The following is a 72,089-nucleotide window of genomic DNA, read 5'->3' as shown; positions in this document are numbered from 1 at the left end:
TGAATACACTACATCACTATCGTGTTTACGAGTTCAATTTAAAGCATGGATGAATCATGGGCTTCAGTAATATTGGTACCTTTATATTTGATTTGGTTATATTCAAGTTGTTCCATTAAATTCGGGAACAATTTGGCCAATTTTAAAACAAAATACCTTTTAGGCTTCATTGAGTTATATGCAAGTTAAGAACTTCATTAAAGGGGTTGGTGTAGGATTTATAAGTGCTCAAAAATATCCAAGGTTATAAATAATTGCTTCAATCAAGGATTCATACACCCAAACAATTGGAAAGTGCATAATTCAGAGAATACCTAAATAAATGTGAAATATCTTGAGGTAAAATACAATTTGAAAGGATTAATCCTAACATTGTTGATTTAAAACAAAATTTAAGTGGTCTTGTTGATATTAGAAACAAGTTAAAGAGATAATTGAAGCATTGTGATGTGATAAATAACAAACTTGTTGCAGAGGTTTCACAATGAAAGGTTGTCATAATAAGTTTGAAAAAGTACGATACTTATTACAAAGAGGCCTTAACCAATACGAATAAAGTTGAAGACGAGTAAATTGATTTAAAAAAAATATTTTCTACCAACAATATTTGTTATCTCAATTATCTTAATGTTTGGTTATTTTTACACCTTTGTGGATACACAATAAGCATTTGTCCATTTTGGTGTTGGATATTAATTATAGATTCTCCTTATTAACTAGTTTGGCTAGTCAAGATTTCAAATACCCCTCCAACCACAAAATGATAGAAATAGTGGTTAGATGATTAATTATCATTTTCCATCTCCAACTGAGGTTAGATGATTAATGTACCTCCAACTGAGGTGTCTAGAAGCATTCTTGTTTGTATTTTTAGCCCACTAATAAAGTGTGTCATTTATTCTATAGCACTCATATTATGATTAGGACACATATAGAATAACAACTTGAATCTTTCCCATGCATCAGAAAATGACTCAGACTCTTCCTGATCAAAAATATAAATTGTGGCTTTTCTCTCCACAAACTAAGCATCAAAGTAATCCCACTCTAAAAATATGTCTTCCAGTTTTTTCCATATCAAAATAGTACTGTTTGGAAGCATTACAACTCATCCTTAGCGCTATCTATCAATGATTGCACATTGAGCATGTCTATAAGAATTTAGCGATATGCTCCCAAGGATCTTTGATTTATTTCCCGTCAAACGGGTTCTTCTTCAAACTTGAAAGTACATAATTCTTAATATCAAAAGTTATAGGATTTGTCGGTTGATATCTTAAGGATAATTGTCCAACATCAATTCTCCTGCAATAATCCTCTAACAGTTGTCATGGCGGAGATGCCATATCTTCTCTTTTTGCTCGTGTTGTTCATTCAATCTTTGGGTCGATCGATATCATCGACGAATCTGAACCTAGCATAAACAAACAAACAATACCTTAGTAGTACTACACTGTAATACCCCATTTTTCCCCTTTATTATTTCCATCTGATGCATAGAAAAAGACAGTAGAAAAAATCAATTATTTTGCATACTCATTTCAGTTTCATCATGTTCATCTTTCATTCAAGAAAAATCATTTTCTGATGAATATATATATATATATATATATATATATATATATATATATATATATATATATATATATATATATATATATATATATATATATATATATATATATATATATATATATATATATATTATGGTTTGTCCATTTATATTTTGCATTCATCCGAAAAAATAAAAAAAAAATATATAGACATATTCATCTTTGCGCATTTTGTCCGATTTTACGATTTAATAATATTTTCTATTCGTTTTACTAATTCTTTTTAGATTTATAATTTTAATTTTTAATTCAATTTAGATTTAAATTGAGTTTTGAATTAAAATTAATAAAATCATTTTGTTTCTTTTTATCATACTATTTTACTATTTGTTTTTTTGTTCTTCTTTTTATTTTATAGGTGCAAATAACAAGTCATGTACAAGTTGCAAGGCCCATTCCTTTTGGTCTAAGCCAAATCTAATTGATCCAAGTCTTCAAAATTAAGCCATGAAAGTTCAATTGTGTGGGGACCATTAACAAATTCCATTCCACGTTTTTTGTACATCTCAGTAGAACAAAATCTTTCACCAAAATTTCAAACACAATTTCACATTTCCATTTATTACAAATTCAAACATTTAAATTCACCAGAAATTTATAACATATTTTTACTACAATTAATCCCATCCTTACATCTCAATTAATCAATGGTCCCAATTGCACAAAGAATATTGTTACCTGCAAAAGCAAACGGCCCAATAGGGAGAAGAAAAGCTCGGTTTGGCTTATAGACTACATTTAGTGGACCGTATTTCATTCTATTATTATAATTAATTTTTTCTTGTTTTGTTATTTAGACCCAGATGCCTTCTAAAAAACCCTAGTATTTACAGTTGTATTGTGAGTATTGCATCCCAATTTTTGACCACTGAGGTCCCACCATATTTCAAAATATTAGGATCATCATCATCATTATCATCATGCATATATCATTTGCTAACCAAAAATATAAAAAATTGTTGCTTGTTGCTTGTGTCCCAAGACAGGAGACTGATCAAAGAAGAGACTGATCAAAGAAGAGACTGGGCAAATTAGGGTTTTAAGACCCACAAGGAAATTCAACATCCTCCTATGATTCAAAGGGTTCTCTCATCAATACCCAAGTCCAAAGATGGCCCTATTCAAGATCAATCACTTCCAAGATCACCTAAGGCCCAAATTAGAGTTTTGACCTAATTCCACTGGAGGGTTGACTTTTAATCAGGACATGGCTCCAAGACTCAAACCACGACTCAAGGCATCCAAATCAACATTATAATCCATTTATATCATTCATTTGGAGATGAGATCTTGATTCATATGGAATCCACAAAACCGCAGTTTCATTTGGAAAAAGTCAATTGTGTGGGTCAACCTTTGACTTTTGAGAAAAATGGTCAACCATGAACTTTTAAGGATTCAAATCATCATCATATGACTATTGAAGACATTTGACCAAGAGAAATCAAGAAAATTCATCAAGAATCTAAAAGTCAACAAAAGTCAAAATTAGGGTTTTTAAGTGATTTTGACCTCATTTTGGGAACTTCAAATTTCACCTACACACTCAAAAATCTCTCAACATGAAAGTTGTAGATCTTAATCAAATAAACAACTTTGTCTCTTTTCATGGTTTCATCAAAAGTGATTATTTTGAGAGATATGGAATTATGAAGATTATGTTCAAAAAAGTTAGAAATTTTGCAAGTGTTTTCACTTTGGATTTTTCCTAACTTCGTGGTCATTTTTCTCCATGATCCCAAAAGAGTTTGAGGAAACTTTTAACAAGTGAATTGAAGTATATATCAAGGACTTTCCAGAGATACCAATAGCATGAAATTCCATGGTTTGAGCTATGAGATATGATTTTGTCAATATGGCTCCATGAACACTTGAAAATGAAGAAGAACATGAAGAACAAAGGTTCAAAACCATTTCAAATCTGAAGGAATCTTATTTACAGCTCCCATAACTTGTTGGAGACACCATAATCAGATGATTTTGAATGCTTTTGAGCTATAATCCAAGTGCTTGAACCATTAACCATTGAACCATTCCATTAATAGCATAAAGATCACACTTCCATTTTGAAAAAGAGGCTTTAGTTCAACCACTCTTGCATTGAGCCTCTAAACATGTTTCTTTTGCAGCAAAATCAAATTAAACACCTCAAGCAAGCCTCCAAAGTTCATAACAAAGTCACACAAGCATGCTTGAAGCCTTGTACCTTCCATTGAAACCATAACTTTCTCATTTCTTCACTAACAAGCAAAAGGGTACAACTATCACATGGGAGCTCAAATTTATGAGATTCCTTCACCCATAAACCCTAATTTATGCCTATAAATATAGAGCATTGCTCTTGGCATAAAACGCACAAGAAATATCCAAGTCATCATATGATCCAAAACTCCATTTTTTGTGTCTTTGCATTTTGAGAGTCATTTTTATTTACAGAAGTTTTGGGTGCAAACCAAGTATCCCAATAGCTTCTAAGCATAATTTGCGAGTTGTTCATCATCTCCACCACCCTCACAAACACCTTAAACCCAGAATCACTCTCAAACCTCCATTAAAGCTTCATAGAGAGCCTTAACCTTCCAAACTTTGTTCCATAAGCTCACTAGCCAAAATAACCATTCAAAAACCTTCACTATACCATATGGAAGCTGTTTGAATCATTCACTTAAAGCTGTAACACTTGGAACATCAAATTCCACTTTTACTTTTTTGTCTTGTAGGTACAATCAAGTTACAGGTTCCAGAAGTTTTAAGGAGCAATTGAGCATTCATTTAGCTTCCTACAACACAAGGAAGTTATCCAGATCAAGAAAGAGCTTCTGTAACACTCCCAGGTTCAGATTGATCTCCATTTTCAGAGGTACCAAACTCAAACTCAAGCTTACTTGTTTGAGCATCATTCTGATCAGTTCTTGTTATCAATTTACTCAGAAATATGTGAGGATCAATAGCCCTAAGGTTTTAGGGCTTAATTTTGAGTCTTAAGGATTTAATTTAAAAAATCATTTTTAGGGTTCTTGAGTGATTTCCAGAAATCCATACGTTTTAGTTTAAATCAATGATTGATACCTATGTGGTTGAATTCTTGTTCGAAAACTGATTTGAATGCATCTTTATTGTGTTAAAATTGGTTAAGATTTGAAGAAGTTTGAATCCCAACCATTGTCGATGTTGTTGTTCTTCCACGAAGAAGATGAACATGGCAGGAGAGAAATTTAAATTATTGGCACATGTTTTATAATATAAAGAATGTTATACATTTGTTTATGAATACATCGTCAATAGCTCAAATGGTAACAAAGTGTGTACATAGCGCGTGTCCCATGTAGGGGTGTAAGCGGATAGAAAAAAACCAATTAAACCGATAGTCCAAACCAAACCAAACCGGAAAAAAAACCGACTATTTTGGTTCGGTTCAAAAACCGAACCAAACCAATAAAAATCGATGTGGTTTGGTTTGGTTGTCGATTTTAATTTTTAAAAACCGTCAAACCGGTGAACCAAACCGATGTTTATATTTATTTATTTAATATTTTATTTACCTCACTATTAAGCCCGAATTTTACATTGGCACAATCCTTATCTATCTTTATTTAAAGAGCCAACAACCAAACCCTAAGTCACACAAACTTGCTCTCATCAAACTATTGCTCTCGCCGGTCTCCGCCGTCGTTCAATTTTGTTCTGACCTTATTCTCCGTATTTCAATATTTTTCTGTTAGTTTTCATAAATGAATAATGATAATAATACTTAGATAGAGTAGTAATATAATGATATTGTTTATTACTTCACGAATTATTCATTATAATATATAATCAGTTCACACTGTTTGATACTATTACTTGCTTCTCTTGTTTTGTTGTTGAGTTTACTATGTCATGGTTGTATTTATAATTTATAAGTACTCCTTTTGTAACACCCCAAATCTACCCGATAAATTATACGGAAAATTAGAGTATAAATTTCAAACACGTTCATTTGAGGTATCACATATTCGTCATTTCAAAAACAGTTACGGCTTATCTGCCTTCACATAGATACATAGCACAAGAATTTAAAACGATAATCAAATCATTACTAAAAATCACTTCGTTTAAATTCAATATTTAACTCGCAGCGGAATCAACAAACTTCATAACTATTCAAATCAAGCCGTAGCATCTTTGCACGGTAATTTTAAGTTACAATTTAAATCAAAACTAAATAAAATTCAGCAATAAAAACAATCGTTTTATCCCCCCGAGTGCTACGTATCAGAGCGACAACCGACTCAACTCACAACAGCTAAAGACTTCATAAAATCACTTCAATCTTTCACTGCTATCTTGAGTACCTGTCCATTTCCCATGGTAGGGAAACATCATTCAGAAAGGGTGAGATATCTATCAATATAAACAAACGCATGATAAACAATATATTAGAATTTAATCATACGAAATTATCACGTTACAGCTTTCAGACTACATTTATAATAACAATTAACCTGAACAGTTATATTAACAAAAATCAATAACAACAACATATTAATAGTTATAACAACTATTTCTCATCTTCCAGACAATACCTGTCACAACACATCATTAGTATAACAATTTATAATTACAACTCCATATTATCACAATTTAACAACAACTCAAGTCACATCACATCACAATTAAATCACACTCATGCCACATACAATGAGACTCTACAACTGCACATGCATGTGGTACCCAGGGCTTCAGCCCCCATCGCCAATTGTCAGTTAAACAGAGGCATCAAGGCATAAGCCTTCGTCACTAATTTGCCAATCTAGGCCGTCGCCAAAAATGCATATGTATATGAATGCAACAAACACACACAACAAACAACATCATCGTCACAAGGCATAAGCCTATATCGTCGCTATACTAATAAATAGAGGTATACGTCGTCACTGAAACATCCTTCAACTTCGCATAAAACAACAACAATTATCACCACAACAACAACTAATTTCATCGAATCAACATGACAGAATCACAACAAATAATCAGGAATAATTTCCTACAAATTTAACCCCCACATATCATTCATCATGAGTCCGGTTATAGAGTTAGAACCCCACCCCTTACCTTGTATTCGGAGTCCGTTCTACAATTCTACCGATCGAAGCCATCTAGCCTTAGCTCCCAACCATTGCCTCTTTTAATCAGAATCAAAAGCTGAAAATTTTCCCAAATATGCAGCCACAGTACGATGATGATATCTCACAACTCAGACCTTATTTTTAAGATCCCAACGGTCCAAAGTTAGATATAGGTGTTGCAAACCTACCCACAAAATTTGGCGACGATCCAACGGTTAACGAATCGGAAATCTTCGATTTAGTGAGACTGCTGCAAGAAAAATGAGAATGAATTTCTCTCCTATTTTCTCTCTTCTCTACAACTTCCCATGACCAATTCCCCAAGAATTTTTCTCTTCTAATTAACCTAATCCTTATCTTAACCTAATTTCATTAAACCTATTGGGCCTAACATTCACACCACACCTTTTACTATTACCATCACTTAATTAAGTCTATATAATAAATCTAGTATTTCTTCAATACTATTTCTACAACTTAATCAATTAATTAATCGACTAATTAATCATAAACACTCATGTCAACAATTCTCAATACTCCACAAATTCAATAATTAAATTCGAAATAATTTGAAAGTATTTAATTAAATAATTAACTAAATACCGGGTGTTACACCTTTCTTTGTAGGTATGATTCTTCATGTTTATTCCTTTAGTTTCATGTTGCTTGAAAACAAATATTTAATCAACTTGTTTCATTTGACAAAAAACACATTGAAATAAACCAATGTCCTACTGTATTTTATTCACAATAATACTTTTCTGATCCATACTATATTTATAATTTATAATTTTAATTACTTGTTAACAATGGAATAATATATGTATTTCTTTCAAGACAACAACCATGTTTAAAAAAATATCATTTTTGATTATATTTCACTTTCTCACTATGAGAGTGGTTCATGTTAATAGGAATTCGTTGTGGTAGTTTTGTGCTTCTGATATTCAAAAATTATAGTAACTTAACTCTGCAGCTTGATAATATAAAAAATATATAATGTTTAACGATAAATTATCTCTATCCAACTTGTGTGTTTATAGGAATTATATAAAAAAATAGATACTAATATATATTATAGCAAGAGTTATATCTATAGTATTTTAGTAACATTTTTGGAACATATATTTCAGTAAACTATAGAAAACAATTTTATAAAAGGTGATCTTACCATTTAGTTGTTTATACTTTTGCGCTTAACTATTTTTGTGTGTGTTATTTTATCAATTTTTTTTGTTATAGGTCATTGAAAATTGATGCAAATGGCAAGTGAAAATGTCATAGGAAGCAACACGCAAGTTGGCTCTTCTGCAGTAAATGGATCGGTCCCTCCTCCTATAAATGTTATTATTCCAACACAAGGAGCACAACAAGAAACTCAAGCTCAAACACCAACACAACTAGGAACAGCTGAATGTACAATTCCAGAAGACACACAGGTACTGAAAAGAAAACCTATTAGGCCCCCTTCTAATGCTTGGTTATACTTCAAAAGAGACAATGATAAGGCTACATGTATCTTCTGTAGCAAAGTTTATGCTTGCAATAGTTCTAAGAATGGAACTACTAACTTGAACAAACATCTTTTGAAGTGTCCTAAAAATCCAAATAAGGAATCTGATAAGAGACAAAAAACAATTTCTCTTGGAAAAGATAATGAAGATGACCCTAATAGCACTGTTAGTTTTAAACTTGTCGAATTTAGTCAAGAATTGACACGAATAGCTCTTGCAAAGATGATAGTTATGGATGAGCTTGCTTTTAAACATGTCAAAAATGAAGAATTTAGGTATTTTGTTAGTGTGGCTTATCCTAGATTTAAAATTCCTACTCGTGTCACTGTTGCTAAAGATTGCATGCTTTTGTATAATTAAGAGAAAGAGAAGTTGAAAAAAATATTGTCTGCAAATAAACAAATGGTTTCTCTTACCACTGATTGTTGGACATCGGTACAAAACAATTGAACTTGATTGTTGGTGATGGGTTGAAAACAATTGATAAATCCATCAGCAAGGTAAGGACTGCATGTAAGTTTGTTAAGTCATCTCCATCTAGATTAGCTTCCTTTAGAAGGTGTGCCCGCGAGTGTAACATATATAGTAAGGCTATGATAGTACTTGATGTGACAACAAGGTGGAACTCCACCTATTTGATGTTAGAAGTTGCTGTCAAATATGAAAAGGCATTTAATCGACTTCGATATCAAGAGAGTCCATTTAGTGTGTTTCTTGCAGGTGAGGGAGTGGATGTTCCTATGAATGTTGATTGGGAACGTGCTCGTGTTTTTGTAAAATTTATTAAGATCTTTTATGATGCAACTATTTCATTTTCTGGTTCAGTGCATGTTATTGTTAATACTTTTTTCAAAAAGTTGTGCGACATTAAGAAGTCATTACATAAATTGTCAAATAGTGAGGATGAAGTATTGAGATCGATGACTACAAATATGCAACTGAAGTTTAATAAGTATTGGGATAGTGATGCTATCAACTATCTGTTGTTTGTGGCTGTTGTCTTAGATCCTCGTTATAAATATGATTATATTGAGTTTTGTTTTAATAAGATGTATGGTAGTGCAAAGGGAAAAGATATGTTGAAAACATTGAAAGAACTTGTCCAAAAATTGTTTGAGTATTATAAGGTTGAATATCCTGCTCCTATTGTGTCTAGTAATGCATCCTCAAGCTATTCTACACAAGGTAACTCAAGTCAATTTGTTGATGAGGATGATGATGATGATGATGATGATGTTGATTGGGATGATGCTTTTAGTTTGAAAATGAAGCAAAAATAGGTTGATGTAAAAAAGAGTGAGTTAGAGAGGTATGTTGGGGCTGAAAATGAAGATTGCAAGGATCCTTCATTTGATATTTTGGGTTGGTGGAAAGGAAAATCTACAAAGTATTATGTTCTTTCTCACATGGCTAGAGATATATTAGCTATACCAGTGTCTACCGTTTCCTCTGAGTCAGCTTTTAGTACAGGTGGTCGGGTTCTTGGTCAATTTTGAAGTTGTTTGAATTCCAATACTGTTGAAGCGTTGATTTGTACCCAAAATTGGATAAGAAAGGCTAAGGTGTTTGAATTACGAGAACAAATGGATGAAGTGCAACAACTTGAAGAAGGTATGGAAATTTAAAGTTTTTTTTATTGTTTACTTTATTAATGACATAGTCAAACTAACCTTTTATGGTTTATGTGTATGTTTTAACTTTTAGAAATTGCTGGAATACGTCTAAATAGTGGCGAGGTTAACAATGAAGGAGGGGAAACATAATGTGAATGAAGTAATCTAAGGTTGAATTTAGTTTTATATGTTCCCATTGGAAATAAATTCAATGTTCTATATTCTAACTTTGTGTTTATTTGAATTTATTTCAGGATGGTGAATTGGTGATTCAAATGAAAAAAGAATTGGAGTTTTATTTTAGTTTTATTTTGTATTTGATATGATGATGAACTTATTTTGGTTGTATTAGTAACCGCTAAGTGTTAACTTTTATATTTGATGGAGAACATATTTTGGTTGTATTAGTCACTTCCGAGTGCTAACTTTTGTTTGTGGTTGTGAACTGATTTTGGTTGTGTTCGCCATTGCCAAGTGCCAAATTTTATATTTGATAGTAAAATTATTTCATAATGCAATAAAAATCATATCATCACTTTGTATGGCTTAATTACAACTTGTAAGTTTTTAGAAAAGTAGAGCATGAAAAAGTTGAAATAGATTATATGAAATGTATTATTTAAAAAAATAATAGTAGAAAATTCACCGAACAACATGATAGTGGAGAAGACACTTATAAATATAATGTTTGAAAAACGTGTTGAAAACCGATCAACCAAACCAAACCAAACTAATTAGTTTGGTTTGGTTTCAATTTTGAAAAACACTTATTATACTTACTTGTTTGTCATTTATGACACATTTTATCACACACACACACTTGAGGTATCCATTCATTGATTGCTTAAGTTGTTTGTTGAAAATCCAAAGGAATGAGAATGGTATTGACTAAAATTGTCAAAGTACTCAACTCTTTTCCAAATCTCTTTTATTTTGTGTTAAAGTATTGTTAAAGCTTTTCACTTGTTAAAAATGGTTTTGTATTGTTAAAGCTCAAATTTTTTAAACCCACCCTTAGTTTTGTATTGTTAAAGCTCAACCACCCTTTTGTTTTGAAACCTTGGAACTAAGAGGAGCATTATTCCCAGTGAAACTACTCTTAGTCCATTGACCTTGTATTGTTAAAGCTTGGTCCCTTTTTATTTGGTTTTGTTTTGTTAAGACTCAACCTCCCCTTTGTTTTAAAACCTTGGTACTAAGAGGAGAACTATTTCTGGTGAAAGTACTCTTAGTCCATTGACCTTGTATTGTTAAAACTTGGACTCTTTTTATTAAAATTGTTAAGTATTGTTAAAGCTTAACGTTTTAAAAATTTGTTGAGTATTGTTAAAGCTCACACCCAAAAACGATTTTTGCCACTTTGCCAACTCAACATCATATACACAGTCACAAGTGTATTTTGTCTATGTTGTTTAGAAGGACAATAGCTGTGAGTTATTTTTGTGGGATGATGAAGTTGGAGAATGCATGAAAGGGAGTAAAATTCAAGATTGTTGCAAGAACTTTGAGATTGCAGATGTTAAATTGGAAAGCACATTCAACAAGTTAGAAAAAGTAAAGCTGAAGGTTGAAGTTCAGAGAAAACTCAATTTCAATCTAAAGATGTCACTTGTGATCTCTTGGATTCTCATTGCAATGTTGTACAAGTTAAAATAGTGTTGTTTGATTTTGATGTATTTAAGAAATAGGTTGTGAGACATTGTAATTGTCAGGCTGGCAATATCATCTACTCATTGTAACTGTTGCTTAATATTAATGATATTTGTTATGTATTGTAAATCTATGGTTATGCTATTTTTGTCATTAGAAACATTTGTGTTGAATTACTCAAAGTAAGGTGACCAGACATATCAAAATGGCATATAACTTGTGCAATTGTCGTTACAAAATGGCACATGATTGCGCATTACTCATTGGCACAATAATTATGCATTAGTCATTACAAAATAGAAGAACATTAGTCATTACAAAGTAGTAGAACATCAGCCATTACAAAATGGGAGAGAAAGTCGTGCATCAATACAAAAGCAAAAACATAAACTTCATCAATTTTTCCTAGCTTTCTTTGCAGCCTTCACTGTAGTCTCTTGTGTCAGGGTTTCACCTTCTTCCTCAGACATCTCAATAGGTTGATTTGGACTTGAACCAGGCCCGATGATTGGTTTTTGAAACCATTTGAGTTTGATCCTCTCACTTGTCCTCTTTCTTAATGGTTTGGCCTTTGCTTTGCCTTTTTAATTTTAGTAGTTGATGAACCTTTGCTTGTTGTTGTATTCACAGCTGTCTCTGAGGTTTTGATGTCAGGTATAGTTGAAATTACCTCATCATATATGTCTCCAAATAGGTCTGACTGCAGCTGTTGACATGAAATTATATTTCAGTTACAACAGTTGAATTAGAAGTCAGTTACAACATATGGATTTTACAAGTCACTTACCTCAGCTGGCTTATCCACATCCGTTTGGTGTTGGTTAAGTGCTTCCTCATCCGGAGCAACTGCATTCACCTGAGTTGGCATATCCACCACAACTGGCTCTTCATTTCTTTTACCTTGATCTGGATCAGTGGTATTCTGCTTGACTTGTTTCTAAAAACAGTTAACAATTAAACAGTCATAATTTACCAAAGTAAACAAACAAAGTGACTAATGTTCCAAACAAAGTGAATGAGGCATAACTTACCTTTCTCTTCAAAGAACCACCTCCAATTTTTTTCTTGAAATTTGCATATAAGTGTCTTAGACACAACCTATGCTCAATCCTCTCAAACATTTCATCAAAAACAGCAACCAGGCCCTGTTTTAGCATACATATATCAGTACATAAACAACATATAAACAGACATGTATTACATAAACAATTAACAAAAAAAATGGAACAAACCTTTTGCTGGTCAGAAATGAAGACATATCTTTTATCCTGCCCAACATCCTCCATTAATAGCTGCATGAACCACCTCCAACTGTCTTTTGTCTCAGTTTCCACAACACCAAAAGCCAAAGGGAAGTATTGGTCATTGGGATCCCTTCCAACAGCAATTAACAATTGACCTCCATATTTGGTTTTCAAGTGGCAACCATCAACTCCAACAATTGGTCTGTAACCCTTCATGAATCCCTGTTTACAACCATCAAAGCAAAATCAAAAAGAGCCAAACCTTGGTTGAATTGATAGGTTTGGTCTCTCAACATTAATCTTCAAGGTATTCCCAGGATTTACCCTATGCAACTCAGCTGCATATCTCCATAGATTTTCATATTTCCTGTCTGCATCTCCTTATACTATCCTCTTTGCTATGAGCTTTGCCTTCCATACCCTAGCCACAGTTATGCCCACTGAGTAGTTTTGTCGTATATCTTGGATAATGTCACAAATCCTAACAGATTCAGATATTCACATCTTCTTCACAACTGCCTTTTCCACCCACCTAGAGTTTGCAGATCTGTTGTCCAAAACCCTAGCACAAGTGTGGCTGCCATGTATGGTCTTTATAGCATACATGTGTTTATGTCACACTTTAGAGCAAAGAATCATAAACCCATATTTAGCCCTAAATTCTACCTTTACCCTGTAATTCTCATTCTTGACAAAAGTACTTTCCCTACCATTTAATACTGACCACTCACTTGTGGCATCTCTAAAAGCATCTAGGGAATTGAATTCCATACCCCACTCAAATTTAAAATCCTTATTCAATGCCTCTCTCCTAAACTTTTCAAAATTGGGCCCCTCTTTATTAGATACATCTGGATCTGAACTGTATAGCTCATCACTTACATATTCATCATCCTCCACTTTATCTTTCATTTTGGTACCATCATCTTCAGCTGCGTTTTTGTTGGAACTATCATCTACATGATTCTTCTTTTTGAATCCATCATATTCCCATTTCTTCTTGTTAGAACATTTCAAGAATCCAGCAAGACCAACATTATCATTAACTGGTTTCACATCAATTACTTCAAACCCATCTGCAATAGTTATGGCTCGTTCATTCTTACTATCATTGAGCCCCTCAATTCCTTCATCATCATATACAACATGATCCCCAACCTCATTCACACACTTAGGAAACCTAACTAATACTTCAAAATCTGTGACAGGATGCTCCAAAAACAATTCCGCTGATGTTTGGGTCGCATAAGCATATGCAGCCAAATCATAACAATCATCGTCCCTCTTAATCTGGAAATGATTTTCATCTATTTCAACAATCTTTGTCCATATTCTGTACATCCCTTCAGTATATCCCCACCCTCTCAACAAGCTATGAACAACAACCATTGACCACTTCTCAAGATGTTGCCCATTAACTATATTAGAAACACCACCTCTATTTATCATAATCCCATCAGACATTCTTACAAATTCCCCTCCATGGTTAAAAACAACATTGAACAGTTGCAAGTTCTGGAAAAAACGCAAACTTTACTTTGATTTATTGGGAGAAAAAAACGCAAACTTTACTATGTTTTTATTGGGAGAAAAAACGCACACTTTACTATGTTTTAGATATACATACCTTTTGCGTGTTCGATGCCTCTCCATCTTCTTCGTGTAGCTCTTCTTTCTTCCCTTTGCTGCCTGGAAATTGCCGATTCTCTTTGCTCATCTTCTTCTTCTCCGCTTTCTGCTTCATCGACATCATCTTCTTCTTCTTCACATGACTCTTCTTCTTCTCCACCACTTTCTTCTTCCCAGAGCTCATCTTCTTCGTCATTTTTGGTAATTTTTCTGCAAAATGCTTGAACCCTAGTTTTTTGAGGTGGTTAAATAAGAAAACGAAGGTAAGACCAAAAAATCTAGGCACAGTCAACATCATATACACAGTCACCAAACATTCAAATGCCAAGTGTGAAGATTCCCTTGCCAACTTAGCATTAGAGGGGATGTGTTTTGGAATCTGGGTTTGTCAATGGGGGATCACAATTTTTTTAAGGGAGGGAAAATCAAAACTCGCTTGTTTGGCAGGGGGTTCATATATTAAACCCTATTATTTATTTGACAATCTCTCAGTCTAATAAACAATATGATAGCATTAAGATTCGATAGTATATGTGAATATCAAATATAAGTCTATCTCTAGAGTTTTTGCTTTTGATATATGATTATCTAGGTCTAAATCGATAGAGTGATTCTTAGAAGAGTTCTAAGTTCACATATCATGTTATAAAATATCAAGATTTTAGGCAAGCATACATGTCTTTAGTCTAAACCTAAGAGCGATTCTCAGTAGCTGAGTAGATTCACAAGCATTATCAATATATAACAAGAATTAGACATATTCAAAATGATCAATATATTTGAATAACTAAAACCAGCAAAACACCATGTTCTTAAGTAATGCATATATGTCATGATAGAGTACAAATTTAACCTCGAAAAAAAGAGAACTTAGCTACTCATAGTGATGGTAGAAATGCATAAGGAGTAAAAGTAGCATGACATTAAATGATTTCTCATTCCTTTGATGAATACACTTAGACATGCATATGGTATGATAAACCCCTCTCTCTCTCTCGTACAATACAATAATACTAACTATAACTAAAAACTATATATCATATGCTGATAGCTAAGTCCTTATATATATATATATATATATATATATATATATATATATATATATATAGAGAGAGAGAGAGAGAGAGAGAGAGAGAGGGCATATCATATGAGAATGACATATATATATATATATATATATATATATATATATATATATATATATATATATATATATATATATAATTCTAAATATGTATTGATTTGCTGAGAAAATGACGTGTCACCAATGAAATAACATTTTGAGCTTTCTTCGCGCTAATGTAATCTTCAAATCCGCTTTTGATCCGCCATTAATTCGTTGAGTGAGATGTGATTTACCCTATAGTTTTCCCTATTCGTTGGGTGAGAATCCCTCAAATTTGATGATTGAGGGATTCTCACCCAACGAATTTGACCTAACTTTGTCCTTCAAGCTTTGGTTTTCTTGATATTTGTTACTAGGCTTTTGATCCTTTTTATTGGCTTTTAATTGATTAAATCGATTACATTCAAAGTGTTATAAACTAGGACCTAGTCACAATTACATCACAATATTCTATATGCATAAACTAGGGGTTTTCAGTGTTACAAAGTGGGCAAGCAAGTGAATAAGTGTGTGGAATCAATAGTGATAAAAAGGTAAATTACACACATCTCAAGTTACATATCATAATCTCAATGCATTAGGTTTCTTTAGGTAATTTATGTAGGTATATAGTTATGCTTTGTTTACTAATTTTCCTAAAGCATTTTGAAGATGTTTTATTTTCCAATAAAATAGGTTCTCTGTTTTTAAATATTAACTCTAATTTTATTTTGAACAGTGATGGTTATATTTGTTCCATGTTTATTATTTTTTTTGTACAAATTTTTTCTTGTTGTTAAAAATTTGGGTGTTACAAAATGGGTTGAAAAAAAATTACAAAATTAAATTATTTAATTTTAAAAAATAAGAGGTGAAATTCCCCATGTTAGTGAATGAACAACATGGTTTGGAAAAATTAAACCTGTGGGAGTTGGCCTATTGGTGAAGACTTAGGACCCGAGAGTTTCAAGATCTCAAGTTTGAATCCTATTAGATGCAAACAAACCCTTTATTAGCGAGTCCATACAGAGCTTAACTATGACTTTAAATCTCCCCTGCCCACCCACCCGCTAGTGGACGATATTTTTCCCCTAAGATTAGTCAGTCTCATGGCCAGATACTAAGTTCTTAAAAAAAATTAAAACATAAAAAACTTATGTAGCTCCTAGGTTGCCCTTTGTATTTAGGGCTGTTTTGTTGATGTCTTTGTTGTTTATTAGTATGTCATTAAGCTCCTCGCATTGTTATGCCTTAGCATTAAGTTTGAGTAACATTTACCACGCATGAAAAAAATTGTTAGCATTAAGTTTGAGTAGCATTTATTGTGTATTTACTGATGAAATTCAATAATGAATTAATGTAAACATGAATTACAACATGTGTTGGAGTATGGGTGGAGGTTGGAAGGCATACTGGGCATACTCTTGTTATACGTTCTTGAATTGGCACAATAAAGAGATGGATGATGAAAGCGCAAGCATCATGTAAAAGAAACCAATAGAGTTGCAGTTAATTATATGGAATCCTCCTCAAAAGGGTTTGGTGAAGTTGAACACTGATGGAACTCAAAAGGATGATGACAATGTTGTTTGTGATGGAGTTGTTAGAGGAGATGAAGGTGAATGACTAGGTGGTTTTGCCAAGAAATTAGGTATTTGTAGTGCTTATATTGCAGAACTTTGTGGACTCCATGAATGACTATATTTAACTAGAAGATTGGGATTCAAAAAGGTACAAGTCAATGCGGACTCTTGGCTAGTTTTTAATGTTATCAATAATAAACATGTCAATATTTCCACGAGAAAAGCCATTCTAGGAAGAATCAGGTCCTTAATTGATCATGATTGGAAGGTGGTTATTAATCATGTCTATCGAGAAGCTAATTACTACGCATATGCTCTAGCTAGTAATGGTTTGTTTTTATTTGATATCATGTTGGTGTTTGATTTGTTCCTGACTCACATAAGGCACTTGTTTGACGTTGATTTGCTGGGGATTGCTACCCTCGTTTAGTTTTGGTGTACTCGTTGTTTATTTTAGGCTTTTACCTTTTTGTTATCCAAAAAAATATTGTCCTAGTGAACCTCATGCGAATCAAATCACACCTCATTGGTGAATTCATTACTTCAAAAAACATATTTAACCTCAGATGCGAAAGGGTTTTAACCTCGGCTACATAGGCAAGATAACAAAAAGTGTCATGAAAGCTTTCCACTTTACCCCTTGGTTATTCAGAAATCGATGGGATAGTTGAAAAGGTCATTGGTTCAATCTCCACCAACAATATTTTTATATTTTCAAAATTAGTGCCACATACCTCTCGGTTTCTGTCCAAAAATCGAAAGAAAAAGATATATTTTAAAAAAAAAACAAAATACATTGTTTACAGAGGATATTAAATCACATTGTTTACACGTAAATTAAAATACAAACTTTCAATTTACAAATACAAATTTTTGACAAATCTGATTCATCGTCATCACTTTGAATAAATCCAAATTTTGTTGCATACACATTGCTTTTCAAGTTCAATGGTTTTGTATTAATCCAATTTCTGAAATAACATAAAAAAAAGTAAGATACATAACATAAAATTCCATTTCATTTAAAAGATAAGATATTACGTAAGAACACCAACTTCAATTCAATTTTTTCCTGCACTTGCTATCCATCCTAGAGAAAAATGTTGCATACATATTGCTTCTTTAATGGAAATTATGGTGGTGTTCACGTTCTTATTGGATGTAAAGCGTTTCACAAGATAACGTCCAATATATGGAGTGTTGGTGTTTGCATTCTTATTGGTGTAGAGGTTTTCTTGTGGATTGATGTGTTGGCAATATCTCGAGTGTTGTTATTTTATGAATGTATGTCATAGATGAGTTCTAGATTACTTTATGAATCAAGTGGTTAATGTATAGCCCTTGAATTGTGACTTGCCCTTCGGTTATTAAAAACCGAAGGAATACATTATTTAGTTTACAAATAAAAAATAAAATAAAAATAAAGGCACCACTCCCCTCAGTTTTGGAATTTAATCGAAGGGTTAAATAAGATTGAGTTTATTATATCTAATTTGGATTGCTTAGTTCACCCTAATTGAATATATAACTTCTCAAAATTGGTTAGGAAAATAATTATATGAATAATTGTGTTATATATGAAGAACAACTTACACTCATCAATGATTTTCTAATATCCTCTAACTTGTCATTCACCTTACGCTCTTTTATGGATTAAATCTCTTCAATATTTTAATTTTTGTATTCAACACTTCCTCTTCTACTAATTCATTCTTGAAAACATAAAATTTGATACTTTAAAAAATGAACAAATATGAAAGAAAGTTGAATAAAAACTAGAAACATTGGAGAGATTTTAACGATAAAAAGACATGAGATAAATGATTAGTTGCATAATGCTAGAAAATATTAATCAATATAAGATATGTTTCAAATACAACATAGTTTTTTATATCATTTTTAAAATCAATTTAATAGGTTATAAGTTCAAAGAGGGGTTAGTGAAACAAACAATAGATATTAGATATAATAAACTCAACTAGACGGAACAAGATGAGAGTTGCAACAAAAAAACACAAATATTTGTAATCAATCTCAATAACAACAAAAAATACTACAACATATAGTAGAAAATGTAAACAACAACAACAATAACATTAACAACTTAAACACAACAACTTACATTATAAAAAGACTAAAAAACAATCTCTCAACAAAACTAGATCTCCGAAAGAGAAGTGAAAGAAAATGTTTTGAATCTCTGAAGAAGAAATGAGAGGGTTTAGACAAGTGAAACTGAATGCTAGAGCCTAAAACTTTATATATCATGGAAACAATTTCACCTCGGTTGGAAAACAAAATCGAGGTGAAGAACGGCTTAGTTATAGATTAAAAATAACATATTTAATATGGCACCACTTTTAATAAAAAAAACATAATCTGATTATGTTGGGAATCGAAGCGTGTATGTTGAATTAGTTAATCCCCCGATTTTTAAAAAAACCGATGGAATATAGTATATATTTTTTTAAGAAAAACTAGTAAGAGACCCGTGCTCCCGCACGGGTAAATTTATTTTAATTTTGACGTAATAATTATTTTAGATATACATATGAAAAAGTCATTTTTATTGGAAAAGTATAATGAAAAATTATGAAATCAAAATATCACAATAAATAATATGATTATACAAAATATAATGGTAAATTTGACAAATGATGTATTTAGATACACATGTGAATTTAAATAGAATCATAATTGTAAAATAAACAATCAGTATATAAACTCAATTATATTAAATATTAATAAAAAACTTGTGACATGGAGAAAAAAATTGGCATTTAAAAATAATAATTTAATTTTCAAATAAAAGTAATAATTTGATAGTGACCCGTAAGATAAAAAGTTAATTGTTTAAATAACTATATAGTATTATATTATTCAATTTAATAAAATCATTTATAATTTTATAAAGTTCATTCATAATTTTATTGAAGTTATCTCATTTGATAGTGACCCGTAAGATAAAAAGTTAATTGTTTAAATAACTATATAGTATTATTCAATTTAATAAAAATCATTCATAATTTTATTGAAGTTGTCTCTCTCTAACCCAATGCAAACTCAGGCTGTTATAAAGTAGAAATATTGAAATAAATAGCACAAAAGGAGATATAAAGATAAACATGAGGCTAACTTGGTAGATATGTTTTTAGAGTGGATTTTGAATTATACCTTTTATTTGCCAAATATGTTTTGGTACAGTAATTCCATTACTATTATGAATGAAATGCTATAGATCCTTTTAAATTAATTGATCATAAATTCATAATCATTTGCAAGTATCAAACAGACGTTTCACATTTCTCAAATGACAAATCACAAATCACAAGAAGATTCAAAGGCCAGTATCTGAAATATATATATATATATATATATATATATATATATATATATATATATATATATATATATATATATATATATATATATATATATATATATATATATATATATATATATATATATATATATATTGACTACTTACAAACAAAAGAGGCTTTTACAGATTGTCAATCTAACAACAATATTATGTGGAAGTTTTAGAACTTCTCTACAGGTACACCATCTCTTGTAACATTATAGAAATCTATCTTTTGATGCTTTACAAATACTATTATTGCTATGTCAAACAGAACTATATGATTTCAAATCATGTGACAAAGGTGCAATTGTACAGATTTAAATAACAATCATAATTGTTATATCAAGTAGGGGCTTCATAATATTCACAATTATTTCTTGAGGAAAACCTTTTTTGTTTTGTTTTAAAATCTGCCAACAAATCAAAACCATATCTAAAATCAAAATATGGTCCATTTTAGAAGGCAAAGAATTAGCAACAAAAGCAGGGATCTCATCCATAAATATGCAGCAAGGTAACAGAGTGCTTACCAGAGCATAATAAATAGAGGAGTTTCGACAAATACCAGGTGCAGGAGATGAAAAATCAAAACTTGTAGTATCTTAGTTTGTCAAATTGCACCATTCAAACATCCGAGAAGAAATGTTGTGATAACCACCATCCAAAAACTCGTACTAATGCCAAATAGTATGTTGAAAATGACACTAAAATCAAGTTAACATTAGTGATTTTCAACACATTCATATGCTATAGAAAATGTCTAATTCATCGATATATACATATAAACTTACGTTAAGAAAACGCCGATAACCATAACCTGTGATTCGAATGCCACCGGCTCATGACGCAAGAAGAACACCATCGAAACCATAATCTCCTTCATTTTTTCCCCTCAAAGAAGGTAAAATCACCTTCTGGGGTAACAACATAAGCTTTAGCATTTTTGAAATTTGCCAATTACACTGTGATGTTGACCTTGTCTATCGCGTGAGCCCACTTATCCGACAGATGACGAAAATTGTTTCGAAATTGTAGCAGTGAACAGCTCGAAAATCGCTTTGAAATAAAGTGAAGTTAAAGAAAATTGGTCTAATAGCAGGAAGAAGTATATATTGTTTTAGATAACATAAAGGTTTTTTAATAAAGTAGTTTTGTCACTTTTAATGTATGTATCATTCCAGCCATATCTAGCAAAAGCAACATAAACAGGATGTCAAATTAAGATATAATAATAGTATTGATAGCATAATGATAAAGAGATGCATGCTTCTAAAACCAAAAAATACCTTCCCCAAAGCTCAATAAGCAGAATCAAAATAAGCACATTCACGATCTTGCCAAAACATGAATTTGTTCGTGAAGAAAAGTCAATTCAAAAGTATATTTCACATAAACACATATATTGTCAAATGATATAGCAATACAGGAAATGAAACGTTGAAGAAGAAACCGATAAGGGAAAAAAACCTTGGATATTAGTGGAGGCTCTTTGGCAATCTCCCTTCATACTTTTTCTTACAACATCTTCCTGGAGGAATAGATTTGTAGCATACTAACATAATGTGAGATTTAATAAGAATAACCATATATGGGGCAAGAAACCCTTTATAATGCCTCCCCAAAGCGAGGAGTGATTTCAGTAATATCTAAGCTTACAAAAACCTAGTACAACGGATTTTTCACCAAGAAATGAAAATAATAATATCTTGAACTGATGCAAAAACTTACTACTTCCAATCTGAAAATTTCCTTTAGATGTAACATAAATAGTAGGCCTGCATCAAGGATCATTTAACTTCATCAGAGCCAACAAAATCAACAAAAAAAAATGAAAAAATAGAACCAACAAAGTTTTCTATTGAATCTTTTTCTCACCAAAAAGAAACATGGTAGCTATGAATCCACCGTTCTTTCTCTTCTATGAATCCACCAAAAAGAAACATGTTTACTTGCTTCTTTCTTCTGAAATCAAAACCCCTAAAAATCACCAGAAATGAGAAGCAAACAAAAAATTAAATCAATACACCGTAGTGAAAAGAAACATGTTAACATCTGAAATCCCATCTAAACTCTGAAATAAAAAACAAACCCTAAACCCTGGAAAAAAACAAATCACATCTAACTACAAAAAAAAACTTTAATGAAATCGAACCTCTTGTTCATGTTGACATTAGCTTTCTTGCAACAAATGTTAGCGAATCTTTTCCCAATACCTTTGGTTGAGGTAAGAGCAAACATGGTCTTCTGCTTTCCATCAACGTTGGTGTTCAACACAAGAAGAATGTGTTGGAACTTTTCGTTTGCGACCAATGACTACAAATTTCCACAAATCAAAACAAAGGTTAAAATACAAATCGAAATCGAAATCGAAATCAAGTATAAGAAAATTCTATTACATGTGAGAAATCATGAAATAAAAATGAAATTGGACTTTACTGATCCGAACAGGGCTATGAAGATGGAAGAAACGGATGTGAGAGACGAGTTGAATGGAGAGAGGGAGAAGAGAGAAAATGGAGAGAAGTGAGAAGTGTAAGGTTGTGCAGCTAGGGTTTTGAGAAAGGAAGGATTAGACGAGAATGAGAGAGAAGTGAGAATGAAGGAATTTGATTAAACTGACGAATGAGAACACAACACTTGGCATGGAGTATTATTTATTTTGTTAATTACGTGAATAACCTTTAGTAAGGGCAAACATTTTATTTTGAAAGGGCAAAATGGACAGTTTGGTCAATACTTTAGTATTGGGTAGATAGTAGATAAGAGATGGCACGTACATGATATATATACATCAATGTGAGGTGAAATAGTTGTCATAAAAAATAGTTTTTGTATAAGTGATTGATTGAAATTGTTTTTTCATGTAACATGATGCTTTGAATAGAATCATTCTATCTAAACGAATCGGTTCATAACATTCCTTTTGCGCCACTGACTTTGTGGTTCAATTTATCCATTTTGGTTCTAATTCATGAGAATCAAACTACATTTCCCTTGTATCAATTCATATTTGCATATTTGTATTTATTTGCATTTGAATTGAATCATACCTTGATTGTAAATCGATTAGTTTTATGATTTTTCTATCAACTCATGAATAAAATCATAGCTTTACTTTGTCATTTTTAAAGGATTGCATACTTTATGCTATATTTTATGTTAAAATCGCTTTAATAGGTTTAATCAATTTATTGTTTTAGACAACTAATTTGTTAATATCTTTATCTTATATTGGTTACGATTGAGCTTGATTTATTTTGGATCTCTAATCCAACTTTAAATAAGATCAAAACGATTTATTACATTTATTTCTAAATTGTTGTTTCGAAATTACTTTAGAATTAAATCTAAACATAATTCCAAAAGTATAACCACCTCAAGAACTACTCCCTCTCTTTTTAACATGTGATATTTTTTAGAAGAATATATTAAACCCCTATTGATTTACATGGTCATATTAAAACAACAAGTGACTACTTCCTCTCTTTTTAATATGTGATATTTCTTAGAAGAATATATTAAACCCCTATTGATTTACATGGTCATACTAAAACAACAAGTGAGTGATATTAGAGCTTGATATTTTGATTAATGTCTAACCACTTCAAAAGTTGAATATGGCCAACAACGATCCAAAGGGTACATATAAATGGTGAAAATTGTACCTATTGGAAGGACTTTATGAGTGTACATATTATGTAAATAGACATGAAATTTTGGCTCTCTATTAAGAACACTAAATTTATCCCTAAATTGATTGCTAATAACATTGAAGTAGATAATACTACAAAAGATTGAGATGATTAGAAAATTAATAAAGCTTCATATTTGAAGGAAATTTCTTTATAGACCTCCCAACCTTCTAGGTCACCTCTGGTGAAAAACCCAAAATACCCCTTACTTCGGAAATGCATCTCCGAAATGCAAGAAAAAGGTGTTTTCGGAGATGCATCTTCGAAAGCGCCTTTTTTTTTCAAAATTTGTCTTATTTCGGAAATGCATTTCCGAAAACACCATTTCGGAAATGAACTTCCGAAATACTGCGCGTTTTGCAGATTTAGCAAAACAGCCCCCCTCCCCCATTCACTTTACCCTAAATCTGCTTCAAACTTCCTCTCTTCAAAAATTTCTGCAAAAGCAAATGTGTATCAAGCATTTAGACATTCCAAAAGCTACCCAAACTCAACCTAAATCATCCCAATCTCTTCAATTGGTAAGTTTTTCAATTTTTTCAATTTTTATATCCTTTATTAAAATCTCTATTAGGGTGTTTAGAAATTGCAAAAATTGTATTAGATTAGGTTGGTACTGCTATTTAGGTTGTTTAGATTGAATAAAACTTGTTTTGAACTTTGTTTTTGGGGTCTTCCATGGAAGTTGCAGAAAACTTCCTCGTAGGGGTGTTTCGGAAGTTCATTTCCGAAAACACCTCCATTCCCAGTTTCGGAAATGAACTTCCGAATTGTATCAGAAGTCCAATTTTTTTTAGTTCTTTATGTTGTCTCGCATATTAATCGATTTCAATTGTTTTCAGGAACATGTCAGGCAACCAAGCACGCATCAGACAGGGTAGAGAGACCCAGACTGCGTCGGCTAGACGCGAGCGGGCGGCGGCACAGCTGGCGTCGACACAGTGATGGGGGCAGGGCCGGGGACGACGTGTGCGAGTTCCCGTGGAGATGGACGAGGGTACCTCTACATCTGGATCGAGGAGTCATCTAGCTCGGGTATTTTCTTCCCGCCAGCGAGAGGAGGAGGAGGAGGAGGAGGTGGTGGCAGTGCCATACCACGAGGCGGAGGAGGTACCGGATGTTGACCCTCCACTCGGGGAGGAGGATGAGCAGGAGGAGGGCTTCCCGAGAGGGTCCAGTGACACTTCCGTGCTGCTTACCTACCGCGATCACGTCGCTCGGCGTATCTGGGAGGGAGAGGTATTTTTTATAATTTGCCCGACTACATTATTTAACCTTTTATAATTTAGACGTTTATTCAATATTTTCTTAACGGTCTATTTAACATACTTTTTTATTTGTTTTTTTTGTAACAGAAGAGAGAGCCGTTGAAAATGGTGAACCACGCCCAGAAGGTTTTCAGTCTGTTTAAACCGACTGCCGAGTGGTTTAACGACGTTGTGAGAGGTTCAGGGCTTAGTGGGCTCTGCATGACGGGGTATTCCACCATCAGCCACGGCATGCAGGGGGCCTTTGTGGAGCGATGGCACAAGGAGACGTCTTCTTTCCACTTGCCGGTTGGGGAGATGACGATCACCTTGCATGATGTGCAGTGTCTTCTCCACCTGCCGATCAGGGGGCGCTGTTGACCCACTCCCGGACCCAGAGGATCGAAGCTAGTGAGTGGATGGCGCTCTATTTGGGTATGGAGCCCGAAGCTGCTGACTACGAGTGCATCACGACATCTGGGCCTCATATCCGGTTCACCACACTGAGCCATTATTTCGAGCACCACCTGGACGCGGCGGTCGATGCCGAGGATGCGGGTGACGACCTATTTACACATTACCACCGTGGTTGCGCTCTCCGGTGCTAGTACATGCATGTGGTAGACGCTGCGATCTTTGTGGACAAGAGTGCGAGGTACGTCGACGTGACCTACCTCCGCTACTTCATGGACTTGACCACCGTTCACCAGTGGAACTAGGGGGCAGCTACTCTGGCATACCTATACCAGAAGCTGAATGAGGCCTCCAAATGGAGGACGAGGCAGTTGACCGGATCCTGCACACTACTCACGGTACGTTTCATTTTAATTGTTTCGTATTTATTTATGTTTCGTATTTGTGTTTCGTATTTATTTATGTTTCGTATTTACTTACGGTACATTACATTATCGTGTTTATGTTTCAGAGATGGATCATCTCTTACTTCTCCCGGATCCACGACTTTCACATTGATCCTGAGTACGTTGACGCCATGCCCAGGGCCGCCAGATACGTTCTCCAGAGGGGGAACAATACGGTGGGACCATACCGTGGATACCTAGACCGCACGATGCACGATGACGTCACTTGGAGGCCATTCAGCGACTACACTCAGGTTGTCCCCTTTGACGACATATCTTTATATTCTGGCTGGTTGGCATGCGGGACCAGCATCATGGTCCGGTATCTCCCTGAGCGGTGCATGCGGCAGTTCGGATTTGTGCAGATGATACCACGTCACCTTTTGAGGATGCTCCCGACACAGTGACCAGAGTGCAGCTCACTGCCATATTTAAGGATTGGGAGCATCATGTGGTACCGGAGGAGTATCGTCGAATTCGGGTCACCCAGGACTGGCACAGTGTGGAGGGGTACGTCACATGGTTCTACCGGGTGTTACATCCTCTGCTGACACCCGACGCTCTCGGCGCTCCTAGGCCAGCACACGAGGAGATCCTGAAGAACCAGCAGGCCGAGGATGACCACGCCATTGATCTCCTGCCGATCTGCCAGCGGATAGAGATGCTTGGGCGGGACGCGTTGGATCGAGGTGTCGTTCATCAGGGCGGTCCAGAGGCAGTCGCCGTGATGGAGATGATCGTCACTGATGTGGGCCGTGCGGCGGCATACCGGCGGCAGAGGAGGTCCCAGGGAGAGAGGGTTAGGCATACCCAGTAGTGGTCGGGTTTATTTTTTTTTGTTTTCGGATTGTATCTTTCGTACACTATTATTATTTGGATTTGGATCGGATCGGCTTGTATATATTACTATTTTTATCATATTAGTATATTAGTATTTTCTGTTTATATATCGCTTATTTTATTTGCCTTCTTCCTTTAATTAAAAATACGAGGCTGTTTCCAAAAACATAAAAAAAAAACACAGTTTCTGCATAATTCGGAAGTTCATTTCCCAAACCCCCCAAAATCTGGAAAAAAAAGGTGTTTTCGGAAGTGCATCTTCAAAAACACCCCCCATTTGGTGTTTTCGGAGATGCACTTCCGAAGTCTGAAAAATTTAAAAAAAAAAAAAACTTCGGAAATGCATTTCCGAAGCAGGGGTAAAATGGGGTTTTCGCTGGGGGTGACCCCATAGGGAGGTGGGTAAAGAAATTTTCTATTTGAAAGCAAGAAACTTACTCATATCATCCTTGAGCATTGATGAGTATCTCTTTGTTTTACTTTGTAAGACCTAAAAGGAAATATGGGATGCATTGAAAGTTCTTCATAGAGATATGAATATCTGAAACAATCTAAGACAAACACGTTAATCCAAGAATATGAACTCTTTCAAATGGAGCAAGGGGAACCCGTTGCCTCCATACAAATGAGATTCACACACATTTCTAACAAATTGAAATATTTATGTAAACTAATATATATATTTAAGATTATCGTAACAAAGTGTTAAGATATATGTGTAACAAATGGCAACCTAAAGCAATAGCTAATAAATAATCTTGAAGACTTAAAAACTTTGGACATAGTCACTCTATTTAGAAAGTTTAAAGAGCATGAACATGAATTTAAACGTCTCAATTTTAGTGAAGGTTGAACTTAGAAGAATTAGAAGAACAAATAAAAAGGAAGAGCATCTCCTTAAAAGTCTAAACTTAAAAGGCACCTTTAGAGAATGATAACCTCCCAGAAGAAAACCATTTTAAATTGGAAGGTGAAACCTCAGAGATAAAATATGTTGTAGAAACACTTAAAGAGGATTATACATTTCTTGTAAGTGGTCAATTTTTTTCTTCTCTAACACTTGAAGTCACATTAGAACCTAAGAATGTGAAAATTTTCTAACTTTGAAAAATGAAATGGAAACTCTAATAGGACAAATGACTCAACTAGCCTCCAATTATTATTTCTATGAACCCTAGTGATAAGAGACAATAATTTAAAAGATCATATAATAAATATGTCTACATCAATATAAGTAATAGAAAACCCTACTATTCTCAAGTTGTGTGTCCCTATTATAAGGGGCACAACATAAATCATTGTCAAACTAAGAAGGTAAAAGTTCCTAAAGCGCTTGTGACGTGGGTTTTAAAAGGTCATGTAACTGTTAGACGATAGACTACGATCTAGAAGGGGTGTGAATAGATTACAAATGAAATTTTCTTATAAAATTTCTGTTTTGAATTTTTTTTAACTATGGCGCACGGAAACAATCCTAGAACAACAATCATCTATTCCGAACCTTTAACGAAAAGATCGGATATGCGTTAACCGATAGAACAAATACGTAAGATGAGAACAAAAATCAATATATTTTCAGCAACTACATTTGAACCAAAAATCACACAATAGTAATCAATTTTCACTAAAATGACAAACAAAAATCGACTTAAGCAATTTGTCGAACATTTGGTGTGCAATCTATTCAAATAAGATTTTTTTTTTAATTTTGTTGATAAGAGAAACCAACCACAATCACAGAGATTGCAATCAACTCAATAAAAATAGTTTTAAGTATTAGACAAAGAAATTATCTCTATGTATCGATTGTACAATCAACAGTTTCACAATTTACAAGTAAACGTAAAAGAGAGTGATATATATTTATATATATATATATATATATATATATATATATATAGAGAGAGAGAGAGAGAGAGAGAGAGAGGGAGAGAGAGATAAGGATTTGTTTAAGCGGTTACCCAATAAGCCTTGCTATGGGTACGTCTGCCCCCAATTCCAACGGAATTGAGCTAATGAAAATTAACCTTGCAAATGTAGTTTACAAGAGAAAAAGTAGCAATCCAACCCTCCAAACCCTATGTTTGATGTTGATCCTTGATTTTTCTCTTCCCTTGATCTTGAGCTCGATCAAGTAACTCAATACTTCTAATTTGATTACACCAATCCTATATTGGACCTTATCAACCGAAATCTAGAGGGCATACAACAAAAATGATTATGTGTAATTGTTGTGTGTATGCATAGAGAGAGGTTGAAGATGATGAGCAATGCTTTGTATATTTTTGGTTTCAATGATGAGAAATGATGCATGCATGGTATTTATATGATGTGTGTTAAGTGAGAAACAAAATAGAAAAAACAAATTAGAGACTTTAACAAGTTTTTAAAAAATAACAGTTTGTGTCGACCTGAACTAGTTATATGTCGACACATAGTAGAAATTTTTCTGCTATGTATCGACCTGAAATTCACATGTGTCAACACATGATAAACAAAAACTTTTGGTTTTAAAAAAATTCAGCATGTGTTAACCCGTGGCTCGTATGTGTCGACCTACAAAAGTAATTTTACTTCTATGTGTCGACCTGTAACATCTATGTGTCGATCTTGTTGGAACAAAATCTGTTCATACTCCTTGAGTTTTTATGATAACAAAAGTACTTAAAGAAAAATAGGGTTTACTAACATTTGCATAAGTGTACAAGATCATTAAGCTGTTATTTAACTAGGTTCTGACCAAGTTAAATTGATTATAAAGAAGAAGCAATTCAGATTCTATTGAAGCAGAATCTGATTTTCACATAGAACCTCAGTGCCAAATTATCTCAGCCTCTGATATTCTAATAAGACTTCAATGAAATGTTGACCCATCCTCTGATATTCAAAATGGAGCTTCAAGCGCCTTAATGGAAACATAGTACAAATTTTCACTTGTCCATAGTCTATGCAAAAGCAGCCCCATCTTATCAAACTGCTAGAATTTTGGAGAAATTCAACTAGAGGTTTTAGCACAAGGCTCAAGGAAACTTGAAATTATTTCTTTAGTCTACTCCAGCATGCCTATGAATGCCTTACTTGAGAAAGATACAATGGATAAAGCAATTATTCAAAAGATCAAGATCCTCATTGTACCAACTCTAACGTCTCTCTCTTGGAAATTTCTTCTTCAACAAAGACACTAATGCAAGCAAGCTTCCAACATCTATTTTGTTTCCTCTAAAAAAGGAGCAGAAGATTCAAAACAAGTAACAAGATAATACAACAATAAGACACAATAATAACTATTTTGCTCTCCTAGCTTCTAGACATAGTTGTTGTGGCTGCACATTATCTTGGGAGTTTCTTACACTTGCATATCTTAGAAATCTTAAGAACCAAGGTCTTTGATTGTGTGTTATATTATTTGTACCTCTGATTGTATATCACGTACATCTTGTTGCAATATCCTAAACATTTTTTTAGAATTTGTAAAATTCTCAAATTTAGTGTTTAAGCAAGGAAGTCTTGAACTGTTGGTTTAGGACAGAAAGTCTCTTTCTAGTTTGATTGAGCAAGGAAGTCCTGAACTGTTGGTTTAGGAAAGGAGGTCAATTTCTTGTTTGATTGAGCAAAGAAGACCTGAATTGTTGTTTTAGGCAAGAAAGTATCTTTCTAGTGTGATTAAGGAGGGAGTCCTGAACAATTGGATTATCCAAGAAGTCTCTTTCTGGTAAGATTAAGCAGGAAGTGTTGGACTGGTCTGTCTAAGAAAATTGTAATCAAGTTTAGATTATATTGAAAAGCTCTTGTGTAACAAGGGGACTGGACTACTTTCGTTATAGATGAACCAGGCTAATTGTTATGTGTGATTTACTTATTGCTTCTGCACTTTAAATTATTCCGTTGTTGCATACTCTAGCTTAGAATCTAAACTTGGTCGGATTTAGAAGCTGCTGTTTCAAAAGGAGATCTTTATCATATACACAACTCAACCCTCCTTCTTGTGTATTTTTCTCACATTCAGTTGGTATCAGAGTTTGGTTTGTGCTTAACACTTAATAGTAGTAGAGAAAATAGATCCTAAAGAGAAAAAGTATACTAAATAAGAGATATTGATGATAGTCATGTTACTAGAACTAGTATTCCACATGATTCTAGTGCTTCAAAAAAAACTATTATGCTAAACCACCTGCATTTAGTGGTGATTCAACTCACCTTGAATGGTTGAAGAGTAAAATGTACACATACATAATTGGGCTTGATGATGAACTATGGGACATCCTTGAGGATGGCATTAATATTTAAGTAAATCGTGTAGGAATGGTTGTTGATAGAAAAGTTCTCACACCAGCTCAAAAGAAAGTGTACACAAAATACCACAGAGTAAGAGGTATTATTGTTTATCCTCTACCTCACTCTAAATACATAAAGATCATAAATAAGTCAACCGCCAAGACTATCTTTGAGTCATTATGTGCAACCTATGAAGCTAATCAGCAGGTGAAAGAATATAAGCCTAATCTTCTGGTTCACTAGTATGAACTCTTTAAAATGAAGGATGATAAAGACATTGAAACCATGTTCTCTGAGTTTCAAGTTCTTGTATCAGTCCTTCAGGTTTTGAACAAGAGGTATACTTCTGCATACCATGTCAAGAAGATTCTAAGGAGTCTTCCTGTAAGAAGCAGAATCTGATTTTCACATAGAACCTCAGTGCCAAATTATCTCAGCCTCTAATGTTCTAATAAGACTTCAATGAAATGTTGACCCATCCTCTGATATTCAAAATGGAGCTTCAAGCGCCTTACTGGAAACATAGTACAAATTTTCACTTGTCCATAGTCTATGCAAAAGCGGCTCCATCTTATCAAACTGCTAGAATTATGGAGAAATTTAACTAAAGGTTTTAGCACAAGGCTCAAGGAAACTTGAAATTATTTCTTTAGTCTACTCCATCATGCCTATAAATGCCTTACTTGAGAAAGATACAGTGGATAAAGCAATTATTCAGAAGATGAAGATCCTCATTATACCAAATCTAACGTCTCTCTCTTGGAAATTGCTTCTTCAACAAAGACACTTATGCAAGAAAGCTTTCAACGTCTCTTTTGTTCCCTCTAAAAAAAGGAGCAGAAGATTCAAAATAAGTAACAAGATAATACAACAATAATTGTTTCGCTCTCTTAGATTCTATACATAGTTGTTGTGGCTGCACATTATCTTGGGAGTTTCTTACACTTGCATATATTAGAAATCTTAAGAACCAAGGTCTTTGCATGTGTTATATTATTTGTACCTCTGATTTTATATCACGTACATCTTGTTGTAATATCCTAAACATTTTTTTTAGAATTTCTAAAATTCTCAAATTTAGTGTTTAAGTAAGGAAATCTTGAACTGTTGGTTTAGGCAAGAAAGTCTCTTTCTAGTTTGATTGAGCAAGGATGTACTAAATTGTTGGTTTAGGCAAGGAAGTCTATTTCTAGTGTGATTAAGGAGGGAGTCCTGAACAATTGGTTTAGCCAAGACGTCTCTTTCTGGTGAGATTGAGCAGGAAGTGTTGGACTGGTCTGTCTAAGAAAATTGTAAGGTTTTGGTTATACTGAAAAGCTCTTATGTGACAAGGGGACTAGACTACTCTTGTTATAGATGAACCAGGATAATTGTTGTGTGTGATTTACTTATTTCTTCTGCACTTTAAATTATTCGGCTGTTGCATACTCTAGCTTAGAATCTAAACTTGGTCGGATTCAGAAGCTGCTGTTTCAAAAGGTGATAATTATCATAAACATAATTCAACCTCCTTCTTGTGTATTTTTCTCACCTTCAGTTGGTATCAGAGTTTGGTTTGTGCTTAACACTTAATAGTAGTACAAAAAAAAGATCCTAAAGAGAAAAAGTATACTAAATAGGAGATATTGATGATAGTCATGTTACTAGCACTAGTATTCCATATGATTATAATGCTTCAGAAAAAAGGAACTATTATGCTAAACCACCTGCATTTTGTGGTGATTCAACTCACCTTAAATGGTGGAAGAGTAAAATGTACATATACACCATTGGGCTTGATGATGAACTATGGGACATCCTTGAGGATGGCATTAATATTCAAGTAAATGGTGTAGGAATGGTTACTGATAGAAAAGTTCTCACACCAGCTCAAAAGAAAGTGTACAGAAAACACCACAGAGTAAGACGTATTATTGTTGATTCTCTATCTCACTCTAAATACATAAAGATCATAAATAAGTCAACTGCCAAGAATATCTTTGAGTCATTATGTGCAACCTATGAAGCTAATCAGCATGTGAAAGAATATAAGCCTAATCTTCTGGTTCACAAGTATGAACTCTTTAAAATGTAGGATGATAAAGACATCGAAACCATGTTCTCTGGGTTTCAAGTTCTTGTATCAGTCCTTTAGGTTTTGAACAAGATTTATACTTCTGCATATCATGTCAAGAAGATTCTAAGGAGTCTTCCTGTAAGATTCAGACCTAAAGTTACAACTATCAGAAAGTTAAAGACCTGAATACCATAAGCCTTGAAATTTTGATTAGCAACCTTCAGAGCCTGTGAAGTTGTCTAAATCATTGGCTCTAAAATTTCCTATTGAGAAATTTAGTGGTAAAGTTTCTAGATCCTCAAGAGTCAGCGAATCAGAAGAAGCTTCTGATGAAGGAGGTTTTGATGATAACCCAAATGATGAGGAAATGTAATTTATCATTAAGATATTTTAACATATGGCCAAAAGGAACAATATATTCTCTGGTAGAAACACTGGCTTTAGAGGCTCAAGTTCCAGAGACAAAGAAGATAACAAAAAGATCTGCTACAATTGCAATAAGCATGGTCACTTTAGAACTGATTGTCCCGGTCTACTAAAGGATAAGTTAAAGAAATGAAGCTTCCATAATGACAACTTCAAAAAATAATTCAAGAAGACATTCATGGCGACATGGGATGAACTTGATAATGAAAGGAGTTCTGACAAAGATGAAGGAGAAGAAAATATGGCGTTAATGGCTCTCACATTATCTGATGCAGAATCTGAATCTTGCCCTGGCTCAGAATTAGGTGAAGAAAATTAGGTATTTTCTAACTTATCTCGTTCTGATCTTATTTCCTTCATTCAATACCTCATGAGTCGTTGCAAATGCAAAGCAAGGCACATGAAAATCTTAAAGAGAGATAATGATCTCTTGATATAAGAATTAAAAATGTATGAAAAAAATTTGAATCTATTAAAAAGATAATAAAAATCTCTTACATAAAGCTTCTGAAGATGATAAGAATCTCTTAGATAAAGCTTCTGATAAAACTTTATATGAGCATGAGGTAGCTCTTCAAAGCTTTATCACAACAAGTCTTGAAAGAACTAAACTTGTTTCTATGATCTATAGAGTAAGTAAGAGAAAAGGAGAAGGTCTGAATTATAATAGAGAATGCTCTAATATCCAGCTTTTGAAGAAACCCTCAGATCCTTCTTCCTCTAGCGGTGCTCAAACAATACTAAAATCTTATTTTTGTGTCTGCTTCTAATAAGGATAAGAATCTGACCCAGTTAGAACCTAAATTTATTGAGTTAAAATATTTGAATGAATATGCACCTAAGACCTCAAGGTCAAGGGTTTTGGATAAGTCAGTTCTCATAAATCAACAATCAAAGGTTTAGAACAGATCAAAACCTAGTGTTCAAAAGTCAAAAGTTCAAAGGGATCCAGGACCACTGACCTCCAAGTCAAAGGTTTTGAAGAAACCAGAACAAAGGACCTATGGACCAAAGAATTTGAAGGGTTCATAAGTTAATGTCAAGACACATCCAAGACAAAACGTGCATAAACCAAAAGTCTAGACTGAGTCTATGCATTACTATCAGGCAAATGTACAAAACAAGAAAAAGTCGTTAGAACTAAAAAAGGACCCATAAGAGTATGAGTTCCTAAATTTGAGATTGTGTTTTCTATATATATGCCTAAAAGAGAAACAAAGTAGCAGTCATGGTACTTGGACAGTGACTGCTTACAACATATGACAGAAGAAAGACATATGCTCTAAACCCTGACTCTGAAGGAGGAAGGAAATGTGAGGTTTGCAGGAGGACAAAAAGGGAACATCATTGGTATAGCTACCGTTGGTAACTCTCTAATTTTTGTAAATAGTGTTTGGCTTGTAGAAGCACTCAAACATAACCTTTTAAGCATCAATCAATTTTGCGACGATAGTTATGATGTCTTGTTTAATAAGAACATATGCTTAGTCATCAATAAGTCTAACAATATGTTTTATTCAAAGGAAAGAGGAAAGGAAATGTTTATAAGGTTAATCTTTATGAATTTAATGACAAAAGGGTAGTTTGCCTAATGTCTGTGAGTGATGAAAAATGGAGGTTAATCTCTAAACTTTGCAAGCAGAAACCTGTTAAAGGATTGTCAAATCTTGATTATAACTCAGATGCTCTGTGTGGAGCATGTCAGATAGGTTTCTACCTATAGACCTAGTTAACTCAGATCCTGGTTTCTACCTATAGACCTAGTTAACTCAGATGCTCTGTGTGGAGCATGTCAAATCTTGATTAAAGAATAGTAAAACTGTTTTCAAACTTAAAAATATGGTTTCTACCTATAGACATCTAGAATTGCTTCACATTGATTTATTTGGTCATGTTGGAACTGCCCCAATCAATGGAAAGAAATATGGATTAGTTATTATTGATGACTACGATAAATGGACTTGGGTAAAATTCCTTAGATCTAAAGATAAATCATATGGTGTATTCAACATCTTTTGCACACAATTACAGTCTAAAAATGAGTTAAAAATTCTTAAAGTTAAAAGTGATCATGATGGAGAATTTAAAAATAAGCCATTTGAAATCTTCTTAGAGAAGCATGGAATTATTCACGAGTTCTACTCTCCTAGAACTCCTTACACGAAATGGCTAGAACCATGATCCATGAGAAACTTCTTCCAAAACACTTGTGGGCTGAAGCTGTTAATACCTCTTATTATATTTAGAATTGAATTTAAATCATACCAATTATGAGAAAAAACATCATATGAGTTACTTAAGGGAAGAAATCCAAGCATATATTATTTCCTTCGGTTTGGCTGTACTTGTTACATTCTAAACAATAAACACTATTTGAGGAAATTTGATGCTAAAGCTGAGAATGGTATCTTTTTAGGTTACTCTGAATGTTCTAAAGAATACAAAGTGTATAACTCTGAAACCATAACAATTGAAGATTCTATACAGATGAAATTTGATGACAAAGAGCCTGACTATGACAAGTCAGAGTTAGTTAAAGGTTTTGCAGATTTGCAGGTTAGTGAAGAATATCCATATGGTGAATCTTCATAAATTAGGAATTTAGTAGTTGCCGGTTCAGATAATAATATACCAGAATCTAACCCAACTCCTGAAGCTAACCAAGTCGATGCAGGTTTTGAAGAAGCTCCAGATTGTTCAGAGGTCTCAACTCTTCCTAAGAGATCTTTCAAGTATAAAGATTCTCATCCATAAGAACTAATCATTAGAAACAAGGATGAACCATTGAGAACTAAATCTACATTCATAAATAAAAATTCCAAGATAGGGTTAATCTCCTTAATTGAGCCAACTTCTGTTAAAGAATCCTTGTTGGATGATAGGGGGATTACGGCTATGCAAGAGAAGCGAACTAGTTCCAAAGAAATGATGTTTGGGATCTGATCCCTAGACCAAATCAAGGAAACATTATTGGAACAAAATGGGTGTTCAGAAACAAGCTGAATAAATAAGGAGAGGTTGTAAGAAACAAAGATAGACTGGTAGCTCAAGGCTACAGTTAGCATGAAGGTATATATTTCTCTGAAACCTTTGCACGAGTTGCAAGGTTAGAGGAAATCAAACTTCTTCTCTCTTATGCTATCAATCATGATACAGGTGCAGACGACAGTACAAAAAAATCTTAGCCACTCAATTTTCTCAATAAACTTAGGTAAGAATATTGATCTATTACCTCGTTCCTTCAAAACATCGAGTGTTAATATTGGGCGCACCATCTTGTTTTGAAAATAATAAAAATGCTGATGTTGGAAATCGAACCCACATGCAGTTAACTTTACCCCTTGGCATTTTAATATCCAAGGTGATAAGGGGGTAAGTAGCTTTTCATGACGTCCTTCGTTACCCCGCTTCCGTAGCCGAGGTCAAATGCATTTCACATCCGATGTTAGATGTGCCTTTTGTAGTAGTGTGTGGGTCACATTGTCCTAAGAAGTTGGAGCTAGTAAGTAGGGTAGTGGTGGCTGCACGTCTCCGAAACAACGGTTGATGAGAATGTTATGATGACAATGACGTCGGCGCACTATATCAAATAGTTTGGAAGAAAGATTAAAAAATGTCTCCATATCCCTCCGGTTGAATGAGACATTTTGGGGGGCAATTTGTTAGCTGGGATTTTTGATAAGCCTCAGATTTTTGCATAATAAAGGGGAAGGTGAGGAAATTTTTAGCGAAGATTTGGTTATGTTTATGAGCACGGTCGACATACATGTTGAGGAAACTTTTTGACATGTATATGGTTGACTAAGAAGAGTTACAAACTTAATAATTTTCCAAGCAACAGGTGAAGACATTTCGACCAAGGCAGTTGAGATGTACGATGTGGTTCAATAACCATTTTTGGCCTTATCCGTATTGAAGAGACGCGTGGAAGCGGTTCTCAAAGAAAAATACATGCAACAGAGAACGTGGCATTCACTAGGGAAAAGCCCGCCTTTAGCAGTTATTTAGATTTTAGTATAAATAGTAATTCTAACGATAGAATTAGGGGTGTTAAATTTACTATCAAACTCACAAAAATTTAGAGGACCAAGCAAAGAGAGAAATGAGTTCCAAGAGTGCAATGTATGTTTGGTCACCATTTTTACACTAATGCAAAACTTTACTTTTGAATTTACATTCCGTTTATAGTCATTTTCCATTGTCGAACTCTTTACTTATTTTAGTCAAGTTTCACTTTGACTTATTTTACTTTCATATAGTGATTTCAGCCACTGCCGAAATCACTCATACTTTCATTACCTGCACATTATTTAAAAAACTTCATGAACATTGTTTTAAGACTCCCTAGTGGGTCTTGGAAGTGACCTTTAATAAGATACTAGCGATGTTTACTAAATTTCAGGATAAACGGTATTTTATATACCTAGAGCATTAATGGATATGTATTCTTAATATGTGCAACATTGTCCCAGAACACATGTTACAGTGTGAATATTTCCCCAATGTTTGAAGATTTTGTTAGAGAGTGGAAGATGGGAAGAGAGGTGTATCACTCTCCTTCTCTTCCTATTCGTTTCTTCGGGGTGGCCACCCTGCTCACGAATAATGTGGTGAACTAGGATTTGATGAAAAACTCTAGTAATGGATTATGTGGCTTAATGCTTTAGCCTAGGAGTACCTGCAAATACTCATGCTTGTAAGTCAGCAACGACCATAACTGAGAGATATTTAAAGTTATAATTATGTGTACCTTGATATGACTATTTTATTAAACTCTATACTATAGTTTTATGGTTGAAGTCCTCAAAATCTGCTACCAAAAATTTCAAATTTCCGGTGTGTATCGAAAATTTCGTTAAACTTGAAATTTCCGGTATGGCAAATGAAGTTTTATATCTTTGCGGTCATGAATCGGCAGCTTCAGCTTCTTCTACAGATTCTTGCAGTGATCTTACGCAGTACTTCGTGATAGATACGGTATGTATACCTTACTCTTACACAATTTTTTGTTTTTATAAATTAATGCAGTTATGTCATTGTACGTTTTTGTGATTGTTAGATTTTTGAATCACAAGATAAGGTTCTAGAATGGGCACATGCTATTGGAAGAACTCATGGTGTTGTTGTTGTTACAATCTGATATGATTTTGCTAATAGAATGTGGGGGAGGAAGGATAAATTGATTATGGGTTGTGACCGAGGAGGAAATTACAAAAAGAAAAATGAAGATGCGGTCCCTTCTGGTGGCAATTCTACTTTGAGGCTTAGATGCCCATTTAGGCTGAGATCTGCTTCGAGTGGTATTAGTTGGAAGGTGGTGGTTAAATGTGTGGTGCATAATCATAGACTAGATAAGGATATGTTAGGTTATGATATCTTGGGCGTCTAAAAGATGATGAAAGAAAGTTTGTGCATGACATGACGAAGTACAATATGGCACCAAGGTACATCGCGTCTACTTTGAAAGACAAAGACCCAGAAAATCTCACGAGTATCACCCAAATTTACCGAGCTAGAGCAACATACAGAGTGGGCAAGAGAGGTGCACTAACAAATATGCAAATGTTATTGAACCTTATTCACCAAGAGAAATACACATGGTGGTCTAGAAATAAGGAGAATTCAGATATCGTGGTTGATATCTTCTGGACACATCCTGACTCTGTCAAGTTGTTGAATATGTTTCCTTTGGTGTTGATTTTTTATTGCACGTACAAGACAAACACGTCAGAATATTAATATTAATTTCTCCCATCTTAAAAATATGTAGAGTGATCTAGTTTATGGATGCGTTTTTTAATCGTGTAGGCACCGACTACCACTGCTTGAGATTGTTGGTGTTACATCAACAAAATTGACGTTTTCAGTTGCTTTTGCATATTTGGTACTCGAAAGGGAGGAGAACTTTACATGGGCACTAGAGAGGCTTAAGGAGTTGTTCTATTATGAGAAGTTGCTACCAAATGTCATGGTAATGGACCGAGAACTTGCATTAATGAATGTCATTGATTTTGTGTATCCAAATGCGTCTCATTTGCTGTGTATGTTTCATATTTCAAAAAATGTTAGCATGAAATGTAAAGATTATGTCAAATAAAAAAGATAAGAACATGTCATGGATCAATAGAACAACATGATGAATTCAAATACAGAAGACGAATTTGATATACATCTCAACCAATTCGAGAGTGTATGTGGTGATATTCCATCATTTGTTAAGTATGTGAAAGAAACATGGTTAACACCATATAAGGAAAGATATGTTGCTGCATGGACTAATAGAGTCACTCATTTAGGGAACACAACAACAAATAGGTACATTCTAATAGAACATATGTTTATGTTTTCTATTTGTGAGTTGTTTATTTAATGTGTCTATGATTTCTAGGGTGGAGTCTGCACATTGGAGACTGAAGAACATGTTGACGACAAGTTGTGGTGATTTATGTGCAAGTTGGGAGGCTGTGAACACAATGTTGAAGTTGTAGCTAGGTTCCATAAGAGTGTCGTTTCAAAAAATTATCGTCAACATTGAGCATCGGTATAACACTCCATTCTATTCTAAATTGCACAGTTCTGTTTCAAGACAGTGTATACAAATCATTGGAAAGGAACTTCAAAGAGTCAAATTTGTTGTTGAAGTTGTTACATTAGAACAACACATGGGTTACAGTGTGCGTGTCAGCTTGCCGGTTACCAGATTCTAGGCATACCTGTACCTTTGGGATCTATTCATGTGTTTTGGACAAAATTGCAACTTTCAAAATATGAGGTGAGTCATGACGAGGGGAAGTGGGATTTAGAATAGGAGTGCGAAGAGTTGAAGCGACAATTCAGTACTATGGATATTGTGGGTCAAAGGGCGTTAAAGAAAAAAGTTTGTGATATTTCCTATCCATCCACATCTTCAATGTGTCCACCGCTGGTGAAATACAAGCCAAATAAAGGAGTTAATAAGAGTAGAAAGGGGGAAGAAAGTGATGTGCATCGTGATCCAAGTCAGTGGGAATATGTTGATGCTTCACAGGGGAGTCAAACTACAAAGAGGTCATGCACACAACCAAGTGGGAGTCAATAGTCAATCATGCAGATTGGTAAGCAACCTTCTATCAATTCTGCAAAAGCCAAGTACTTATCACAATTTCTTGCCTTCTTTCATCCATACATCGATGACATTGTTGATATTGAACTAGATGAAAATTGTAGTTTCCTTTGTATTTCATCTGCATTAGGATGGGGGAAGATGCATGTTACTATGTTCGAAGACATCTGCATACTCAAATCCAGCAACATGCAGATTTTTTTTCCAAGTTGTTTTATGACATTGTCTCTGATGTTAGTAATTCATTACTCGTAAAACACTTGGGTTTTCAGGGTAAGGAGAAATGAATGACGATTCCCGATATGTGTTACCTTATTGCTTCTAAATACAATGTTGTATTTGTTTCTCTTTCCATGTCAATGAACATAATATTTTTCCCGCTTCTCATAGCTCCACCCCCATACACGAGTCGACATACGATCATTATTGTTGGTTTTGTCAACGGTAATCATTGGGTTCAGATAAAGTCGAGACCCGATTGTCCACTGCCTCCCGTCACTGATCGTTGGAGGAATAATTGTTCTAATAATGCAAAAGCATGAAAATCAGCATATGTGGGTCGGTTCAGACACTGGAAAGCACTGGTAGGAAAGTCAGACAATGGGAAGAATATTTCTATGGATGCAGAAACTGTTGTGACATTGTAATGATAGATATGTATGACATTTATTCTATTTATATATTAAGACGGTTTGATATTTTACTGACATTTATGTTATTCAAGTTTAAAAAAATTAACTCCCAATACTGAAAATTTGAAATTTCCGATATTTTTCTTTTACCAGAAATTTAAAATTTTCGGTTGTTTTATACACTGAAATCATACTGGAAATTTGAAATATCCAGTAAAATTTTCGGTACCGAATATTTGAAATTTCCTGTATTAATATTAACTGGTGATACGTATCGGATATTTTATATTTCCGGTATGGATCATTATGTGCAGTAATTTGATAAATTCTACCAAATATCCAGTACATTTGCGAAATTTCCGGTACGGAATCGGAAATTTCAAAAAAAACTGGTATTTTGCATGAGCAATATGGTAAAACCTCCACCCCTGAGGGGTGGCAGGTATAAAAAAAGGGATGGCAAGTTAATTTCTCATAAAGCATTTGGACTATTCATCACTTGGATCACTATCATGTTGGGCCTTTATGGAGTGGCAATTAGCCGAATTCGTAGCTTACCGTATGAATAATTTTGTTTATTTTATATGAAAACATATTCATATCTCTATTAAATTAGTCAAATGTATTTGATAAAAAAATTTAAATTAAATATATTTGACTTTTATTTCTTTTTTTAATTTTTCCATATTTTTTTCAGAAAAAAGTATATTATTATTTAAAGTATACACTCATTGTTCTATGCACGGTAAACATTGAATATTGACAACTCTCTTAGTCAAGAATTAAACAATATTAAGGAATTAAATATTAACTCTATTTTGGTAAAATCAAAAAGCTAAATATTCTATGTATTGTACACTAAATTTATACATTATTTATTCTTTAAATTATCATATGAAAATGACTCTTTTTAAGAAATATTACATAATTACTTTTACTTTTAGTCATATAAGAAATGAGAGGATTGCATAATTATATTAATTTTAGTGCTTATTTTATTTATTTGGATCTCTATAATTACATTATTTTAAAATATTTTTCGTAATTCATCATTCTAGGTAAATTAAAAAATATACTAAAAAAAAAAAAAAGTAATAACAATTTTATTAAATTATTCATATAGACCATTGATATATTTATATTACCATAAATATAAAAGAAATAATTTTTTTAAAATAATAATTAATTAAGTGATATACTTAAAAAATAAGTATTTAAAATTATATTGCAAACTAAAAAGTCAAACTCTTTGAATTTTTTTATAAAAAAATTACAATTATTAATGTAAAATAAGAAATAATTATTTTTAATATAAATAACAAAAATAAGTAAAAATATAATAAATTTTAATATACTAAAGTATGTTTTTAACATTATTTTTAGAAAATATATTAAATTATCATAAAAAAAAAAAGAAAAATACATTAAATTTTAATATATATTATTATACTATTACTTTTTGACTAGTATTAAGTTTCCTACTCTGAAGTCTGAACACTTCCAGCTACGGAGTACTACTTACTTGCTACCATTTCATTTCAATTCATCCACTCACACTCTCACAAACTCAAAACTCAAAACTCATCAATCTTTCAAACAACAAAAAAATGCTGAGCGCAACTCGATTAGAAGCTGAACGGTTACTCGGAATCTCAGAGAAGCTCTTACAGAACCGAGATCTAATGGGTTCAAAAGAATTCGCAATCTTAGCTCAAGAAACCGAACCTCTTCTCGAAGGTTCCGATCAGATCTTAGCCATCATCGACGTTCTCATCGCCTCCGAGAAACGCGTCAACAACAACCCTGACTGGTACTCCATCCTCCAAATCGATCGCCGATCCGACGACGGTGACCTCATCAAGAAACAGTACCGCCGTCTCGCTCTTCTCCTGCATCCGGATAAAAGCAGGTTTCATTTCGCCGATCATGCTTTCAAGCTTGTTGCTGATGCTTGGGCGGTTCTCTCCGATCCAATCAAGAAGTCGAACTATGATAAAGAGCTCTCGTTTTTCTCTCGGGTTGATTTGTCTGTTCCCGGTTGGGTTCAGCAAGATAAGGTGCCGGTGCCAGGGCCGGTTCGGAGAACCGGTCCTGTACCTGGACCGGAAACTGGAGCCGGTCCAAGGAACAGTGCTGCTGCTGCTAGAGATGGAATAGCTGCTGATGAAAACGCGCGTCGTAGGAACGCGACTTTTTGGACTGCTTGTCCTTACTGTTACCGTTTGTATGAGTTTCCTAAGGTTTATGAGGGTTACTGTTTGAAATGTCCTAATTGTGAAAGATCTTTTCACGGTGTTAATATTCCGTCTCTGCCGCCGTTAGTTCCGGGGCAAGATGCTTATTATTGTTGCTGGGGTTTTTTTCCGATGGGTTTTGTTCTTGGGAATGTTGGTTCAGAAGAGAAAGAGACTGAACTGCCAGAGACGGAAACGGTTCCGGTGCCGATATCGGTTCAGGCTGCTGCTCCGTTTCAGCCTGCTGCAGCTTCGTTTCAGTCTGCTTCGGTGCAGCCGGCTTCGTCGCTGCCGAATTGGATGCCGGCGCCTGTGCCAGTGGAGAATGGTGGGAATAATGTAATGCCGGTGGTGCCGCCGAGGGATGTTGTGGTTGCTACGCCTGCAAGGGTGACGACAAGATCAGGTGTTGTTTCGAATGGTGTTGCTCCCAGGGGTTCGGGAACGGGTAAGAAGCGTGGAAGGCCGAGGAAGTATTATTGATGTGCGATTGGGAAACAATAAAATCAAGGTGGACCTGAATCGAGAGTGTTAGAAAGTGCGATTGCATTCTGGTTTTTTGGGGCTGGAATTTGTAAGTTATTTGATAGTTTTTAGTTAATAAGGTTTGGAAGCTGTTTTGGATGGATAGTATGTAGGTACTGTTATTCTGTTGTTTAATTATTACTTGTTTATGTAGATATAGATGACTTAATTGGTTAATCACTTTTGTTTAGCATCTGCTATTAGGATTGATTCACTCTGTATCTGCTAGTTGGTAAGCAGGGGGGAAATGTCACCTGTCTGTTGGCCTGTTTCGATGTGTTTCCATGATGTTCCTTGCGCCCTGCTTCGTGGCTGCGACTTTTCTAAAACTACAAATGCTAACTTTTGAGGAATTGCTCATTATTGGCTATCTTGCTGTGGATCCAGTCGGGTTTGCTAGTGTTACCAATCATCAGCCACCACTATGTGCAGGAATTGTCTCCATTTCTCAAAGGAAAAGAAATTGAGAGATGAATTTCTATAGCTTTAGGTATATTGAGGTACACAATTTTAGAACTAGTGATGTAATTAGGCCTTTGTACACCTAAAACTACAATAGTGAGCTTCTCTACTCTGCCATTGTATTTTCCTCAAACCTTTGTTGTTAATGGTATTTGTTACCTTTGGTGATAAGTGTTCATGATAGCAACAAACTGATTTGATTTTTGATGCCTTGCCTTCTTTGGTCTTGGATCCGCCATTATAATGGCCAGTAGCAGGGATGTCTTAATTTTTAGAGGCTCTGTGTCATTACAAAAAAGATAGGAGCCCTATTTGGTCATGGTTTAACCATGACAGATTTATTATGAGGTTCTATTTATCCATGAATTTATTCTAAAAAACTTAAGGTCATGAGTTGTAGCTCATCTTGCACACCCTCAAAGTTAGTCATTAATGTTGTAGAGGGAATCTGAAGTGCAACAATTGCTTGGCCTGTGATCCCTAAATTATTAGTCATGTGTTTGTCAACCTCCCTAGTGTTAGTTACCGGGACCTTTTCAGGGTGATTTGGCATAACATGGTTGGAGGTATAATCACCATTGGAGGATACACAGTCGCTCTATTAACCAATGAGTGAGTGCCCTTTTCAGATAGTTAGTTTGCTAGAAATTAAGATACTTATTGATCAGTTGCTGTGCTGCCATAGCTTGGTAGAGCCAGAGAAAAAAAATAAACTTATGAGGTTTATTGGGAGGAAAAAAGAGAGAAGTGGGAGAAAGGTGATTATGATATTTTGAAACATACTGAATTTCAATTATAATCTGCCACCAGAATAGAAATATCTCTTTTGAAAGATCCTTATATATTGGACTATGCTAACTAAAAATGCATAGTTGTTGCAGTTCATGGATCATGATGCATAAAATTATGTGTCTTACAATAATCGGTAGGGGTGGCAAACGGCTATGTACGTCCCGTTTATGCCCGCCTTGCAAAAGTCTGAAAAAAATAGGGCGGGTCGGAACTGACATGGTAGAGGGTGTGTGAGCAATGAGGATGGGGGTCATGCACCTCTAAAGTTTATAAGTTGCAAAAATTGATGTTAGTGCACGCGTCCGGAAAAAATGGGGTGGGACGGTCATTGTAGATGTTTTGGGGCCTAGAATTTTGACTCAGGTCGGAAAAAAATGCGTGCAAAACAGGCATGATTAGCAGGCCTGACCTGCATTGACACCCTAATAATGCATCGGTGTGGGTGATTATGAAGTTTCCAATTAGTTTTTTTTTTTTTTAAGTATTCATTTTAATACTTTTGAATATGCATGGTGGGATTCTTCGTTACATATGCTATGCTTGCTAGTTTTTCTTCTTTTTGACATGATGGCTCCGAGGGTATTTTCCCCCTCTTTAACTCTCTTTGCATACTCTTTCCGTCCTCATTTCTAGCTGAATATAGATGGATATATTTAATTTGTCGAAGAATCTTGTATTGTTAACTACTGTCCATGAGGAGCTTGCTGGCTGTTAACATAACAATATTTGCGCTATTTTTCATCACTAAGCTCTTTAAGAAAACCATTTGTTTTCCGCCAAAATTATCTTTTAGAAGTATACTTTTTTGACACAATTTGCAGAAAGAAAATTAGATGCATCCAAAGTTAGGTTAAGAGTTTGGAAAAGTTTGTTCCTAATAAGATAGGAAGCACAACAGTATGTCTAAAATCCCCAATATCTACGGGTTACTTGTCTCTTTATCATTTTTTGTCGACAGTCCAATTATTTCTAAAAGCCTTTTTTATTAGGTAATTTCTTTTCGCATCCTGTTATCTTTCTTTCATGTCTTTGATAAAATGTCAAAAATGCTCTATTTTTAGAGATATATTTCCGAATGCACAATTTCTTCATTTTAATCAAAATTTAGTTTGGAAATGCAGAGAAGTATCTTCGAAAATACATCTGAAGTGAAAAATAGAACCAATGCTATTTGTGGAATAGAAATTTTCAAGTAAGAAGTTTTCCTTCATTCTATCCACCATGGCATACCTTCATTCTATCCACCATAAATTTATAAGTTGTAATGGTATGATCATGATGTTTTGCTACCTCGTTGAAAATTTACTATGTGTGCTCACATGTGAAATAAAGAGACACATGATACTGGTCAAAGAAGTTATACAAAATAACTTTCACCAATAAATAGTTATTACGATTTCAGTCTCGAATATCAATTCTTTACTATTTTACAATTTATTGTAGGTTAATCAACCCAATTGTGGTTGCGCTAACTATTGTTGTTGTAGGTTTAGCGTTCTTCTGTTATGGTATTACAAAATTTTGTTCTATTATTCATTTTAGAGGTATTTTTGGAGATATATTTTCAAATTAATTTTAAACAAATTTAAAGATGCATCTTCGAATAAAATTTTGACAAAAATAAGTTTTGGTGTGTACGGAAATGTATTTTCAAAAAATTCAAAGATATTTTGGAATTTTTAAAAATACGTCCCTTATTATAATAGTGTGAAAAAAGAAATTTCCTTTTATATTTTCAAACTTTTCTAAAAAAAAAGTTGTACTGAATTAAAAGAAAATGAAATTCTCTTTTTAAATTTTCGAACTTTCCAAAAGAAAGTTGTACTGAATTTAAAAAAAGAAATTCCCTTTTTATATTTTCAAACTTTCTAAAAAAAAAAAGTTGCACTTAAAAGCAAACAGTTTTGGGCCGGAGCAGAATACAGGTTCAATTCAAATGTTGGTTACCTATTATATGTGAATATTGAGAGGATGGTCTAAAAGTAATTTTATTATTCATCAAATTTTAAAATTGAAATATCTAAACTTAATAAAACTTTAAGCTTAATACCGATTCACAAAGTTGAAAAGGAAAGAACCTATAGAAAACCTTGGGGAAAAAAATCAGGAGGAGGGAAGGAGTGACTGTAAGAATGTAATCTTGACCGTTTAATTCAATCCAATAGTCGTAAATTAGTCCTCTTATGTCTAACAATAAAACCTCCACCTTTCAATGTCTTAACACATCAAATTCTACGAAATTTTTACGAGACACCCCAAAGTCTATATCTCGCACTCGTACATTGCATATGAAATTACTATATTATTGTTATAGTAAAATAAATAAAACTATAGTTTTTTCTTTTACCAGATTTACATATTTCAAAATATTTAGTAACTTTTCGCATTTATCTACAACCAATTACGTACATTTATAACTAAATTCGCTTTATTTTAAATATTTTTTTTTCATTTATACATCATATTTAGATAAATTGAGAATATGTAAAGTATTTTAATAAAAAAAATCAGATATAAAAGGATCATAAATGGATATTTACCACATTAAAAAAATAAAAATAAATGAGGCACGATAGTCTTGGTTTATCAAATGTGAGTATGAATTTTACATTGAAAAATGGATGTTAAACACTCTATAACTCTATAAGTTAGAAGACCTATAAATTCAATATTTTAAGGTTTTGATTTAATTGTTGTGTCCAAGTCATTTTAAAGTAGACATGGCAACAAAACCTATACCATTGGGAAAATAATATCATATATTTTGATATTTGATATTCTTTTCAGTAAATAATACATTTAAATAGGAAAAATGTATTGGTAAAAAAAAAAGAAAAATGTAGGTTTGAGTCAAAAACAAGTTTATTTACTACTACAATATCTTGTTTATCTTACATGTTAAGTTGAACAGCTAATAATTATATGTTTATTTTAAATTTATAATTTATAAAAAAATAAATTTAACGTTTCTATGGAGACTCTGAATTGCGGGTCTGGTTACCCGGGTCCAAAATTAACCCTAATTTTAACTTATTTGATTTTAATTCAATGGAGTGTTTTTTGTTACCAATATCACTTACCTATTAAGATAAGGAAAATATATCAATGTAGTATTCTAGATTATCAATATTTTAAAATAATATTTAGAGTTACAAAATATAATTAACTAGATTCATCTTTTAATATCAGTTATCAGTTTACAATTTATATAACATAATTATAATTTTTTAAAGAAAAATGATATGTTTACACCATTTTATGACACTCACACCGTATCTCTATACACAATTCATACCATTTTCATTTTTTAATAATTATTTGATCTTGATTTATGTTCAAGAAAAATTTCCTTTACTGTCATGTACGGTGTACGCATACTGTGTACACAAAACAAGTGTACACATAGCAAATCTCTTTTTTAAAATAACAAATTAATTCTAAATGGATATTTAACATTACTAGCTTAATAACATTTTCAAATACCAAAAAAATGTTAACCATCAACATTTTCAAATACAAGGATATCTTTGTCATTATAATATAATGACATATAAATATTGGGAATGACAAGATTAACTATAGTGGGTGTAGTCTGATATGCTCTTAGAGTATCCACATCCATTATACATATTTGAGTTCTTTAAATGAATATCATTTAATTTTTTATATTATTATACACTTTTTAATTATTTAAACAACTCATCTATATTTTCTAAATATCCATGCAACTAATCAAATACTCTAATCAATTATTTAAACAACTCATCTTAGATTTTTTTTTCACTATCTTTGATGTATTTTGATTATTTTTAATATATTATTTTTGTTATTCAATTTTTAAAAAAAATATTAATAATAAGTGAAAGTGAATAAAAAGATCACATGATAGAGGAAAAGATATGGTAGAGGTTGAGTAAGTAGAAAAGCAGGATTTTTGGGACAAGAAACAACAATGAGACAATCCGTACGGTTTGTTACTGTGATAAATTCCTTTCCTATAACAGTTCACCTCAGTTTTCTGGAACACTAGGACTTTTGTCTCTCCTTTTTCATCTCCTCCGTTGCAATTTCATCATTGCATAGACGAAAATCAGAAAAAGAAAAAGAAAGAGTGCTCAAAATTCTTAGGAGAGTACCGTAAAAAATCATTACTGTACTTGTAAATGTTTATAACATATAAAGATCATAGGTTTAACTCAACAAGGTTTAGGATATTGAGAAAGGTATTTGCTTTTCAGCTCAAAAACTAAACTCTTTCTTGGCTAAATGTATTTTGTATCTCTAAGAAATTTATTTGCCTTTTAATTTTTACTATACTTTTAGTCAATAGTTTTTAGTTCTTATTATCAAGTGATGGTTGTGAACGTTTCAACATTTTAAAATATTTTGATCAATCTTCACATCCACCTTGATCAAATCTTTTGTTTCGTAACAGTGAAATATACTCCACATAATAGTTAAATCTTTACTCGTTTTCAGTTCAAACTTATTGAATTGTATCTTTCATTCGTTGTCAATCGAGAGTAAACAATTATAGAGCTTCACAACTCTTCAATTGTTTGAGTAGCGTGACAAATTCTCTAGTGTGAACTGTAGATTGACAAGACAAAGAATCTCTATGAACCTAATTTCAAGAGGGAAATCCATAGTAGTAGACAAACGTGAAATATGAATATTGAAACATTTTGTGTCTTTTGCTAACAACATGAGGGAAATCCATATTTATACAAATTTTCAATCAATATGGATCTTAGAAACTCAATCATATCTTACACGATATTTCGGAGATGTACTTCCAGATTCATACTGTTTCGTTTAGTAAAACCAGAGTGTATATGAAAAAGCAGTTCTGAATTAACTTCTATAGTATTTTATAAGAATATTGGGTGTATATGGAAGTGTATTTTCGGATTAACCCTCTTTTTTATACAAAACATCTTATGGAAACATAATTTATTATGAAACACAAAAATTTAGAAAACTTTAGAAAAATAAAATATAAATTAAAATGTATCAAAATATATCCGGTTTACATTGTTAATATCAATCCAAAATTATATAAAAAAAAGCCACCACCTAAATACATTGTTAGGTAAAAACTAAAATGCATCAAAATATGTGTCACCACCTTAACATCTACAATCCGTTCAGTATATTTGTGTATAAAAACCAACATTTAATGTGTAATATTTTTAGTAAAGGTGGTGAAGGAGATGGTTTGCTAATGCGAGCACCTTTGACCTGTGGAAAAATTCAAGTTAAAGATCCATTAATTCAATCAGAATTACACAAGGTGTTGGTTATTGATTAGTAAACGAGCATTTATTAACATTGATGCAAGGTGTATCTATCGTAAGATTATGTCGATGGTTGAAGAGCTTACTGCTAATATGAAAGTTGAACCATAATTTTTCAACCTAATTTTTAACATGTGAAAATTTTTGGAGTGATTTAGTAGAGTATGCTAATTTTTTTGAATTATAATCGTCGGTGAAAACAATGTGAAAAATCCTCAAATAATATAGCTTTCAAGTATTATATTCTTTACGGTAGAATATGACAGTTCTTTTAAACTATAATTTTTCGATAAAAACGATTAAAGTTGTTGTATTATTTACAAAACAAATATTATTGATATTAGTTGAAGATATACACGTTAAATATTATTCAAAACAATATTGATATTATAAGTGAGCCTATGTGTATTTATCTTTTCCTTACTTTTTATCTTCTTATATTATACACGCACTTCAAAAATACACACAAAAACTACTTGACATCCTACTTCACAACAAATTTTTTATGTCTAAAGATCATTTATTTTATTATAATGTCCATCCGATCCAAGAAAACATAAATCATGAAAAATGTATAAGAAATTTTGTCCCTAAACGATAAAGCATCTACATCGTCACACTCACACCCTTAGGGCCCCCTTAAATTCTATTAAGGCTTCCCTCTTTTCCTTTTTGTCCATCATAACTAAAATGTGTGGAACAATTGTTGTGGGGACTAGTCTAAAGAAGAGAACAAAGGTATTTTGCGATAGGGTCGAAATAGTGAGCCTGGGGGACATGCTTATTGTATCATAGACATGTCAAAATCATATAATATACGAAAATAAATGGAATTAAATAGTGTTTAATTAGAGAATTCAGTTGAAATAGATAGGTGATGATGATGATGATGATGGTATCTGGCTTCTGCCTCCTGCAAATTGGGTGATAATACAATCTGAATTCTCTTCTGCCCATGCAGCAGATACTACTGACATTGGATGTTGATTTTTCATTCCTATAATAATGGGTCCACCCAACATATTCACATGCATATTTGAGAAGGAATGTGTGGTAAAACGATAGACAAGAGGAAGAGAAGAAAGAATGTGTCAGCCAATAATGGCCTCAATTGAATCATTGCACCATATTTCTTTGTGAACGAATAACGGAAATCAGAAACACGACACTCACATTGATATGTCGATTTCGATAATAATTTTTAAAAAAAATATTACTCAAACATAAATATAAATATTGGTGTTGGTTTCAAATACAGACACAAACACATACACTTCTGTTGTCTGTTCTCAGAGATGTCTTACATAATTCTTTTGTCTACATGAAAATTAAAATAATACTACGTATTTAATTTGTTTTATCTTTGGCAAGTGATATTTTGTTGGTGATGATAAGGAAAAAAAACAAAGAAAAAGTTAAACAGATTGGTGATGTTTTGTCTAAATTGGTGGTATTTTGGTTTTACCCTCTCAACTTGAGGAGTAACAAGCAAGTTAATAGAGACAGTTTTCTTGGGCAGAGCCAAATCAGGGGTTGCTGCATGTCATCAGTAAATTAACCTAATAAGATCAAAGTATTTCACTCCATTTTTGCAAGGTCGCAACTTTCTTTTCCAAATAATTGGATAACTTTATTAAACTGCTGTATCAAATATTCTGTTTAAATGATGTCATGTTACATCGTGTATTAGCAGAGACATTTTTCTTGTGCGGAGAGAAAGATAAAGTGAAATGCTATTTTTATACTAATTGTGACATTTACACAGTATAATAATACGGTTTTGTTTTTCTAAAATGTTTAATTATTATTTTTTATTTTTGCTTACACAAACAATTGCATGGGACCATGTGTAGTTGATACAGTGTATTTCATATGGTGTTAGATTTTGGTGTAAGTATAGCAAGTCTCAAAGATAAAAGAGATCCAAAGCCTTTTTGATACTCATATTTATGGTGGAGTTTAGATTCCAGATCCCTTTGAAATTTGAAAGTCTTGCATCTTATATACTTACAATCTAACTTAACACATATTTTATGAAATTCTATGTAGCAATAATTTAACTCTAATAAATTTGCATACTTTTAGGATCTGTTTGGAATAAGAGAAAGAAAATAGGAGCGAGAGAAGTAGGGAAGAGGGAAGCAATTTCTCTGACTTGGAATTGAAGAGAAATGAATGAATGATAAGTTTTTGATAAAATAATATAAATTAATTGGTTAATAAAATGAAATCAATAAGAATATGTTAATCATTAATTAATTTTCTATGTGAATCTATATTAATTAATAGTTAAATTTATTATTTTAAATCATTTGAATTAGGGAGAATAATCTAGTTAATTAAATTGAATAATAAGTAGTATCTAAAAAAAATTAAGTAATAATAATTTAATAAATTAATATTTTGTCTTAATTAAAAGAATACATTAATTTTAATATATTTTTTAAAAGATAGGGGTATTATTATACTTTCAGACATAATTAACACTTATTTCTTTTCTATTTCTCTTCTCTTTCTCTTAAACCAAACAATACCTCAAATCTACTCTATTTCTTCTATCTTTCTCTCTTATTCTCTCTCACCTAATTATCTCTTTACATTTTCTCTTTACTGCCAAACAAAGTATTATATGTTGAGATTTTTCTTTTTTTTTAATTAAAAGATAAATTAATATTATTATATTATTATTTTCTCTTTACTGACAAAATGCATGTCACTGTTCATCTTCTTCTCATATCTCATCCTAAATCTCATACTCCAATACTCAAATGGAACAATATTTTTTAAATAAATGATGATTCAATCGGCAAAAAAAAAGACGTTTAAGCAAACTTCTAAATTAATGATACGTCATCGGTGCCAGAGTATGTTTGGTTTGAACTGAAACTACGTTGTCATTTATAGTGTTGCAATTAGAGTTCAGAAAGTTGTTTGAGTAAACAAAAACGAGAAACAAATCTATATTGGAGAAGAACATCTCTCTGGTTTTGATATCTGGAGTTTGTGTAAGCTTAGACTAGAAAATAACATGTATAGGACCTAGACTTACTAGCGTCGATCTCAGCGTACTACTCGTCGGCGGTTCTGCTACACTCGGCGGAGGAGGTGGAGGAGACTAAATTGATAATAGACGAGGAGAGTTGGGGTTAGAGTTAGGCGGGGAGGGAAGGTTGGAGCGGGAGTCAGGTGGCAGAGGAGGGGTTGGATTTGTTACATGCAGAGATTCTGATTCTGCTGGAGGGGCAGGGGAAAAAATGGGTTATATGGGGTAAACGGAGAAATCGGGTGTAAAAAATAAAATATCTCATCGAATAAATTTCAACTCACAAAATGGGTTTTATTTGAATTTAGGTTTTAAATTTACTAAAAAAAGAGAAAATAAAATGTCTTACCGAAGAAATTTCAACTCACAATTGACTCTCATTCGAATAAGGAGTAAAAGAACATTACAATAACAATCAAGCCTTATCTCACTAAGTGTGATCAGTTACATGAATCAACTTTCACCATAACATTATATCTATGACTATGCTTCTATCAAAATTGTTAGTCTCGAGATCTTTTTTAATGACCTTTTTTATAGTCTTTCACTACTACAAATAACCTCATTTAACCTTGGACGTGAATGGGATATAACCTCAGTTACACAAGCGAAGTAATGATGAGTGACATGAAAACCTGCTATTTTACCCCTTAGTTTTTGAATAAACAAAATAAAAACGAGGGAAAAAGTGGCACTAGTAATGGGTTCATCCCCAACAAGTGCATTTTTTGGATTTTCAAAATTGAAAAAAACGCGCCACTTTTCACCTTGGTTTTTAATAATACCCTTGGAGAAATAAATTATTTTTTATTTTTTATTTTAACCTTTTTTTTCAATCTGTAAAACATCTAATTTGTTGACAAATTTTGAATCTACCTCCTCATCACAGCGACGACAACAACAACAACAACAAAATTAATAGAAACTTTAAACATTAAATTTCAACAACAATAACAACAACAAAATAAATGAAATCTTTTAACATTAAATCTCAACAACAACCACAACAAAATCAATAGAATCTTTAAACATTAAATCTCAACAACAACAACATTAAAAAGTTTACTTGACACAACAATAACAACTAACATTACAAAGTTACATACATGCTTTCTGAACTAATATTAAACATTTTTAACAAGCAATTACAAGAGAAGGGATTACATTAAAAAACCAACCTTGAAACATTTTCCTTTTCTTGCAGCTCATCCTAGAGAATGGTGTTATACTTCATGCAACTACTTTCATTGTCATTTTTTGCAGTACGTTAAGTTTACATACCAGGACTTTGCATCCAAGATGGATCGTTTTGTCATTCACGTTCTAATTGGCTGACGAGGGTTTCACGTGGATCACTAATTTTTCATGTGAATTGATGATTTGTCAATATATATCTTGACCATTGTTACTTTATAAATAGATGATAATGATTCATTACTTAATTAAAAGGCGCTAAAATAAATAAAAGACGCTACTTTTCCCTTCAGTTTCTAAAATAACCGAGGTAATAGATCTTAAAAAAATAAAAAAAAATGTTAAAATGCCAATGCTGATATTCGAATAGGGGGTTTATCAATACCTACTTTTTTTTCCTTGGTTTCTAAAATAACCGAGGTAATTGGTCTTACAAAAAAAATTAATTTGCTAAAATGCAATTGTTGGGATTCAAAGAAAGGGTTTATCAAAATTTACTTTTCCCTCGGTGGCCAAGATCACTGAGGTAATAGGTTATAAAAAATAAAAACTTAAAATATTCTAAAATGCAGTTGCTTGGATTCGAAGAGGGGGTTGATAAAAACTTTTTACCACAGTTTTTAGCTCAACCGAGGGAATAGATAGTATTTTTTTAGCTAAAATATGTGCATGTGGTTTACACCGTAGTTATTTTTTGTCTGAGGTGAAAGCTTGTCATAAAAAGTATTATTTGTAGTGGTGTTTCTAGGTCTTCTTCTTCTATTAGTTTTTTTACTTCTATCCACCTAATCAACTCTCTTTATCAAAAAATCTACATGGTTTCTTTCTACATGCCCAAGTTACCTAAGTCTATTTTCTATCATCTTCTCTACTATAGGCGCTACTCAACACACTCTCTCTCTCTCTCTCTCTCTCTCTCTCTATATATATATATATATATATATATATATATATATATATATATATATATATATATATATATATATATAAAATTTTCATTTCTAATTCTATCTTATATAGTTTTACCACACATCCAATGTAACATCTTCATATATGTTACACTTATTTTATTTTTGTGTTGATTCTTAACCGCTTAACATTTTGTCCCGTACAACATCGTAGGTCTTACCATAGTCCAATAAAAAAATTTCTTCAGCTTGAGTGGTACCTTTGTGTCACATAAAACACCTGAAGCCATTCTCCATTACAACTACCCAACTTGAATTTGATAGTTTACATCCCTTTTATTTCTTCATCATTTTGTATTTTGAACCCAAGATATTTAAATCGTGTGACCCGAGGGATGATATAGTCTCCAACTTCCACCTCTATGTTAGAGACACTTATTCTTTTGTTGAACTTATATTATATATACTCCGTCTTACTTATTATTAGGCGGAAACCATGCATTTCTAAAGCTCATCTCTAACCTTTTGTTTAGATCCTCTTTTGATTCTCCAACTAGTAGTGATAGAGAAAAATCCATTCACTTATAGTTTTTAACCAGATTGCATGTGACAAAAATATCATTTTTTATACAACTATGTTTCTAAAGCCATAATTATTATGATAAATGAACTATAATACATATGATAAAATGAATTTATAATCCAAAAGGGCTCTTGTTCCAATTAAGAGTGAATAAACGGTGAGGTCATGAGAGTTTGAATCTCTCGATAGTTTTTAATTAGGTTATTTGTGACAGGAAGATCCTTTCTACATGTACTTGCACTAAGTATATTAATGTGACCAATTTCCTGCGATATGCTTATAACTGGGGAATTGACTTGCTTATCATTATTAAAACCACACACTTATTAGCTTACTTAGACACAAAGTAACACAAGAAACCCTCCATTTATGCTAAAATAAGAATTGTCCTAGTAATTGAGTATTTATCTTATTTTATATCTTTTTTATTAGTTTAAGTTAAAATATGGAAGAACGAAGAAAAAAGGATCAATTTCTAAGTAAAAAAAATATCTTTCCCAAATTTTGCTAGGAAAATTTTGCCTCATTCAGCAAATTTAAGACAAAACCTAAAGGGTCGAAAGTAGGGAAAATTCGTTAGGAAAAATTATTGCCCACCAAGAAAATTCAAGATAGCAAAGAAAAGGTGGTTGAGAAGACTTCAAAGCTAAGAAAGGTAAAAGGCAAGATCCACAGGGCGAATTTATTTCTCGTTTAGTGAATGGAAAAATATCTAGAAATTCTATAAATATGGAAGCTTGGTAGTTTATTTGAGACTTAAGTTTTCTACATAATATTAGTCATTTTATATTTTAGTAAAACTCTCAATGAAATAGAGCTGAAATTGTTATTATACTCGAAGGTATTGTCAAACGAATCGACCCAGTGATATCCAAAAGGAAAATTCTTCTTCACACCTTCTATCTAACCATCATCTTCATGTGTAGCTAAGTTATCTCTTGTTGGGGTTAGGTTTGCATGTTTTTATGTATTTTATGTACTCGATGTGACCTTGACGTTATGCCCAAATTAATATATCAGACATATTTTATCCTTCATCTTATTCTTAATGCCTGTTATATATGTATTATGCTTATGGACCTACGAGGTATTGAAAAGGTCTTGTAATTGTCAAATGTACAGTGAAGGATTGAGAGAGTCAACACACATATAGATGATGTGAGGCTCTGTATGCATATCTTAGAGATTTTTAAGTTTAGTGAATGATCCATTTTGCCAACTATGAGATTAGGTTATATAGAGGACTCTTGGGCCAACAAAAACTATTTTTTCCACTTCCTAATGAGTAACATGGAGTAAAGAAAGACTGGATCTCCCTTAAAACCCAAAGAATAAAGTTTTCCCTTTGACTGATACTTTCAGACTATTATTCCTTGGGCACCTCGCAGACCATGTATGTTAAATGAGGTTGATCATAGATTTTGAACCACTCTTTGGGGAGACCGACCACGCACTTTGGGTGACTATCACTAATTTGCACGCTCAACCCTATTTTGGGCACTCGTCCAACACTATCGTACCTTGTTCGTGCAACCTCCTCCAAGACTATTTCTTTCTATGCCTAATGAAATGATCCCTAATCTAGGTATCAAAGGTCTAAACCAAGGGTAACTCGAGGTTTTTCTATTAAGGACATGATTTTTTATAACATGATATGTAAATCTAACTAATGCCGATAGGTGTTGTTAGATTTATGCCTAGAGAATAATCTATCATGAGATAGATTTATAGACATTGATCTAAACATGGTATTCATATATATATATATATATATATATATATTGTTGAAGCATTATGCTTTCGTATTGGAATATCATATTGTCTATATGAATGATATTGTGATGTTATTTTAGATGTGGATAATATTGATGAGCAATAGATGACCATATGTATTGAAGGTTAAAATGAGCATAATTGTCATTTGATATGCATGAAGTTAGACTAATAACTTCAACGTCTAACCCTGACATTTTCTATCATAATTGTTTCTACTGTGCTATTTGTTTTTCTTTTTATGTACAAAAATGTGGTCAAGAGAATTAAAAAAAAAAACTTTTCCATACTTTTGAAATGTAATAATTGCAAGTACGCTATATTTCTCATTACATATGGATTCAACAATTTCACTCATAATTTTTGTTGACACAATCGCTATACCATTTTCTATTTAAATAACACATAAGAAAACTAAAACAAATGGCGTCGTTATTAGGGAATGACATAATTTTAACTTATTTGTAATTATTGACATTTTAAGTCATTATAAATTTTGTATATGATTCTAACTCTTTTTATTTTATTTCGTACTCTCTCTCATGTTACTTCTAACATGATTACAATTTGATGTAAGACAAAAGTATTGTTCCTTTTTATCCAGAAATTGAAAGGAACACTTGTGGAAATTGGAAAAAAAGGCTAACAGCCACGTCGAGAATGGCAGACAATTGAAAAGATCCCGAAGTTGTCAACAACCTAATAATAACAACAATAACAACATCAACAATAACAACAACAATAAAAATAAAAATAACAACAACAATGTCAGACCACAACAACAATTGTGGTGATAAATGTCATGTTTCAACAGTCCAAGGAGATTGGCTCACTTGGGAAGGCCTTCAAGGAATGCCAAGAAAATGGAAATGAAAACATGGTTACTTCAAATCATTTATGCTAACCCTTTTGCAAGACTTGACCATGAAGATTCCTACAGCCATATGATAAAATGTTACGACGTATGTGGAACTCTTGGAGCCGAAAAAGAATTTGAAAAGACAATGTTCTTGAGATTTTTTTCTCCATACTATCTCATAGGGAAGTAATTGATTAGTACCTTGATTAGATACACAAACCATGAAAAATTAGAATGTCTTGGAAGAGAAGTTTCTTAATAGTTTCTTCTATCAAAATAAATTTATGGAAGCTAAAACAACAATAGCAGTCTTTTCACAAGGTGCAATTGAAAACCTGTGTGAAACATGGGAAAGGTACAAGTCAGTTTCAGGTGCTGCCTAAGTAGCAATTTTGATGACTTGATTCAGATACACGTCTTTAGAAATTGGTCTTTACAATAATCAAAGTATTGCTAGACGTCAGTAGGGAGCGTGTTGTATGACTCATCCCTTACAATATAGAGAGACATGGTTAGCTAAGCCATTGAGACTTGGAGCTACATTCTTGATTATGACAAGGAAATACTCACTAGATTAGGGAGTGTTCTAGATGACTCATCTCCTACAATTATGGGGCATGGCGAGCTTCCCCTTGCCTCTGACGCATGTTTCACCTCACCTAACCTCTTTATTGTCCTCTTCGTGCATCCCTCGAGGTAATGGCGAATGGGTCGGGGTTATTGGTGCTATGTGGACTTTAGACATGATATAATAACCCAATACAGTTATTATGATAAGGAGAGACTAAATTGCTTGATCAAATAAATTTTTTCTCCCAAGCGACTCTTATTTCAAATAGGCATGGATGAATAAAGTAAAAAAAATTACAATCACTTGATAGTTTTTAACTGGATCAGCTGTGCCACAAAGATCCTTTATACAAATATTATGATAAGGAGAGACATAATTGTCTGATAAAAAAAATTAAACTCCAAAGTAACTCTTATTCCAAAATAGGCATGAACGAATGATGCAATAAAAAATATTTCAATCATTCAGTAGTTTAGAACTGAATTAGGTATGATGGGAAGACCATCCTTGTATAACTGAGTTTTCAAAGTCACCATTATTATGATAATGAGATTCTGAAAGGTCTAATATAAGAAATTCTAACTCCCAAGAGAATCTTATTCCAATTAAATGTGAATGTCTTATGTCAATAATTCTAATAGGTTTTGTTCCATCTGCATTTAAGTTGGAATCACAAAATTTGTTAACCCATCAAGGTTCATGTGTGTAAGCTCAAGAGGGGTTAAGAGCTGAAAATTTACTATCGACACCGAGAGTAAAAAGCCACAAATCAAAGGAAAATGCATATTCCTTAATAGAGAGAGGAGACATCCTTTTATAAGCTTGAGTCTGGAAGAGAAAAATTAGATCCTGATTATCGACACCAAGAGATGTTCTGTCCATATGAGAGGTTAAGAATTAGAGTGGTAAATTAATTATATGTATTGAGGATTCTAGCATTCTTGATGGGGAATTATATGGAATCATATACTGAAACCAAGTCCACTTGCAAAATAGAGGAAATGTCGCGTCAGTTTTGTTTCACGATAATTAGAGATTGTGAGGGGCCGGTAAATATGACTTTTAGGATCAGTAAGAGGCATGCTTGAATGGATCTCAACTCAGGTGATTAATGGTATTTCCATTAGGGGTGTTCGTTGTGCAGTTTGGGAAGTTTTTTCGCTAAAAGTCATTCGAACCACAAAAGGAAAAAGGTGTGGTTCGCTTTGATTTGGTTGGCTTTTAGAAACAAGACTAGATCAAGGCAAACAAAACCAATGTCGTTTGGGTTTGTTCGTTTTTACAAGATTTTTATTGAGCCATACATACACATATAGACGACAACATAATTTTATGTTTAGTCATTCATACATTAGCATAAAATAAATTTATAGTTCTCAAAATAAGTTTATAATTTGATGCATAAATATGAATAGCGTCTTAAAATTTCATGTGATGTCTAAAGGACAATATACATTAAATTGAATTCTTAAATAAATTTGAAATACTATATTGTGTAGTTATAAGCAAGTGCACACATATGACTATGCTAGACTGATAACACTGTAATTTATTTTTTATTATCGTTAGTTATATATAAATGAATACAAAAGTAATGTAAATTAAACTTTTTCTTTTAATTTTATCATTATTAAGGTCAACAGATTAAAATTAAAAAATAAATAAATATACAGCAATTTCATTTCAAATATACGCATTTGTAAATAAATAATATTATGTTTTTTTATATGTAAATCAAAATAAATATCATACAAAAAATACCTTAAAATACACGCATATTACTTGTTGATTTCTTTAAAGAATTAAAAAATAGGTTTAATATCCTTTTTAGTCATGTACCTTACCCTCGAGGTTCATTTTGTCTCTTAAATTAAAAAAATAATCATATTGGTCCCTTAACTCTTCAAAATGTATGATGTTAGTCATTTTCGTCTAATTAGTGACGAATTTAGCGACCGATTCGAGACCATATATGTGTTTTTTTTTAAGGTAAGAGACCAAAATGAACCCCTGGGTTAAGATGGGAGACCATATATGTACATCCCAGAATATTTTTATCAAGGTCGAGGTACAAACTCAGACAAATAATGAAATACGAGCCGATATAGGAGATCACCCCCAGAGACTAGATCCAACTACTACTCATTTAGATCTTGGTCGGACATGAAGTCGGAATGTACTTGGTAGTTAAGGACAAGTCGGGGTGAGACCCAGGACCGACAGTGAATAAGCAGGCGGGTATGAGCTCGACACAATAAAGTAGATTTGCAGTAAGCTGGAACCGAGGTGATAAAGAGTTGTAACAGAAAATTGATATTGAGATAGACGTTACAAGTCATTGATGAGTGGTTACAAACGTTACAATCCATTGATGGGCGGTTACAAATGTTACAAGATGGCTTAAATAGCCATTAGAACATGGATTATCCTATATAAAGGGTCCTTGGAGAATGGAAAAGAGATCGGACAAATATTGATAATACATACATCAAACTCATATAGGGGCTCTCACAAGAGGGATAAGCAAGACATTCATCTTGGGTTAAGACACACCACTGTCATAGCACCAAAATCCCCCAAAATGCTACAAAAATCTACCACATTGCGGCTCCCCTGTTCCTATAGGGAAGTCACTTAGTTTAGTGTTTTTCGCAAGAACAATTATATAATGGTTTGTAAGATTTTGTAACATAATGCGATTTGGTTTGATTTTGCCCGGTTTGCAAAATACAAATTGCAAGCCAAATCGAACCGCGTGGTTCTGTTAGAAAATGACCCAAACACATATAAACTAAACACAATTTTTTGCAATTTTTATTTTGATTCAGTTCGGTTAGCAGTTTTCTATTAGACCAGATCGGTTTTAAAACCCCTAATTTCAAATGACGTGAAGGTTTGATTGGGTTAGTTGTTGTTATATAGAGAAAGAAATTAATCTTATAAATGTGTTTAATATACTGTATCGAGTAATAATTAAAGGATACGATTGAAAAAATTGCAATCAATATTACAATGAAAAATGAGAATGAGATTCATTTTGAAACAAATTTTATTTGCTAAAACGACATTAATACTGAAACGGAAAGAATAATATTTTTAATGATCTATAAAACTCGGTCATGTCAACTTGGCCAAAATTCAACCTTGTTTACTATCAATTCAAACACAAGACCATAATCATGGCTACAATTTCGACAACAATATAAGGATCTATCATAAATACTTCTTAAGCATATCGTCCTCACCCACCTCATTTATGTGATACATATCATAAATACTTCTTAAGCATCTTGACACACTCTTCTACCTTAGCATGCATATTAAAAATGTTTAGACTCAATATATGTTATAACTATGGGTGTTCGCGGGTCGATTTAATTTAATTTTGAGAGAATTCGATATCCAAACCGATTAAAATTAAATGAATTAATTTAAATTGAATTTAGAAATTTTTACGATAAAGTCCAAACCGAACTGAACTGAGAAACAAAGAGCTGGTTTGTATTGGATTGGTCGGATACCAGTATAATACGATAATACTGGATTTTTTACCAGTATTATTCAAACGGCACTCCCAAGACTAGAGGTTGATGAGTTAATGAAATTAGTTATTGGGACAAATCACAAACAGATATTGGCCTAAAAGCATTATATAGACAAGACGATAATGATATGGCATAACAAGTGATCCAAGAAGCAAAAGAGGTTGTCGGCTCTGCTCCATTCCCATCTGTATCCTTTTGATTCCCTCAAACAAAGCTGTCGGCGCCGGCCATAGGAAGGAATGAATAAGACTATTAATTAACAGTTCCCTTTTTCCTTTGATAGTGATTTCTTCCAAACCCCTTCTTTCCTTTTTGCACCAAACATCACCACTATAGCTATTCCATATACCATCCACATCAAATTCACTTTTTATGTTTGTTTTCAATATGTTTGTATTAGAAATTCAAGTTCTAGTTTCAACCTACACTTATATTTAGGAAAATGACATTGAAACGTTTAATACTTTAATACTCCATTTGTCATGTGATTTTAACACTAGTCATACATTTCTTATTTTGAACTAAAAAATAATAATTTTATCTTGGCTTAATTGCAACTTTAGTCCTCCTATTTTGTCTTTTTCTTGATTTTGATCCCTCTATTTTAAAAATCACTATTTTAGTTCCCTTTTTAAGTTTTCTGTGCAATTTTCGTCCCCCTATTTTGCTTTTTTCTGCAAAATTAGTCCTTATTCCTGTCTCTTTTTCAATAGAAAACTCAAAAGGGGACCAAAATCGTGGTTTTAAAAATAGGGGGACTAAAATCGAGAAAAAGACAAAATAGGAGGACCAAAGTTGCAATTAAGCCAATATTTTATTAATGAAACAGTTTCTTTATTTTTACCATATCAAATTTTATTGCAAATTACATTTGAATTTTAAGAAAAAACATCTTATTTATAAAACACATTTTAATTATTTAATAAATTTAATATTAATAATTAACAAAAAATTTAAAAAATGTGAAATATTTATTGTCATGAGAGATAATTAGATATTATTCATAAGAAAAAAATTACTAGCAATTTAAAAAGTGTAGATTATATCTTTATCTATTTATATAAGTAGTTAATTCAAAAGATAAAAGGCTTAATTGCAACTTTGGTCCCCCTATTTTGTAGAAATAAATGTCACGAAATAAATTAATACAAAATATAATTTTATATTATTATTAAAATATAACAATATTTGACGAAATTAAAATTTTATCCTTCAACTTTATTCGATTCACTAAATCAATTCTTCTATTTTAAATTCAAATTATTTTAAAATTTTACAATAATTTGTATACGTTGAATTGTAATGTTTCACAAGAAATTGTTTACTTAAAAAAATTTATATACGTTGAATTGTAATAAAATATTATTAATTTTAAATAAAAAATTAAAAGAAAGAAAACAAAATTATTTAATTTTAAAATAAAAAGACTAATTTCCGTAAATCAGATAAAATAAATGGAACAAAACGACTTAGAATATTTTTACTAAATAAACTCTAAAGTATTAACTTATTAAAAAAATGAGACAACTTTTAAAAATAAAATAAACTAATGAGATAGTCTCTCACAAAAAATTAAGAAATACTAGTGTAAGAGAAGAAAAATATATTTTAAATTAATAGTGTAAATTACAAAAATATGTACTCTTAAATGATTTGTTGAAAATATTTATTTTAGGGAGATTAATGGACTTTAAAGCATAAATTAATTCGGGGAAATTAATTTTGTTTTGTAACTATCATTAGAGAAATTAATAGAGTAAATTACAAATTTGAACTACCTATAATAATCTATAATAATTATGGTTAATAGTAATTCACTCCTGTAATGTTAGCGAATTTCGCTTCTCCCCCTCCCTATCTTTTAGCAACGGTTTTTTCAAAAAAACCGTTGCCAAAACCTGCCTTTGACAACGGTGGTGAGGGGGGTAAACCGAAATACGCTCATATTACAGGGGGTAAACTACTATTAACCCTAATAATTATCGAATGCTTTGAAAACGGTAGAATTATTATGAATTACTCCTATTCTCTATATTTTAAGGAGAGTATTCCATCCGTCTCACAATATGTGTTTTATTTGAGATTATTTATTCACTTTTTAAGATAATGATTAATTATGTTGATTTTAATGATAAAACGAATGTTATTTACTCAAATACATTTATTAGTAATAGATGGTGAAGTAGTTACGTGATTAAAATACAATAAATAATGGTAAGGTAGTAAAAAGAAATAATAAATATCACATTGTTATTATAAAATGACAAATAAAAATAGGAAAAGGACATCTATTGCGAGACAAAGTGAGTAACTTTTAGGCTATGGATGAATACAGTAAAATGAACGGAGCGGAAAAGAGTGATGCATAGTGGAATGGAGTGGAGCGGAGCAGAATATAATAAATGTATCATTTTATCGTTAGGATATTTCATGACGGAACATAGCAATTTTTATCATTCCGCTCAAATAGGAGGGTACAAAAAGTGATGGAATGAGATGGAAGTATTCCATTTGGTTCCGCTTCATTTCATCCATTTTTAATCAATCCAAACAACATAGCTTATGTTTATTTCATTCCATTCCATTCCATCTCACTCCATTTCATTTCATCAATCCAAACATACCCTTAATTTTGTTATATCTTTGTTATCCACTTTCATCTTTGAGTAGGCTAACGATACCACTTCATTTTGCATTTCTCTCATTTTATTACTAATTTCACTTTCACATTGCTTTGCACCTCGCGTCATTTCTATATTTCCATATCATGCACTTTCGTGTCCAACTTGTAACCTAGGGTAATGTTTTATTCTTTTTGTGATTTTTTTCGTATCCTGATCAGGAGTGTGTGTGTGTCATTACGGAGGGTCATAGAACCCGAAATCATTCTAAGAGGTGAGAATTGTGGAGTGATAGTTTAGTGGCTGGATCACCTAGGGGTATCGATACTAACTTAGTCTCTTCCTCAGGTTGACTATATCCATCATGGCATTCTGAACTTCCAACCATAGCTCCTTTTACAATTATGAGACATGTTTTTGAAAGTTTTGGTTATGATCTTTTTTGGAGAAAATCTTCAAGGATTGTGTGGAGTTTTTTCTCGTCCAAACATTCAGAAGCAATACTATAAATAGGTACTCTTATTCCCATATTTTTCATAATTCTTTTTTACCCTGCGCCATTAGTATCATCATCTAAGGTTCCAACAAGAAGTCTCCCCGTTATAATCTCTTTTTCAAGAATATTTTCTTGGAAGGATCATCCTGGAGAAGTCAACAAAGTAAGTGAGTGTCCAATAATAAAGTTTTACGACCTGTTATTATGGAAGAAAATTTTCTCAATAATTCCAAAGTGTATGAGAAAGTCTGTCTAGGTTTGCTATGAGAAATATTCACCAAAATACTAGATCGAGTGTTTCCTAATATTATTAGAAAATTATACTCAAACCTGAAGTTTTAATATCTATAATTGACTACCAAGCTTGCTTCAAAAAAGGGGTTGTTCATGACACTGAGGTTCCTCAGGACGGGGTCCAGACTGGTGACCTCGATGGACCATCAGTATAAAAGTCAGTTTCCGATACAGGAGAAGCAGCAAACCCTGTTGATTATGATGTCCTAGATGAGGAAAACAACAATGGAGAATATCGCCCAGGCATTCGAGGAAAGCTTCATGACAAGCCAGACAAAAGCACCCCTCTAAAGGAAAGAGAACGCAATTATTCACAACGCCATAATATGCTATAGCGGAGTTGGAGATCTCATGGAAAGAAGGGGAAATCTTTCACGCCCCTTAATTCAAAGAGGTCGGATATTCTGCAGAAGATGGATCATTTAGGCTTAATAATTAGGCCGCCACATGTTCGGAAGGCAACAACAAGCAAGGGAAGCAGACCTTGGTGCTCATTTCATCGGGGTGGAAGGCCACCTCACATAGGAGTGCATACAGCTCAAAAATGAGATTGAGGCTTTAGTTCAAAGCGGTAAGCTGTCCAATGTAAGTGAGGTTTTGTCATCAAGTACTGGCAAAGGAGATTCGTTTCAATCAAGATTCGAGAGGAGAAAGTCTCACATTGAGAAAGGTAAAAGGTCCCGAAAGTAATACTCGAGGGATTTGTACTCCGAAACATCCTAAGTAACATTAGAGGTAGCTTGATGGTGAAGATGAAAGTTGTTTGGCACATAAATACTTCGAATGCAAGGAAGATATGTTGATCCTCTACAAAGCACAAGGATGCGTGTGTCTCATCGAAGAACATGTACAAGTGTTTGTGACAGGTTAGGATTTCGTAGGATTTAAATGCTAGCTAGTTTGTTATTTTTCTATGATTAAGAGCTTTGTAACGAGACATATAATAAAGTAAGGTCGATGGGGAGTACTCTTTTCCCTGCAAGGGTTTTTAATGAGGCACCCCCAATATTTTCATCTGTGGTGTTATTTCTTTTTATGATGTATAAATTGGTATAAGTCAACTAGGCCACCGCGGTCTCTTGTCGCATTTGTCAAAATTACGCCATCGCGACCTTTTTGACGTAAGTCCACTAGGCCATCGCGATTTCTTGTCGCATTTGTCAAAATTGCGCCATCGCGACCTTTTTGACGTAAGTTAACTGGGCCATCACAATTTCTTGTCGCATTTGACAAAATTGCGCCATCGCGACCTTTTTGACGTAAGTCAACTGGGCCATCGCGGTCTCTTGTCGCATTCATCAAAATTGCGCCATCGCGGCCTTTTGACGTAAGTCGACTAGGTCATCGCATTCTCTTGTCGCATTTGTTAAAATTGCACCATCGCGGCCTTTTTTACGTAAGTCGACTTGGCCATCGCGGCCTCTTGTTGCATTTGTCAAAATTGTGACATCAAGGCCTTTTTGATGTAAGACGACCAGGCCATCGCAGTCTTTTGTCACATTTGTCAAAATTATGCCATCGCGGCCTTTTTGATGTAAGTCGACTAGGGCATCGCGGTCTCTTGTCGCATTTGTCAAAATTGCGCCATCGCGACCTTTTTGACGTAAGTCGGCTAGGTCATCGTGATCTCTTGTCGCGGCCGACATAGTTGCTCCATCGCGGCCTCTTGTCCTAATCCGACTAGGCCATCGCGGCCTCTTGTCATATCTAAACTGATTGCGCCGGCACAACTTGGCACGACAAGATGTTACAACCTTTTGTCTACATCTAAGATGGTTGGCCAAGAATCCCAGGTTAGCTACTCTAACTTTAGGTCTTAAAAACACTTCACCCACTAGGCAGGCTTATGCTTGGGGAAAGTCATAGTATACGAAGTTGGCGGTCAGTTCTAAAAAGCATATACACACAGATCATAGGAAATCAGAAAAGGCCATAAGAGGCCAGAGTAATTGTGCATGCCACTAAGGGCTTAAAAATATTACAAAACATAATTCAAGGGCATAGAATATAAGGATGTTGAAAACAAAACGCAAAAACGTCATTCGCCAGGTTGATCAATAAAATGGTCGTCGTTCTGTTCTACAGGAGGCTCCTTCTCGGGCACACTTTCACCTTCACCTACCAGTTGGCCATCACAGATAATTTTAAAGAAGTCCATAGTCTTGACAATTAGGTCGGGTTGTAAAACCAGAGCTTGCGCTTTTGCTCTATCAAAATCCTCGTCACCGGCAGAAAGGATTTCAAGTTGAGCCTCCTTCAGGGATACCTTAAGCTCTTTGTTATCTGTCTTGAGCTTCTCGATCTCTTTGGCAAACCCATTGAGCTTTTCGACCTCCTGAGAAAGATTAACCAGAAGAGCCTCGAAACTCTTTCTCTCTTCGGATAGTTAGGTGAGTTGCTTGTTAACTTCATCAAACTTTTTCAGTTTGAGTCTTCAAGGCCTCTTTCAGTTTAGTCACTTCCTGAGACAGGCGGCGCTCATCTTGATCAAATTCGTTACCCAGCTCGAATAAAGCCCGAGTCATTATAACACTCCTCATTAGGTAGGCACTCAAGTTAGAAGTAAGTTGTTAGGGACCAATGGATTTCGCTTTGGTAATATCTTCATCGGAGTTCAAGTGATCATAAAGAAATCTTAGGTCGTCAAAGCTATTATCCCAAAATTTGAATTGAGGGTTTGGTTAAGGCTGCTTGCTACCCTGACCAGACTCTTGCATCATGGCAGAAACAACTTGATCAACACTGCTTATCAGTTTAGTCAATGTGGGCTTTTGTTTTTTAACGGGAGAAAAAGGAAGAGTGATGGAGTTGGGAAGGTCAGAGCTAGTCGTCGGGGCTGCTTATGCTTATTTAGTCACCTCAGATTTCTTCTTACGAGGAACCCGAGTTTGAAGACCGGGAGGGTCCGACTTCAGGGTCGACTTATTAGCAGTGCACCTCGCTCTAGCCTTGGCCATCAATTTTCGCTGTTATTTAAGGTTGGCGGTTGTCATTTTTTCTGCACAAGAGGTAAAAATATTTGGGTTAAACTAAAAAGCAAACATCAATTTATATGAAAGTATGAACACATAAGTTATTACCTAGATAGGCTAAGAGCGTCATTCGATCATCAGATTTTTTCATAATATCTTTAGTTCTCATCAAGGAGAAAGAATCTAAGAAGGAAAGAGCTTGAATCTCGTCAACACTTAGTTTATCATAATCATAACCGAGCACAGGTACTGGATTTTCCTTCTAATAAAAGGGAAAGCATCGACTTCCGTCTTGGGCGTATAAAACTTCTGGGCATCCATCACCGTCCTTAATCCGGACAAACCGGTCTTTGAAGCCTTTATAGTTGGAGGTATAAGCCCATAGAAAGCTCTTACTCGGGGATCCGTTGAGACTTTTCCAACTTTCTTTTTCAGCTCCCTACAATTCAAAAAGAGAGAAAAAGATGCCCAGAGTAGGATCGATGAATAGGGCTTCGTAGATAAATTCAAAAGCCTTTATAAAACCCCATCCATTTGGTTGGAGCTGGACCGGGGCTATGTTCATGGTGGTTAGCAAGTCGGATTAAAAATCCGTGAAGAGAATCTGAATCCGGAAGTCTTCCAATAGGCCCAAGTAGAAATAAAAAGATTCGTGGTTAACACCCTTTGAGCCAAAAGACATACAACTCCGCCATCTTCGCAAACATCCAAAACTACATCTTCCTCATTTCCAATAGAAGAGATACATCTCTTGGAGCATAGTCTCTCTATATCACTACAATCAGCCGATCTATTTTTTTTATTTCAACATTTCCGCGTTGATAGAAGACACCCCCTTTTCTGTAAAAATTTCTACGGAACCTGGCGACCCATATTCCGAGTCAGTATCACTAAAAGACTCATAAAGGTCCTCATACACCTCTTGAATGATTTAGGTAAAATCAACCCAACGTATATGCCCTTATCATGGATCCATACTTTGCCTCCAGAGAGCTTTCCTCTCTTCAGCACTTTGGGTAATAGTAGTATTCCCCGACTCATCGCACTCTCTAATAATGATCATGCTAACAAAAAAAAGGAGTAGAGGGAGGTTACCTGATGAAGAACACTGGGGATGGAGGAAAGTCGTTTCTGGGAAAGCCTCGCGTTGAAATATTTGAAGATTGCAAAAGAAAAAGAGGAAAGAAGGGCAAGCGTTTAAATGATTTTTAATCTAGGTTTGGGCCTAACAAAGTAGAGTTATGACGCATAAGTTTACTCCTCATAAAACTCATCATTACTTGAATACTCGAAAAGACAAAACCATAACTATTTTTGAAAACTTACTGACTCACGCTAAGGCAGTTTTATACTGTTGGGTGAACGTGGATGCAGACTTGCCAAATCGACCCAAACTAGCTATTAATGGACCAAATTATTCATCCCTTCGTAATTATAGATTGGGGGCTTGTACATGTTTGGAATGTTTAGGTCGATCAGATAAGCTGACGCTAAATGGAGGAAGCATATTTAGAAAAAAGGCAGATAGACATGAGGATTAACCTTGGGAACCATAAACTCGGCAGACGACCCTTCAAGTCGGCCAAGCTATGATCTCCAGCTCGGCGGGGACAAATTCTCCAACTCGGCAGACGTTACCTCAAGTAAGGTCGGAGTCGTTCACCTTAGTCTGCCGTGGAAGTTACCTATATACGAAGAGCCTCCGACGTTATAAGGGTTACGACCATTTAATGGCTGACGGGAGAGGTTACTATTATCACTCATAATGGAAAGAATCCAAGGTTCCTCCATAAAATGTAGGTGATTATTGCTCCAGCAGCTATAAATAAGGCTCCCGATCGAGGGTTAAGCAAGACACTTCTTATCTTGAGCTTGCAACACTTGTATTGCTCAAATCCCTAAAGCTATCACTTACAAACTCCGATATGACTTCGTCGGAATCTTCTTCTTGGAAGTAATCAAAAGTGTTATGCAGGAACAATTACTTACCTTCATTGTGTTTGTTTTATTGTTTTTCGTTTGCGTGTTAATTAACGGTTTAACGAAATTACGGATCAAACCGACATCGATTCTTTTTTTTTTTAAAGTAAAAAACAATTATGTTTCTACCAACCATTTTGTTCAACCATGTTTTCGAACATACACATTCGAAACATCTTTGAGTGTTTTCAAATATGGATATCCTAATTTTTTAAAAATTCATCGAAGTTCGTTTGAAAATACATTTTCAAAAGATAATTTGAAATTTTCGATAATGTGGTACACCTGTATTAATAAATTCTCTTGTTATATTAGTTACTAGAGAAATTAGTAGTATTATAGGTCGTTGGGCCGCGTAAACTTTGTTATATACTAAAAAAAATCGTC

General features: G+C 33.4%; 1 protein-coding gene and 1 long non-coding RNA gene across 4 annotated transcripts; one reads left to right on the top strand and one right to left on the bottom strand.

Annotated features, from left to right (window-relative positions):
* Positions 1–20,547: 20,547 nt before the first annotated feature.
* Positions 20,548–23,026, bottom strand: LOC131617345 (uncharacterized). Of its 3 annotated transcripts, none has more exons than XR_009288553.1 (7): positions 22,820–23,026; positions 22,576–22,736; positions 22,299–22,400; positions 22,152–22,198; positions 21,215–21,951; positions 20,954–21,127; positions 20,548–20,833 (listed from the first exon to the last, which is right to left on the bottom strand). It is a non-coding gene; the product is annotated as an uncharacterized LOC131617345 (long non-coding RNA). The 3 variants fall into 3 exon arrangements; XR_009288552.1 differs by having other exon boundaries at positions 22,860–23,026; XR_009288554.1 differs by having other exon boundaries at positions 20,954–21,097; positions 22,860–23,026.
* A 20,014-nt stretch (positions 23,027–43,040) lies between these two features.
* Positions 43,041–44,981, top strand: LOC131620667 (uncharacterized). The gene has a single exon (XM_058891800.1). It carries the CDS (start codon positions 43,161–43,163, stop codon positions 44,268–44,270), a length of 1,110 nt encoding a protein of 369 aa, XP_058747783.1. The 5' UTR covers positions 43,041–43,160; the 3' UTR covers positions 44,271–44,981.
* The last annotated feature ends 27,108 nt before the right edge of the window (positions 44,982–72,089 follow it).

The sequence above is a fragment of the Vicia villosa genome, linkage group LG7, assembly GCF_029867415.1.
Source record: "Vicia villosa cultivar HV-30 ecotype Madison, WI linkage group LG7, Vvil1.0, whole genome shotgun sequence".
NCBI lineage: Eukaryota > Viridiplantae > Streptophyta > Magnoliopsida > Fabales > Fabaceae > Vicia > Vicia villosa.
Note: the sequence above shows the minus strand (reverse complement) of the source record. Positions and strands in the feature narration are given on the sequence as shown.

What these genes read in the sequence shown, in the direction of transcription:
- LOC131620667 (XM_058891800.1), top strand. Translation starts at nt 43,161, where the DNA reads ATGCTGAGCGCAACTCGATTAGAAGCTGAACGGTTACTCGGAATCTCA.